At 43.4% G+C, this 71,763-nt stretch overlaps 3 protein-coding genes across 5 annotated transcripts; all 3 read left to right on the top strand.

Moving 5' to 3' along the window:
- Positions 1–11,247: 11,247 nt before the first annotated feature.
- Positions 11,248–25,924, top strand: lpar4 (lysophosphatidic acid receptor 4). 3 transcript variants are annotated; one of them, XM_015943914.3, is made up of 3 exons: positions 11,248–11,529; positions 22,423–23,176; positions 24,925–25,924. In XM_015943914.3, exons 2-3 carry the CDS (start codon positions 22,601–22,603, stop codon positions 25,414–25,416), a joined length of 1,068 nt encoding a protein of 355 aa, XP_015799400.1. In that variant the 5' UTR covers positions 11,248–11,529; positions 22,423–22,600; the 3' UTR covers positions 25,417–25,924. The 3 variants fall into 3 exon arrangements, with proteins under 3 accessions (XP_015799400.1, XP_070405214.1, XP_054594266.1); XM_070549113.1 differs by lacking the exon at positions 11,248–11,529 and adding an exon at positions 11,556–13,105; XM_054738291.2 differs by lacking the exon at positions 11,248–11,529 and adding an exon at positions 13,128–13,883.
- Positions 25,925–32,493: 6,569 nt separating this feature from the next.
- On the top strand, positions 32,494–47,568 carry p2ry10 (P2Y receptor family member 10). The gene is made up of 4 exons (XM_070549050.1): positions 32,494–35,187; positions 41,907–42,129; positions 42,205–42,385; positions 42,478–47,568. Exons 2-4 carry the CDS (start codon positions 41,981–41,983, stop codon positions 43,390–43,392), a joined length of 1,245 nt encoding a protein of 414 aa, XP_070405151.1. The 5' UTR covers positions 32,494–35,187; positions 41,907–41,980; the 3' UTR covers positions 43,393–47,568.
- Positions 47,569–47,949: 381 nt separating this feature from the next.
- Positions 47,950–60,439, top strand: gpr174 (G protein-coupled receptor 174). The gene is made up of 3 exons (XM_015943806.3): positions 47,950–48,273; positions 57,231–57,617; positions 59,463–60,439. The coding sequence occupies exons 2-3, from the start codon at positions 57,423–57,425 to the stop codon at positions 60,258–60,260; spliced, it is 993 nt and encodes a 330-aa protein (XP_015799292.1). The 5' UTR covers positions 47,950–48,273; positions 57,231–57,422; the 3' UTR covers positions 60,261–60,439.
- Positions 60,440–71,763: the final 11,324 nt, after the last annotated feature.

Here is a 71,763-nt window from a genome sequence, read left to right as displayed (position 1 = left end):
ACTCAGTACTCTGAGCTTTTACCTGTACACCTGCACCTTGGATCCATCACACACAAAGGGAACCACTTCTGCCAGTGCTGCAGAGAATCATGCTGGCAGAAGTAGACGAATCATTATGTGACATCAGACTGAAACATGACTGTGCTTTATCATCTTCCCTTTCTTCTCTATTCTCCTGTTGCTGAGGCTGAATGATAGGACCTTCTAACTTTTTGGGTGAATTTAGAAAACAGTTTCAAAAGAACATCCTGCTTTTCTTCTCTTCATTTGGTTTGTTTAACTGTTGGTCCTTCATAGAGAGTGACACTTACCTTAAACAATGTTACACAAAGTGGACTTTGGAAAACAATGACCAATTGACATAACTGTTATAATTTTAGGAGAAATTGGCCTGCAAACATTTTTCCTTGTGAGCCAAAGGGGATCGGATTATCTCAAACGTAAAGATTGGATCAGAATGGAGTTCCTCTCTGGCTTTTTGATGTTAAAAAAAACAACTCTAAATAAAATCAAGTGAATCTAGCTAATGAAGCTTTGATGACTTGTGCAAAACAACAGATGAATGTGGAAAGTTATGGATTTAATGGTGATGAAACCAGCCATGTGAGTTCTGGAGCCAGAGGTTTAAGTTGTGAACATTGCATCACCGTACACAGTCTTCAGTTTTAATGCTTCATGACCATAAAATTACAGTGCTTTATTATTCTCACAATCAATTATACTCTTAGCTGACTTGAAGCTGTCTGAAATCATCTTTAATCTTCATAAAAAAATACCTAAAAGGGAAACATGATGCAAATCTGACCTTTTGCACCCTTTAATGCGACAATGTGGGTCTCTATTGCCTCTATAAAAACTCCAAACAAGGAGAATACAAAATGTGTGTGATTTTTTTTCTGGAATTAGCAGCCTATAATGAGCCATTTCAAAATGACATCATTTGTGATGTCACAGTAGGGGAAATTTGCACACAACCCCCATTGCCTGTCAAATTCCCACCCACCAAAAATGTTGAGGATCCATCATTTTCATTTACCTGGACACTGAACGAGGACACAATGGAGGGACTGTGTTTCTTGGCTGGCCTGGGAATGCCTTACAGGATTCCCTTCAGAGCTAGTTGGCCGGGAAGAGGGAAGTTTGAGTTTCTATGCTGCTGCCCCTGATTAACAGGCAGATAAATTACAATCCAACTTGGACCGGACCAGACTGGTGCTCCCAGCAACTAGTCTGGATCAGGAGTAGTTTATCCTGTAGCCAGTGTGGTGCAGAGACGTTTGTGCTTTTAAATTAAATTAGTGTGTGTGCATATAGGACACAACCAAAGTGAATTTTGGATTTAAATCATTTGGCTTTCACACAGAGCTTTAACTACAACACTTTTAGTAGAGAAAGCAGTTAGGTGAACGGTAATTTCCTATTTTTACTGTGACAACACCCAGCCAATCGGGGGATGGGTGGGCGTGGCCAGCTACAGCTGGTCTCCCTTAAAGTGACAGAGCCCTGAAACGGCTCATTCTGGAAGGTACTGAAACTGTCCAGAATATAGCTGGTGAAATAACTTTATGTGAAAGGGATTTTATAAAACAAGCATCATGAACATGGTTTGTAACATTAAAGAAAATTCATAACATTACTTTAAAAATAGACAATTTCATCTTCCACTGAACCGTACAGTAAAACAGAGGCCCAACTGTCCATCTGGGAGGACTAAGGAACTGTTTTCACACTTTCTTTTCCCCATTTCTGCTACGCTGAGGCGTCTGCAGGAGGAAAGATGTTATTGATATCCGGCAGGACATGTTTCACATCCAGGATTGTTTCATCAGCTGGTCTGATGGTCTTTTGGACCAGTTGTCTCATTAAAAAAAGCTAATCTGAAGACCAACGTTCCTGGCTTTCAGTTCATTACACAAGCCAGAACCACACCGACTCTCCATAATGAGACACACTTGGACTGTAGAGCAGACTAAACAAAGAGACGAATGCCTCACTGGCCCCAAACACGAGTCTTCCTAACAACGATATCATGAAGAAGTTATTCAGGTGGATGCATGATGGTGTACTACTACTGCATACATACTCAGGTTTTATTAATGGTTATGTTTAAAAGGGGACGAACATGAGAGAGATTAATAAATAAATTCCTTCAGTTTAACCGTATTAAGGAAATATATAACGACTGGGTGGAAGGACTCATAGCTTGGCCTATTCTTTTACTTCATATGTATGTCTCTTATGTGGAGTTGAGGCTCAACTGAAGTAGACTTTATTGAATTTTAGCACAGCTTTGATTACATGGCTATGGCGGAGTGGAGACGCCAGCCATGCAAAGTAAAATCAGAGCTTCATCACTCTATAACAAAATAACTCTATTGTTCTAATAACGACTTTCACATGTGTACATTATATGAGCTTGTTCCCACTATTTAAATGTTATTTTTAAAGAATGTGAGAGTTAAGATGTTTAAACAATAACATTTTTCACATGTGTACATTACACTATCGTGTTTACACAAAATAATGTTTTAAGTATTGTGACAGTAATTTATATTAACATGAAAAGTATATTATTAGCACAATAAATATATTACATTGTAATGTGATCAAGGACAAAATTTAATTTTGTGTGGCTGGCAGCTCTACTCTTCCATGTTTGTATGAGACCTAACAAAACAAATAATATAATATAATATATTATAATATAAAGTTTAAAAAGTTTAAGTTAAAGTCCCGTTAGTTGTCTCACACACTGATGTGTGTGCAAAATTTGTTCTCCGCATTTGACCCATCCCCTGGGGGAGCGGTGAGCTGCAGACACTGACAGCTCGGGAACCATTTGGTGGTTTAACCCCCCAATCCAACCCTTAATGCTGAGTGTCAAGCAGGGAGGCACTGGGTCCCATTTTTTCAAAGTCTTTGGTATGACCCGACCAGGAATCGAACCCTGATCTCCCAGTCTCAGGGCGGACACTCTACCACTAGGCCACTATAATATAATATAACACAATATTATTAAATATAATGTAATTTCATGTAATGTAATGTAATTTCATGTAATGTAATGTAATTTCATGTAATGTAATGTGATGTAATGTAATGTAATATATTTTAAAAGGTTCAAAACTTCATAGAAAAAAACTGAAAGGAATTTAAAAATCTACCATTCTTACATAAATAGATTAGGTTGTTCTGACCTAGATCTGGACAATATAAAAAATAATGCTTAAAAAATCATATTGATCAATATCAATAATTATTGAAAACTATATAAACTATATAAAAATGTAGGAAATATAGTTAAAGTGCAACCCTGGCCATTTTATGATCCAACAAGCTGGTTGCATTACCAGACTTTTTATCAATGCTCTGCAAATTTTGCAAACCCCTACTGTTTGTTTTAGTCAGACTTGTAAGAATTAAATATTGCCACACTGGTGAACTACTGTGACCTTTTTCTGGACAGCTTCTTCTACCTTTTCTTGCTGCAACATCTTGTTTAATCACAGTGCTTTCTGTTTAGGTTTGAGAGGGGAGTGCTTGGGTCTGTGTTTTTGATTGGTTGGGTGTAAGTAATGACTGGTACAAAGCCACCGGACAGGCTATATTTAAACATTTAAACGTTTTATTGATCCAATTTTTTTTCCTGTTGCAGCACATGTTTATTGATTAATATACACTGTTACTGAATTATTGTCCAGCCCTGAGGTGGCTCAGGCATCTGGTCAGGATGACTCCTGGACGCCTCCCTGGTGAGGTTTTCCGGGCACGTCCAACCGGGAGGAGACCTAAAGGAAGACCCAGGACACGGTGGAGGGACTATGTCTCTCAGCTGGCCAGGGAACACCTTGGGATTTCCCTGGAGGAGCTGGCACAAGTGGCTGGGGAGAGGGAAGTCTGGGCCTCTCGCCTTAGGCTGCTGCCCCCACTACCCGACTCCGGATAAGCAGATGAAAATGGATGGATGGATGGATGGATGGATGGATGGATGGATGGATGGATGGATGTCCAGCCCTAGTCTGACCTCAAGCTATTTACTTAAGTGAACAGTTTGGTCAACCTGAAACGTTTTTGTGCTAAAGTGATGAATAGCTTCTATTACTCACGGTAAGCAGCTTAAAGATTGGCCTCAGCTCAGAGAAATAGCATCCACATTGCATTGACTAACAGCTTGTCTGAGTCCAGCCTGGACCTATTTATATTGCTACCATTTAAAAACGACTCTATTTGACTTCGTGTTCAAGGAATTTGTAAAAATGTGAATTGCTCTCACTTCTGCATTACTCACCCAGGATGCCTCTGGATGCACCTGAGGGCCTACGGTTTGCTGGTTGTTTAAACACCTTTAAAGTTCCATGTGGACAACTGTGTGATGTTAAATAGATGCCAATGGGAAAGTTTAGAAAGTAAGGCAGGAACTGCTGTGAAAACAATAGGACTGGAGGCAGCAGTACACTTTGCTAGAGGGTGTGCTTTGCCTAGCTGTTAGCTCATTGATCCTTTTGGTCATAAACACTATTTCTTCAAACAAAATCTGCTCAACCCCTTTCTAAGGCAGTTATTATTCATAACTTTTACACAGAACTATTCCAGCATTCTGAAATATTTATAACAGTGAAGTCATTTAACTTCTCTGTTAAGCAGACTGGATGCAGGCAGAAACAAAACGAAAATCAAGTAGGAAAAGGCTTTATAACACCTGGAATTGTCCCAGTAGATATTTCTAGAATTGCAAGAACTGTTCAAGCTAAAAGTAGCTCAATAAAAACACAGATTACAGGAACCGTGTTACGAAACATCATTAAGGAAATAAGGTTTCATCGCAGTGTGTGACTCATGTGTCTATAAACACGTGTTCTTCAACACCAACAGTTAAGAGGGTTAAAGACATCTGCTGTGTGTGTGTGTGTGTGCGTGCGTGCGTGCGTGCGTGTGTGTGTGTGTGTGTGTGTGTGTGTGTGTGTGTGTGTGTGTGTGTGTGTGTGTGTGTGTGAGAGAGAGAGACCAGCAGAAAGCAGGATGTCCTGTCCTCCCTGCTGCTATTGTGGAGTGGTCAGCCTGCCAGACGCTGGCCTTAAAGACCACTTCCCCTCTGTCAAGAGCCTCACCCCACACACACACACACACACACACACACACACGAGTCCTTGTCCAATGCCATCCTGAACACAATGGGAACCTGTCCAGCTCCACCCTGCCACCTGGTTAAAAATACCCGTTTAACAGCCTGAGACATGATGGCTGAGTGGTAACAATGGAGCTGCAGCACTTTGATCAACCAGAATGGAGTCATGTTGTTATTCTGAGATGTCACACACACCTCAGGTAATAGTTTATTTTGCCCGTGTGCAGCACTGGAGGGCACTCTGATTATGTGACTATTTTAAGCCTTTCTGATTGTGCTTTACTGGCTCTGGGAGACCTCATAACGCTACACGAGCCCTTCGTGTCTCTTAAAATAAACAAAAGCTCACTCAGTTTATACGGCTAATTACTTTCCATTACAGGGGTTTTCAACAAACACTGTAAAATGTCTCATTGGAGAAAAATCCCAGCAGATTTAGAAATGATACTGAAATATTTTTATTAGCCCGACTGACTTCTATGTTACAGTAGCTGTTGCATGATCGGAGTCAGGGCTGCGCCGTGTAAACAAATGTAGTTAATCTGACAAGAATGGTGCTTTAGTTATGACATTACAGTAATGGATTTCTCTCAAACACATTAATAAGTGCGTAGTTCTCTATGTTGAGATCAACTGAACCAAAGTGTGTCACCACAAATGGCCTCAGTGCAAAAAACTGGAAACGGGATCACTCTAAGAGCTGGATGATGTCACTGAAACGGAAAACCTAAACTCAGCAGAGTGATTTAACCAGTGATTTGGTTCAGGTCGTAGTTTTGCCTATGTCATGTTTGTCTCTACGTAGCTTCCTGACTCTGTTTGGTTAAATAGATCCAGCAGGACTGATAAGCTAACTGCTAGTCTGTCCCAAAGAGGGCTTACCTGCATCTCTGCAGGCATTTATAGAACATTACCCCAGTGCTGGATGATCTGCACTGGCTCCCGGTAAAATATCGAGCTCAGTTTAAAATCTTAACTCTCGTTTATAAGGCCCTCCAGGGCAGTGCCCCCTCGTATATTATTGCGCTTTTGAACAGGTATGCTCCATCTCGGGCTCTTCGCTCAGCCGAGCAGGAACTTCTGGTGGTCCCCCGGTCGAAGTTTCGATCGAGGGGTAGTCGTGCTTTTTCTATTTTGGCTCCAACTCTGTGGAACGAATTGCCACTGAGCATTAGACAGGCTCCATCCCTTCAAGTTTTTAAGTCTCGTTTAAAGACTCATTTTTATCTGATTGCGTTTCAGCGCTAGGGTCACTTGAATTGCCCTAACATTATGGTTTTAACTATTCTTCTTTTTATACCGGATGCTTGATTTTATTTTGTCTGACATTTGTTTTTTTTAATCGATTGGTCTTATTCCAATATCTCTTACCTGTAATGCTGTTTGCTTGCTATTTTATGATTTTATGTTTTTATCGTGCTTTTATGCCCATGTATTGAGAATGTTTTTCTTTTAATGATGTTGTTCAGCACCTTGGGCTTCGGATAATGTTGTAGAAGGTGCTATACAAATAAAATTTGATTGATTGATTGATTGAACATTTAAAGGGAAAGCACAAGGGTACAAATATATGCATGCTGGTTGTCTTATAAACCTTCAATATGAAAGAATAAGTCGGTTGGATTAACACAATTAAATCAAGTACATCGATTGCATGAAATTAGATTATGTTTTGGTTTTATAACTTCAATATTTAATGTCATCATGATAAATACATGTTGTTAGAACAAGAAATGATCATGTTTTACTAACATGTATTTAACACATAATTCACAAAAACATTGATATCATTTTCATAACTTCACCAAAGGCCCTTTTTAGTGTGTCTGTACCAGAGCGTTGCTTTCCGATGCTAAATTGAAGATTTCACCGAATTGTGACCTTTACCCTCTTGCTGTTTAACCTTCCCCTCACCCTCATCCTAACCTTAACCCACTCGCACATGCAAAACTTTGATTCTAGTTGTATCGTTCCTCTCAAACACGGTTAGCGGGAAATTTGAAAGGAGAAATTGGTTAAGGTTAGGATGGGGATGAGGGGATGGTTAAATTGCTAGAGGCTACAGGTAAAATGTCGGTGAAATATCCGTTTTACCGCGAGTGCCGGAAAGAAACACTTGGTCACCCTTCGTCAGTTTTAGCCGCTTCGGGTGTGAGAATGTGTTGCTGATACGGGCTGTTAGGTCCTGGTATGACCGGTGTCAGCGCTTGGTCTGCAGTGCCGGCCAGGGTTGTGCCTGAATGCGTTCATTGAACGATCGTTTGTGAATTTCTTCATTTTTTTCGTGAACGTGAACTGAACTCGTTCTTATTTTGCCTGACGAACGTAAAAGTGTGGTGTGCGTGGTATGAATGAGTTCTTTCACCGCTCTAGTTCCAGATCTCCACAGAGCTTTTCCAGAGCTATAGCCTAGCTAAAACGTCCTGTGCCCAAACATAGGCAGTAGCGGTTGTTGCGGCGTCTACCCTTCTATGTCTACGCTGTGTGCAGGAGTCAAAGTTCATTCAGAAAAATTGAAACGGGACTTAACTGAAAGATTATACTTTTTTTATGTTTTGCACTTTTAAAATTGTATTTTGAGTTTGCCTCAGCCTGCCTCCTAAGATTGTTGAATAATTTCCCATAAAAATAATGTTTTCCTCATGTTTTTGAGAATATACTGTAGGGTAAAAACTGCAGCTGGGCATGAGTGTGGCTTAAACGGGTGCCAACTGTTGGAAAATTATTTCATAAGTTATATATATATATATATATATATATATATATATATATATACATATGTGAGAAAAAAGAACTATTAACTAGTTCGTTTTTGGAATGTGATTTCAGTTCCAAATTTTTTTAATTATGAACTAAGAAACAAACTAGTTCGTTTTAAAATGTATGAACTGAACTTTGAACTTGTTTGTTTTTTTAAACAAACTTTGATAAATGATAAATGACCCGCACTTGTATAGCGCCTCTCAGAGTAAGGACTCCAAAGCGCTTTACACTACAGTGTATCATTCATCCATTCACACACACATTCACACACTGGTGGGGATGAGCTACGATGTAGCCACAGCTGCCCTGGGGCGCACTGACAGAGGGGAGGCTGCCGAGCAGAGGCGCCACCGGTCCCTCCGACCACCACCAGCAGGCAAGGTGGGTTAAGTGTCTTGCCCAAGGACACAACAGCAGAATTCTCTGTCCGGAGCCGGGATCGAACCTGCAACCTTCTGATTACTGGACAACCCGCTCAACCTGTTGAGCTGCTGCTGCCCCAACTTTCCCAACACTGTTGCCGGCAGTAAGTCGGGCTCGATCCCAGTGAGAGATGGACTCCACCAAGGCTGCCCTTTGTCACGATTCTGTTCAAAACTTTTATTAACAGGATTTTTAGGGTCAGCCAAGGTGTTGAGGAGAGCCGTATTTGGTGGCCAAAGGATCAGGTATCTGCTTTTTGCAGATGATGTGGTCCTGTTGGCTTCATCAGACTGGATCTAGGGCTCTCACTGGAGCGGTTCGCAGGCGAGTGTGAAGCAGCTGGGATGAGAATCAGCTCCTCTAAATCCAAGACCATGGTCTTGAGTCGGAAAAGGGTAGAATGCCTTCTCAGCGGTAAGATATGAGGTCCTGCCTCAAGTGGAGGAATTTAAGAATCCTGGGGTCTTGTTCATGACTGTTAGCCTGGCCACGCTCCATTGACGGCTCTCGGTTGTGGGGCGGGTTCTACCGTTGTCTTTCAAATAATCTCCGCATTCCACTGGACAATGAATGTGACATACTCTTGTTTCACTCTGTTGCATCATCCCACCCACCAGGCGTATAGAGTGCCCTGATTGGCCCACAAAGCAGATAAAGCTCTGTGATTTGTTCACTAAGCAGATAGAGCACTATGATTGGCCCACCATTATGGACCAATCACAGCTCTTTATGTGTTTGAAACCCCTCTAGAGAGCTGTGATTGGCCAGCCAGAGTCCTGGTAGGAGCTGCGGAGGTTCCAATGGAGCATGCCTAGACCAAACTTTGCAAAGCAAGAATTTGGTCTAGTTCACTAGGCTACATGAGTGAGGGAAAAAATAGAGCGTGAGACTGATAGGCGGATTGGTGCTGCATCCGCAGTGATGCGGGCTTTGTACCAGTCAACCTACGTTCCTACCCTCACCTATGGAGACAGAATGAGATCACGGACACAAGCAGCCGAAATGAGTTTTCTCTGCAGGGTGAATTGGACTCTCCCAGAGATAGGGAGAGAGGCTTGGTCATTCAGGAGGGGCTCGGAGTAGACCCGCTGCTCCTCCTCATCGAGACGAGACAGTTGAGGCGGCTCGAGCATCTAGTCAGGATGCCTCCTGGACGCCTCCCTGGTGAGGTTTTCCGGACACATCCAGCTGGGAGGAGACCCAAGGGAAGACCCAGGACACGCTGGAGGTATGTCTCTTGGCATGCCAGGGAATGCCTTAGGGTTCCCCAGGAGGAGCTGGTCCAAGTGGCTGGGGAGAGGGAAGTCTGGGCCTCTCGGCTTAGACTGCTGCCCTCGTGGGCCGACTCTGGATAAGCGGTTGAAAATGGATGGATGTGGAATTTTTCATATTAGAGCTTTTTTAACAAGCCAGCTATACAGCTGTATTATTATTATTATTATCATTGCTATTATTATTATTATTATTATTGCTATTATTGTTATTATTATATATTTTTTGTATATTTGTATGCTTTCACTGAAGTGCCAGAATCAATCCATGCTTCTAAGGCAGTTTCAGGGTTAGTTTATGGAAAGCGTCCTTCTGATGATGTGGGCACTTCCGAGAAGAACAATCTTCTGGATTTCTTGGACTGCTGGGTTTCCAGGAATCTGTTTTGTTCTCTTTTCCAGTCCCTTCTTGATGAGGCCAAGTGCGCCCACTACGACGGGTATTGTTGTTGTCTTCATCCCCCACAGTCTTGTGACTTTGATTTCCAGATCCTTGTACTTTGATAGCTTTTCAAGCTCCTTGGTGGTGAAATTTTTTTCAGATGGGATGGTCATATCAATCATGAGGCAGGTCTTCTCTTCTTTGTTTTTGATGGTTATGTCTGGTCTGTTGGCCATGATTTCTCTGTCTGTGTTGATTGGCATGTCCCACAACACTGTGATGTTGTTGTTTTCAGTCACTGTTGGTGGTTGGTGTTCATACCACTTATCTGCAGCTGGTAGATGGAAATGTTTGCACATCTTCCAGTGGATATAGCTTGCTGCCCTGTCGTGTCTGTGGATGTACTCAGTTCTGGCTAGAGTGGGGCAGCCTGAGAGAATGTGGTCAATGGTTTCTTCATATTGGCTGCACATTCTACACATGGGGTCTGTTCCGTCTTTAATGATCTTGTGGTGATATGATCTCGTTGACAGGCTCTGGTCTTGTGCTGCTATCAACAATCCTTCACTTTCTGCCTTCAGTCCTGCACTGCGAAGCCACTGATGAGTATGATCTTGTTCTACATCTGCTTTTTTTACTCTCAAGGGGTATTGTCCATGCATTGGTTTTTCCTCCCATGTTTCTCTCATCCTTTTTTGTGCCCATTTCTTTGCCTCCCTTCTGGTCCTCTTGGCAAAGCTTGTCACTGTTTCTTTCTCTATTCTTGCCACCTCTGGGATGTTTAGCTCCTGTGCATATCTTGTAGCTTCGTTTGTAACAGAGTACAGCTTCTTTCGAGCTTCATGTTGACAAACGAGGATCAGTGGGGCATCGCCTGTTGTTTCAAGGTAGGTTTTCAATGCCATTGTTGTTGTTTTGTAAGCCATCTCAACAACATTATTATTATTATTATTATTATTATTATTATTATTAAGTAAGCTCTTTACAACTTTTACACAGAAACACCTCGGACAGTCAGAAAAATTAATATCTGTGGTGAAGATGACTCGATATCATCATCTGTGAATATGTTAGGTTTTCAAATATGGGAACATTTCAAATGTTATTACCTTTCCTCAGTTTGTCTTAATTTGTCTTAAACCTGTAACAGGATAAATAAATAGCAATCAGCTAAACTCTTTTGAATTTAATAACAAACAAACTGCTAGGTGTCACCCCCTCCCCTCCCCCGCCTCCCCCCCTCCCCCCCCTCCCCCCTCCTCTCCATCCATTGTCTCGTTTCCTGTGAGCGCGCACGCGCCGCTCGGTGGGCTGCTCGGCCGGTCCGTTCCGGACGGATTCCATTAATGATCCAAACGGAGGAACTCGCAGCCGCTCCAGGCTTTTACGCGGTTCCGCCTCTGACTCGGCAGCAGAAACAAACAACAGCAGCAACAATCCTGGAGTTGTTCTGATGTCAGCTGGACCGCTACCGGGCTGGAAAGCCCTCCGGTGACCGGGAGGAGAGCTGTCACCGTCCGGTCAGCTGCTCTGAGAGCTCCGCTTTGTCTTCAGACCACAACACGGTCAGTTTACGTTTGCAATGACCTGATCGAGCGCATTTGGTTGGACTTTTATTTATTTTTTTACTCTTGTAATGAAATTAAACTATTATGTTGCATTAAAATAACTTCAAATTTTCTCTAACTTTAAATAATGCCAGTTACTTCCTAATGACTCCGATTTAAATGAATCAGAAAAGTTTGTTTTTATAACAATTTCTAAGCTAAATGTATTTGTATTATTGTTTACCAACAATGAGCTGATAGGTATAAATTATGTTTATTACATCACAAACAGTGCATGGCCTTCTTGTTTTTAATGAGTGGTCTCCGTCCCCATTCTTCAAGCGCGAGAAAAACCTTTAAAAATGCTCTTATTTTGTCAAATTTAAACCAATTAGCATGCTCTGATTGTGCAACTGCTAAAAAAATCATAATGTTTATCAAGTTCAACATGGAAATAAGTAACGTGAATGATTTGATCTTGAAATGGCTTCACTATCGGCTCTTTTTAAATACTGAAAGAGGCTCTATGGAATTTTGAATGCCTTTTAAACATTTTTCTATGTAACGGTGAGAGAATAATAGTCAGAGAAAACACGTCCTTTACAAAAAAGAGTCAGAATAGCACTTTTGAATTTATTTTTCCCAATACAAATTATTTGTATGGTATGATGTAGACACCTGCAGGAGTAACAGGTGATGACTCATTTAAAGCACAACGATTTTTAACAAATGTTTTCTGATCATGTAATCTAATCTGAGGAGATTAAAATCAACCCTCTGGTGTAAAAGATGTGCTGTTTTATGGTGATTGGGAAGACAAAAACTACTTAGATCTTAATAAAACCAGTATAAAGTATCATAAAAATATAGGCCTATATAGAATAAGATATATATCAAGTAAATGTATGTTTAATGGAATACCTAGCAGCTTTTCATATTTTTAGATCATTTTTTGAACCAGTGTGTGCTAAAAAGACCCTTTAAAGGGTTAAAGAAAGGCAACCCAGCCCTTATCGCCCCTGTGGCCATAATATACTGCTCGCAGCTTTAGCCTGGCAGTTGGGACTCGGTTGGGACTGAGATGACATACATGGCGCTGCAGTCTGGTTTCAGCATGTTTTAGATCATAAACACAATTGATTTGTTTAATTTAGAGGTGAATCTCTCCTGTAGACACTAGTCTGTTAACGCACAGCAAGGAGATAGGTTTTGCTTTCGGTTCTACAAACGGACACTAGAGGGTGCTAAAAGCAACCAAAACTGCCTAGTTTCCATTTAATGTTTGTATGTTAGGTTTAACTCATTAACTGGCCAATGAAGTTGTCATTTGCATTTTGTTTACTGTGTCGGCGTCGGAACGAGTCCCCGCACCGTGAGAACAAACATCCCAGCTCTAAAGCCGATCTTTATGCGAGTACGTCACACGTCACGTGATCAGGAAGCAGAAAATCCATGTGTTAGGAGATCGTTTTGGGACGCTGCTGTAAATAAATTTAGGTACGAACCGGAAAAGCTTCTGCCGATCACAATTCAACAACGGATTATGAAAGAACGGATAATGCTCGAAACTCACAGATTCTTCCTGATGTAAGAGGTGAGTCTCCTCTTTGTTTTGTTAGTTTTGTCGTTGACGTCATCCTACCACGCAACGTTCTGTGACTCTTAAAAAAACAGTTAAAACGCTGAAAAATGCTGGCAGTGAAGGGTTTTCTGATCAGGAAACGGCTGGCAGTGAATGAGTTAAGTGCATTTAGACAGAAACTAATTAAATAAAATAATTTATTAGGTCAAAGAAAAGATGGGTTGTTAGGCTGCTATAAAAGCAGAGAAAAGCTGCTATGGGAGCCTAGATGTCAATGTGTTTTCTCAGGAATGTTGAAGCTTGAATGCTCTAACCACTTGAGAAAAATACTGCTGGGTGTGTCACGATCTGCCCCTGCCCGCCTGACTGTGTTCCTCTCCTGCCATGATTACCCTTATTGTTCTCACCTGTCCCTCGTTTACCTGTCCATGTTTCCCTAATTAGCCCTCTGTATTTAAACCACCTGTTTTGCCCCTGTCCTTTGTCAGTTCATTGTTGTTGTTTGTCGGTGTCCTGTTCATCCCATCCTGCCATTAAACCATTTTTACTTTTACTGAAGCCTGCATTTTTACCTCCTGCTCAGCTCATCCACACATGGTCCATCATCTCCACCTCCTACACCGTGACAGGGTGTCACAGCGGAGCAGGGTCATTCGTCCATTTTCACTTGTGGTAAAACCCAGCGTAACATTCGAAACGAGTGGACGTGTGCATCATTCAGAAAGCACGTCTAAATTGTTGCTGGCTTGGAAAGAAGAATGGGCGAAAATAGTGACAACAATTGTTCTTTGTGAGTACAGCTCTATTTGACAGGACTGATAGGCTCACGGCTAGTCTGAATGCATCCAAGTTCCATGTGTTTTGCTCATCATGTTTTGTATACAAGCAGAGTGAAGGTTTATGAAGTATAATTGATGTGAACTGCTGTGGGGAATTGGAGCTCATTAATCCTATAGGATGTGTAGAATGTAAAAGCTGTTTCTCCAAACAGAGGCTGTTCAGGAAGCCGTCTCCAACAGGTATCATACTGGTTAGTTTTAACTGTTTCTCTGAAACACACTTTACCATTCGTGTGTGTATGGTGTTAGTAGAGAGCGATGTAAGATGTGTTTACCACAACGTCCTGAGCCTGCCCACCCCCCACACCCTCCCTGTCGTCTTGCTCCTAGCATGTGAGTAAAAGGAACAGCTGGATGTGAGCTGAGTCTGAACTCGATCCGCTCGTATCAGCGGGTCCCAGAGGCCTCTCTCTGTCACCGCTGTGTCCGGCTGTGGGGGTAAACCCTTTTAACGGTGCAGCTGTCCACAACCTGCACACAAACCCAGCCAGGGCTGAAGTCCTCAGGAAGAGCTCTTACCGATCCGCACGGCGCTCTGCTCAGATCCACAAGCGCTTACTTCTAAACAAACTAGAGGAGAAACACTCCGACAGACACCGTCAGCAGAATATGAAGCTAGTTCTGTCCGGCGGGGGTGGACTTGAGCCTGGTCTGCTTGAGTGTTGACATGTGGAGACCTGTGCATATGTAAATGTGTGTTTGGTGCAGATGGGTACAGTGAAGCCTTTCAGAGGGGCTTTGTTTGGAGGCGTGTGAAAATGTTGTAAAGATGTCATTCTGCAGCTGGGACAGAACTGGGCTGATGGACTTCTGACCCACGCCCACTGCAATGCCTTGTGTGTGTGTGTGTGTGTGTGTGTGTGTGTGTGTGTGTGTGTGTGTGTGTGTGTGTGTGTGTGTGTGTGTGTGCACGCTGACTAGAGGAGGTGAATCTAATCCAGACACAGGCTGGATTTTTACAGGCTTTGCAGCAAAAGCAGACCACCTGGGTGCTGGCTGAGATCTGTTTATTACCTCAAAGATAACAACTGGGGACGTTTGTATTACCTCTGCATTTTTAAACTAGAACATTTGAGATTAAAACAAGATTAAAGAAGAGTAACAGAGTCTGAATGACACATGAGGCCCCATGCTGGAACCTGTAGTTGCACAGGATGTTGAGAATACAGTAAAGGAGGTATTTGCTTTTATTTGGAATCCTTTTTCCCTTTAAAATCGTGTCCTAAACTCTATCAGTGTTTCCACCATCACTGTGACTAACAAAAGCAACCTGAAGGCAGAGAAACACCTTAAGGAATTTACCTCCTGATGTTTGCATTCGTTGTTTGTAAGTGATAAAATATTACTGGTTTTTAAAACTCAGATTGCTGCAGCAATTGGGGATTTCACATCTGAACAAAGTAGATTTTAGCTTACACGACAATGTTTATTTTGTTCCTTTGAAGGTGGGTTTTAATTATGAGCGATGATGGTAGAACAAGAGCAAAACACAGAGGCAGAGTATGTTATCACTTCAGTAATTTCAGCTTTGACTTAGAGCTGCTCACTTAATCGAATTTTACTCCCAATTACGATCTGAGTTTTGAACAATTATAAAAACAAAATAAGCCGATTGTTTGCTCCTCCCTCTTGCGCTGCCCGAGTTGCAAATCAAGCGCTCCTCCCACAGCGTTGCCAACTTAGCAACTTTGTCGCTATTTCCAACAGCTTTTCAAACCTCCTTCTTGACTTTTTAAATCTTAAAAGTACCAGGCGAACACCCAAGGAACATTCCTGGTAACTAGGGCTGCAACTAACGACTATTGTAATAGACGACTAGTCACCGACTATTGAAACGATTAGTCGATTAATCAGATAATTATTAAATGTTTCTTGAATTTAGCGCGAGATTGCTTTCATTTTGTGAAAAATGTTAATAAACACAAGAAAGATGGGTACTTCAATGGAAATGCATATTTTATTGAACTTTGCTGCTGATAGGCCGATTCATACTAACAGTTGTCATGGTCTGTGTCTGCATCTCCCTCATGTGTCTCCTTGTGTGCTCCATTCTCCCCTAAGAATCCCCCTTATGTGTCTCTTTGTGTCCCTCATGTGTCCCCTGGTCTTCAGCCCTCCAGAGATATCTCTCCCAGGTCCTGTGTTCCTTTAGTCTTCCCCAGTCACCCCTCTGCAGTTTTTATAGTCGCCTTCACCGTATCCAGTTCTAGCGGTGGTCCCGGAGGTCGCACCTTATCCATTTCCAACAGTGGTCCTGGAGGTCGCACCGTATCCAGTTCCAGCGGTGGTCCCGGAGGTCGCACCATATCCAGTTCCAGCGGTGGTCCTGGAGGTCGCACTGTGTCCAGTTCCAGCGGTGGTCCCGGAGGTTGCACCGTGTCCAGTTCCAGGGGTGGTCCAGCCCGTTTACGAGGTCCAGCCATTCCAAGAGGCTCCGGTCCAGCCCGTCCAAGAGGCTCTGCCCAGTCCGGTGCCTCCAGTCCAGAAGTCGATACCCCCAGTCCAAGGGTTGATGCCCCCCAGTCCAAGGGTTGATGCCCCCCAGTCCAAGGGTTGATGCCCCCAGTCCAAGGTTTGATGCCCCCAGTCCAAGGGTCGACGCCCCCAGTCCAAGGGTCGACGCCCCCAGTCCAAGGGTCGACGCCTCCAGTCCAAGGGTCGATGCCTCCAGTCCAAGGGTCGACGCCTCCTGTCTCGAAGTCGACACCTCCTGTCTCGCAGTCAATGCCTCCTGTCTCGAAGTCGACACCTCCTGTCTCGAAGTCAACGCCTCCTGTCTCGAAGTCGATGCCTCCCCCTCCAGCTCTGAAGTCGACGCCTCCCCCTCCAGCTCTGAAGTCGACGTCTTCCCCTCCAGCTCTGAGGTCGACTTCTCCCCCTCCAGCTCTGAGGTCAACTTCTCCCCGTCCAGCTCTGAAGTCGACGTCTCCCCCTCCAACTCTGAAGTCGACGTCTACTCTCCAGCTCTGAAGTCGACGTGTCCTGAGCCGCCACTGGCAGAGTCTACTTCCCCACAAGAGTCTACGCCCCAGTCTCCAGAGTTCCTATCTCCAGAGTCTATGTCCCCACAAGAGTCTACATTCCTGTCTCCAGAGTTCCTGTCTCCAGTGTCCCAGTCCCCAGAGTCCCATGTGTCCCGGTCCCTAGAGTCCCATGTGTCCCGGTCCCCAGAGTCCCATGTGTCCCGGTCCCCAGAGTCCCATGTGTCCCGGTCCCCAGAGTCCCATGTGTCCCAGTCCCCAGGGTCCCATGTGTCCCAGTCCCCAGGGTCCCATGTGCCCCAGTCCCCAGGGTCCCATGTGCCCCAGTCTCCAGGGTCCCATGTGTCCCCGTTACCTGAGTCCTTTCCTCGTCCTCTTCCTCCGAAGTCTCGTCCTCTTAAGTCTCGTCTTCTGAAGTCCCTTCCTCGTCTTCTGAAGTCCCATCCTCTGAAGTCCCTTCCTCGTCCTCCTCCTCCAAAGCCCCCGATCCCTGGATTTCCCAGCTCCCGGCTCCTGGTTCCCCGTTGCCGGCCCCCCCAGAGCCTCCTGCTTCCGTCTCCTGGTTCCCCGTCACCGGCCCCCCAGAGTCTCCTGCTCCCGGCTCCTAGTTCCCCGTCGCCGGCCCCCAGAGTCTCCTGCTCCCGGCTCCTGGTCCCCCGTTGCCAGCCTCCCAGAGTCTCCTGTTCCCTGGTCCCCCGTCGCCGGCCTCCCAGAGTCCCCTGGTCCTTGGTCCCTCCTCGCCCGCCCTTGTGGGTTGTTTTTTGTTTTTGGTCCCTCCTCTCCCGCCCTGTGGTTTCTCGTGTCCTGTTTTGTCTTGTCTTTTGCTTGTTGTTTGTCTGTCTTGTGGGCGTCTGGTACCCGCTCCTTGGGGGGGGGGGGTACTGTAATGGTCTGTGTCTGCGTCTCCCTCATGTGTCTCCTTGTGTGCTCCTTTCCCCCCTAAGAATCCCCCTTATGTGTCTCTTTGTGTTCCTCATGTGTCCCCTGGTCTTCAGCCCTCCAGAGATATCTCTCCCAGGTCCTGTGTTCCTTTAGTCACCCCTCTGCAGAACTCTGCAATTCCTTTAGTCACCCCTCTGCAGTTTTTATAGTTTCTGCTTTTCATTTTATTAGTCTCTTTAGTATGTTTTTCCCACCGGTCTTTGTAGTTTTCCTTCCTTTTAGAATATTAGTTATGTGGTTATGTCGTTCTCCTGGTACTCAGGACTTTGGTTTTTTGCCTCCTGCCCCTTTTGGATTTTTGGTTTGTCATCCTAATAAAAGGATTTTACTTTTAAACCGCTCCTGCCTCGTGTCATCTGGTGTTGTCTGCATCTTGGGTCCTAACCTCCTCTTAACCTGCAACGTGACAACAGTAAATAAAAATGCCCCGTCTTACACCTATTTGGCACAGTGCCCAGTCAGTATAGACATAAATGCATAAATAAAATTAAAATACTTTTGTCAGGCACAGTGGGGCATAACATTAAATCTCTCTTTTTGAAAAGTGAAAATAAGTTTAAAACAATGTACAACGTACATCCGAAACAAAACATATTGGCTTTTGTGTTATTTAAATCTTACCGAGGTGATCAGACTAGGGCTGCAACAAACGATTATTTGGATAATCGATTAATCGGATGGGGTCTCGACACGATTAATCGATTAATCGGATTACATGGGGACATTTTTAAAAACTGCTAGGGAAACGTTATTTCTCTCCTTCCTTCACTTTATTTAACACAACATTATTAGAAAACAGTTCAATAGCAGAAAAACAACATGCCATCACCTAAATTGTCTTATATGGTGTATAGACAGAGACCCTAAGCTACATCTATCTGTGACCTAAAATGCTTGGTCCAATTAAGCAGCTTAAGTGCAATTCTCATCTGTTTTGTTTGATCTCATCTGTAGACATTTATTATAACTGGGGATGTCAAACAACTAATTTTTAAATGTAATTAAACATAGGCTGTGAATTAATCAAAATTGATCACTATTTCCAAAAATGACTGAAAAAATAAGTTGTCACACACTCCATGGAAACTTTCAGAGAATCCACAAATAGTGGCTTTCAAATGGTTTTGTTACTTTCTGCAAGTTTAGAAAAGCAGCAGATGAGACAGCATGTCTGATAATTTAGTTTTTCATCTGATAATATTAGAACATGTCAGTAATGCCTGAGGGGCTTTTATAAACACCGTATAACTAACACTACTGGAGAGGGTATGAATTACACAGAGGCTTCTGGGGAGCCCAGTAATGGGGGGGGGGGGGGGGGGGGGGGGCATTTTGCCTTGGCCCCCAAAATGTCTTGAAACAGCCCTGGGTGTGTGACTGAGTGTTGAAGGTGACCTGAATAGTATCAAATTTATAAATATTACATGTGTGTAACTTATTGTTTTATAGGTAAAAACGTGTAGTGGAGATAAATCTACGTACATTTTACTTTTCAACACTTTGTTTTGTTTTGTTGTTTTTATTGAACTATTTTCCTGTCCTGTCTGTCTCTCATCTCCCTGCATCTCCTCTTAATTCTCCAGAAAAACTGCTGCCTGGATTCTTACTTTTTCACCTCATCAGTTACTTCTGAGCAGATCAAAGGGATATCCTGACCGCAAAGCGGAGAGCGCGTTTTCGATGCTGCGTGAGGTGAAATCACCGCAGCACAGGTGATGAGCTCCGCAGTAGCGCGCTTCAGGCACAAATAAGACAGAAAATAGAGAACATGTGCAGACATGAACGATCGTGTGCTAATTATAGTTTTTTGGTTGCGCCACTTTGAGAATGGACCGTGCGCTGGAAGCAGCAGCCTGGATCGTTGCGCAACAACGCGCTGTGCCGCTCTCTGCTCAAAAGAGTCCAAAAATGATATAATATAGAAAACTTTTTTCCGGTTCCCCTGGATGTGTAGGATATACAGCTCCCCCATAATTCGATCCCTACTCCTGGATGAAAAGCCGGACATTTTCATCAATACAAGAACCCGCAGTCCGGACGCGCCGGACAGAGAGTGAAAAGTGGACACGTCCGGGGAAAACGGAACGTACGGTCGCCATAGTCCTCATAAAGCGGGAAATTATAGATACAGTATTTTGCTCGTGCCCTGGGCCCTTTAGAGTTCGTGGGCCCTGGGCAATTGCCCAGTTAATCCGGCCTTGGGCGGAACCGGTTCGCAGCAGCGCGAGTCCCCCCCGCTCATCTAATAAGCGTCGCGCTCACGACTTTAGACTCTTTTTTTACGAGCTCAGGGCATGTCTAGCCGGTGTAATAATCCGGGACTTGGATGAATCACTTTTGAAAAGTTTTTAATTTACCCGGACACAGAGTTCTCTCCTTCCTCGCTGATGATCCCGACATGCTTGCGTTTAAGACGCTGCATCATCCCGTGCCATGCTAAGTCTGACCTAAACGTTGCAGGTAACGCATGTCTTCGCCTGATTTAACTGAAAATGCTCCCAAACTTAAAAAAGCTTTTACTTTTTTGACTTTCGCTGCTTCTGCCATGTTCCTCTTCCAAACAACTGCCGGCTCTCCCTCGCGCTGATCTGTCTGCGCGCAACGGCGGGCGGGAAGGGGGGGGCGCTTTTGGAAGAGTTGTGCGACACAACGAATCGATGACGCAATTTGTTGCCAACGCTTGTAGTAATCGATTTTCATCGAATTTATCGATTAGTTGTTGCAGCCCTAGATCAGACTGTTTCATTCAACTGTCCGACGTGCTTTCTCTTTAAGTGTTCATGCATCAGCGACGTGCTGGCGTGATACGCGAGGACTGCTTTGCAAATAATACAGGTCATCTTTTTATTCGCCGAATCCGGGCTAGATTGCCTGCGGTTGTTTTCCGCTTGGTCCTAGAGCTCAACCAGTGTCAATTTAATACAGCGTAACATTGTTTTCGGATGGTAAAAAGTGCAGGGGTCAAACCTTGACTTTGGAAAAAGGGGTGGTTGGGTGGGTGGGGGGTGTCCACCCCCCAAAATCACGTCCATGCTCCCAGAGATGTTTTTTACCCTAATGGCCGTCCTTTGGTAGGGTCTTACTTGAACACAAAAATAATGCTGGTGGGCAGTCTTAAGGCACACCTGTACATTATTCATGCTGTCTAATCAGCCACACCTGTGAGGTGGGATGGATTATCTTGGTAAAGGAAAAGTGCTCACTAACACACATGTAGACAGATTTCAGAACAATATTTGAGAGTCATGGCTGTTTTGTGCATGTAGACAAAGTTTCAGATGGTTGGGTTCAGCTCCTGAAAAATGGGAGCAAAAACAAAAGTGCTGCGTTTATACTTTTGTTCAGTGTGTGTATATACATAGCTAGAACTCCGCTCCTCAGCAGCAATACTTCCTCTCTGTTTACTTGACTGGCCTAACCGCAGGGACACTTTCAACATTGTGGAGGGTTATTTTCACATGAGTGGCTTCCCACCTTTGCAACTTCAGATTTGATCCAACTGCACTTTTGAGAAATTAGGTTGCATCATGTGTGAGCCAATTAGTCACACCCTACTGCTGATCAACCCCCCCCACCCAACACACACAAACACACACACACACACACACACACACACACACACACGCACACACACATAATACATGAACACTGTGAGAAATGAACTCATAGCTAATCTCATGTCTTACTGTAAATGCTAATTACTATTCTCTGCCAGTAAATATGGGACATGCTATTGTGTTAATTGAATAGGTTTGGTGGCCTGGAATGTTTTCACACTAATTTGAAACCAGTTGCTGCTGGTGGTATTCATGCTAACAAACACAGTTTTCTATGTAATACCCAATGAATGTAATGCAAATTTGATGGCATTGTAAAGGTTTATCTAACCTGACAGTTGTGAACTCTGTTTCCTCAAATCGAGGCCTACATCCAGTGAGTAAGATATTAAATATGTAAATGTTGAACCTAAAACAGTTTGCCTTTAGTGTAGGGCTGGGCGATATGGCCTAAAATCAATATCACGATATATTGAGCATTTCATCTCGATAAGATAAATGGACGATAACTACAGGTATGTGCAGAAACAAAAGTCGTCCACTAGATGGGGCTGTCGCATGTACTCAAGGTGGTACCGCTTCTTAAAGGGACATGAACGTTGCCAACCTACACACATCTTTTCATTTTTTATTATCAAATTTATTGACATGGGAAAAATTTACACGATAAGAGTCAGAAATTCCGTTAAGGATAGATTTTCGATTTATTGCCCAGCCCTACTTTAGTGTATGAAGGAGTGTTTGATGTTGAAAACAGTATGAGGGTCTGGAGGTAAACAGGGATACCTGAACAGATAGTTACTCTTGTACCTGTGACAATACCCAGTAAAGCCATTTTATTCAGTAGCAGCTGTTATGTGTTTGTGTCTTTTCTGATTGGTTGAACAAATTTTTAGCTTTACACGTGTGTGCTCAGTGAAGTGATCTCCTGACTGAAATCTTTTGTTCCCTGACTGATAACATTTATAGCAAAGAAGAGATGGAGTGAAGTTTTTGTTTTCTCTCCATAGGACGGACCAGCTGAGCAGCACCCTGACCCGGTCCGAGTGTCTGAGGACTGGCGATGACTTGGAGGGGGCTTGGCTGGGTCCCCTGCTGACAACTCAGACCCCCAGGTTTCCAGTAATTTCCTGACAATCTTTCTGTACCATTTCTGTGTGAGGATCCATCTCTGTACGGTCTGCCACCATGGCCAGTCTGGTGATTAACGAAACTGGAATGGAGGATTGTGGGATTGATGACTCCTTCAAGTACAACCTGTACTCTTCAGTTTACAGCGTGGTCTTCATCTTGGGGCTGATTACCAACTGTGCTGCCCTCTTTGTGTTCTGCTTTCGAATGAAGATGCGTAACGAGACAACGATGTTCATGACCAACTTAGCGTTGTCTGATTTAGTTTTTGTTTTCACGTTGCCATTCAAGGTCTTCTACAACGTCAACCGCAACTGGCCTTTTGGCGATGGATTATGTAAAGTTTCAGGAACGGCCTTCATCACCAACATCTATGGCAGCATGCTGTTCCTCACCTGCATCAACGTAGACCGATTCCTGGCGATTGTGTATCCGTTCCGTTCTCGCACTATTCGCACACGTAGGAATGCGGCGTTGGTGTGTGCTGCAGTGTGGCTGACCATCGTAGGCGGAGGGATCTCTGTGACCTTCTTTTCCACCATCAACAGCAAACACAGAGCCACCACCTGCTTTGAAGGATTCTCCAAAAAAACATGGAAGACCTACCTGTCTAAAATCACCATCTTCATTGAGGTAAAGTGGCTCCAACATGCGAGACTTCATATTTTTTACATTTTCCATCAAATCTTTAAGGATATGGTCAACCACCTGGTATAGCAAATCTTAGTCCTGTCTGACAACATGATGCAAGCTCTCAACCCATTGGGGGGGCAGGACTCTAGAAGGTGCTATATCAAAAATAGGCCATAAAAAGTCCACAACTAAATAACCCAGTAAACACTTTAGTCCTCACTGGGTTATGGTAAAGGTCAGAGGTCATGATTCAGCAGTAGGAAAGGGAAGGGGTGAAAGTGTAGTGTTAAAATATCGTTTATTGGATTTTTCCAAGGTGATAGACCTTTGCTCACTCAAGAAACCACAAAGACTCTTTTTTACATTTGGGGGAAAAAAAGACTCCAAGACTTCAGGGAAAATATTCTGAGGAGAGAGAAAGGCAAAAGCAGCACTTCCTGGAAAGGGTTCGTCCCATTCCATCTGAAGTAAAACCAAGTTCCGGTTACCACAGAAAGATATTTCTGTTGATTTTTGACCCAATTCTTCTCTTCCAGCAAATTCAAGATTGTGCGTGGTTACTTTAATAGGTCTGAAGATAATCTCATCAGCTCTTTCTGCCGTGTGTGGTGTGTCAAGAGCGCTCTAGTCTGATTGGAAGGATGTTGGGACTGCTATGATCGCAAATAGGAAATATTTGAAATCTTGGTCCGATTTCAGTGACAAATAAGCGAGCTGTCTGCTGAACGAGGTGCAGCCAGTCAGATAGCAAGGCATCGGAAGAATGCTGCACTGTCCTCCTCCATCATGTTCGTTATCTCCAAAGTTACACAATGATCTCGAGAAATTTAGCAATTTTGGGGTCTCTGGTGTTTTGAAAACCGTCTAGCAATTTAAAAATCCAGCCATGTGAACTAGGCCTATTTGTAAAATGACATCATATGGTGGCAGAGGAGTTAAGTGCCTGTCCCGTAACCAGAGGGTTTCAAGTTCCATCCCCGCCCCTTACCTGCTGCTGATGGTCGGATGGACCGGTGGCGCCAGTGCTTGGCAGCCTTGCTTCTGTCAGTGGCTACATTTACATCACCGGCATGTAAATGTGTGTGTGCGTGCGTGCGTGTGTGTGTGTGTGCATGTGTGAATGACAGTTCTAAAGTGCCTTGGGTGGTTGTAGAGTCCTAGAAGGTGCTCTATCAGAGGCCATTTACGCTACAGTCAGACATGGCGGTGGTCACGTGATGGTATGGGGTTGTTTTGCTGCTTCACAACCAGTTTCTGTAATCAACAGAAACATACATTTTGCTCTGTAGCAGAAAATACTGTAGGAGACAATTCAAAAGACTCAAAAATTTCTGACATTTGTGTGACCTTTGACCTCAAGCAGGAAACTCATGCTGGAAAACCCTCAGATATGGCTGAAATTTAACTGTTCTGTAAGTATGAGTAAAACAACCTCATAAGAGATGCATTACTAGTTATCACAAGTGTTTGACGGGTGGGATTGCCACAAACAATCACAAACTGTCATTAGTTTTGGGGGTAATCTTTTTTTTGTGTGTGCATAGAATCAGTTTAGAAAACTTTGATCTTTTGATGAATGAAATGATCATTTAAAGACAGACATTTGAATTTAAAGACAGTACTCTTTGATGTAGAAGTTTTTTGCCGATCTGAAACATCTAAATGTAACAAAAGAGCAAAAGCAGAAGAATTCTGTAAGGGGGCAAATACTTCTACACTTTCATGTCATATTTTTATTCTTTTTCCAGATTGTGGGTTTCCTCTTTCCCCTCTTGGCCAACTTAGTCTGTTCTTCACTGGTTCTACGGACATTGCGCCGCCCAGTGACAGTCGGTCATGGATGTGACAGCAAGAAGCGAGTCCTGCGGATGATTGTGGTCCATCTAAGCATCTTCATCATCTGCTTTGTCCCTTATAACCTCCTGCTCTTCCTGTATGCCCTCGTCCGAACCCAGGCACTGGCTAACTGCACTGTGGAGCGCTTTGCTCGAACTCTTTACCCCATCACCCTGTGTCTGGCCAGTCTCAACTGCTGCCTGGATCCCGTGGTGTACTACTTCACTTCAGAGAGCTTCCAGAAGAGCCTAACCATCGGAAGTAAAGGGGGGTCCACCTCACGTCCTGACAGTATCCCCCGTAGTGACACAGAGACCAAGGACACGGCACAAACTCACCTGCAAGACACACACACCGTGGCCAGCAACGGGAAAGAGGTAACGGTATCTGACAGTCAGTTATGACTCCCCGTGACCTGAACTGGAACAATGAAGTAACGATTGTGGATGTGGCAAACAAAGCGCTGAGAAGATTAGCTAAGTCCTGAGGTAAATCTGGAGGCATGGCCTGGGATTTAAGGACTAATCCACCACTGGAGAACAGAGGAATGAATCTGTTTTTGTTAGGGGTGAACTCTGTGGGGACCTCATTAACACTGGGACCACTGTGATGGTCCAGAGCCTCAGGAGGAGACTCTGGCTCTCCGTCACTCAGGCTTAACCCACGAAAGCACAAAGAATCGTTCATAAAATACAGGTTTATGCACAAATGTTGAGACATGTCCAGTATTTTTATAACACTAAAATCTTTAATTCATAATATTAGAAAGTTGAGGCAATCAAAAAGTGTAATATTTTATTAGACATTAATGTCAGATTTGTTACTACTGTAAGAAGTTATTTTCTATTGATCTGCTGAGTTAAATATGTCTAATGTTAATGCTTTAAGACACTAAACGTCCTTTTGAATGTATTCTGTGGTTGTGTTCATTATTTTTAGTCCCAGGTCTTGTTCCTATGGTCTCCTCTCGTTTCAAGGCTGTAAAGGTTTAGCTTGAGAGAAAAAGCTTCTCTGCTCTTGCTGTGATTTTTCCTCTAGTGCCTACAGTGAGCGATCCCTAACGAATTCAGGCCAAATGCTCATTATGACTCCAGCAATGGTCCATTGTTTGCCTCTGAATAAGGTCCCTCTGCCTTAATCTGGCATTAGACTGCAGATCTGCTCAAAGTCTCAAACGCGCTGCAAGCATGCTCGCATTCCTCCACTGTTTATCCAAAAAGCATCAACTTACACAACGCCAAGCAGTCACCACTCAGCAGATGGGGGTGGAATTGCTGAATTTGCATGGATGAATTAGCCCAGATTTATCTACGTCTAACACCTTTTTATGTGACACTCCCATGAGGAATGCAAGACCTGGGTTAGGGTTTACTTTGCAGGCTGAAATGAAGCTGTGGCTTGTTGACTAAATATGAATTCAAAGTACAAACTTTCAGAGAAAGTTCTGGTGATCTTTACTTTATTTTAAAGCCATTGAATGGGCGGGTAAACAGAGCTTTTTGTTTAGCTTCCATGTCAGCAGTCACTTAAAATGAACAACAATACCTTATCTTAGCTGGAAGGTCCACATAAGTGATGTAGAAACCATCACCCATTCATAAACGTGGCCATAATAGCCATGTTTCTGCTTTATTTGATTAGCTTTGGCAGCCATCTTGAAATCGATTGACCCAAAATGAGTTGTTTTAGATGTTTAAAAATGTATGAATGTTTCATTAATAACCATTAAGTGTTTCAAGAGATGCTTTTCATAAAAGAGCAGATGGGAAAACACCCGATCTGCCTTGCATTGATGCTAAAATGTGCTAAAAAAACTAGAAACACATGTCGCCAGCACACAGATTTGAGGTTTTGGGGGTCAAGAGTCGCTGTGGGGAGGATGACAGGACTGGATGTCGGGACAGGGAATAAGAGGAGTGTGAGAGCTGAAGTATGTAGGAATCACATGAACAGAAAACTGCAGCTGAAGGAGAGTCTGAGTGATGCTGTGAGTCGGGCTCTCTTCTGACATCTAGTGGCCGTGAAGTAAAGTACATGATTTCGAGGTTTTCTGTCTGCTATGTACATGCTGCAGGTGCATTTCAACAAAAATATATTGTCAAAAAGCTCAATATTTTTTGTTGCTATTTTCAAAAAATAAAACAAATTTATTACATAAATTATTTACACAACGGCGGCCTGGCCAAGAGGCAGCAGCAACAGACACGTGCAGTAGTTACCTTTACACCGAATAACAACAGATACGTAGATAAGATCCAAACAAACAGGACAAAACTTATATAAGAACAGACTGTTGTACAATATATACAAGCAATCAAAACAGACTTAAAATAACCTTTAAGTACTCAGAAGCACACTGATCAGAAACTTGATTGCAACAAATTATTGAAGGTAGATAATGGAATGTAGGTAGGGAGCTTCAGTTAGATCTGGACAAGTGGGGGAGTAGAGGGAGGTGGAGTGTACAGTCGGTAAAGACGGCTCTCCCTTGCCCTGCCTCCAACATGCCTCCATCTAAAAGTCCAGAGTTATCTCTGTAGTTATGCTGCTATAGGCTTAGACTGCTGGAGGACACACTGACCACTTTTCACACTCTACTACTTTCTTCTACAATCTGCTCTTTAACTGTATTATTTCCTGCTATTTCAGCTGTTAACTTTATTTTCTCTCCAAGTGTTTTTCTCCCCAGAAGAAGCTACAATGATGTTCTGCTGAGCTGTGGTGGCCTCATGGAGGGGGCCATCAACTAGCACACTGCTGCTAACCACTTAAACATTCTCCTGCTCCTGATAATAACTTTTTGCTTTCCTTGACGTTGGATGTGCTACTACTAGTTTACCCGTTTAATTATAGATCCACTAGGATAAATACAATAAAGTTTATCTTTCACCAAATAGAATATTTACTAAGAAATCACAATACAACTATAGACACATTACTTGTCTGTGTGTGTGTGTGTGTGTGTGTGTGTGTGTGTGTGTGCGTGCGTGCGTGCGTGTGTGTGTGTGTGTGTGTGTGCGTGTGTGTGTGTGCTCTGTCTTCTCGATCCCCAGTGAGTCGTGGAGGATGGCTGCTTATACTGAGCCAGGATTCTCTGGAGGTTTCTTCCTGTTAAAAGTTTTTCTCTCCACTGTCGCTGCATGCTTGCTTAGTATGAGGATTGCTGTATAGTCACTGACACTAGTCAGTGACTTGATGCAATTTGCTGGGTACCGAAACATTATTTCTGATTGGCTTAATGAACTGTGAATTGGAATGTTTATTATGTGAAGTGCCTTGAGACGACTCTTGTCGTGATTTGGCGCTATATAAATAAAATTTAATTTAATTGAAAAAATTGAAAGTTATTCCAGTCGTTGGAAGCAGCAAACTGGAAGGAGGTGCGAGCTTTGGGAATAACCATAGAAATCAAGTTACTGGAACATAAATTTTGCTGGTTGTTGGAAGTCATGAGTAATGAGGGGTATGACGGGTTATGACTAGTGTCGGTTCCTACCCACAACCAGTCTCATATTTTAGATTTAGTGATGTTTTATGGGATAAATGTTAATAATTTGTCTGTTGACGAAACTGTCATTTCTGATCATTTTCCAGTTTTGTTTGATTTTGATTGTCCGGTGAGCTTAGGTAAAAGGTCTGTGGTGCTGCGCCAGACACGGGTTATTACCCCGGCTACAGCTGATAGATTTTGTGCTTCTTTCACTGAACTGCCGGCCTCCACTCTATTTTACACGAATCCAGATGATGCTTTGCGTGTTTTTCACTCAGCCTGTCTCATGGTGATGGATACCATTGCTCCTTTAAAGGTTAGACGCCCTAAACCAAAATTTGACCCTTGGTTAAACTCTCACACACATGAACTCAGACGATTATGCAGAAGGTGTGAACGCAAATGGTAGAAGGATAAACTATCCATTTCCCATGAACTTTTTAGAAATGCACTGGATGAATATCAGAAAGCAGTCAGGAATTCTAGAAATAAATACTTTACCAGCATTATTTCTACCCATTCTGGGAACCAGAGGGCTTTATATAAAACCCTAAATGCAGTTTTGTCGAGTGATTACTCTCCTACGGTTGCAATCACAGATGATCTCTGCTCCCAATTTTTAAGTTTTTTCCTTGATAAAGTCTCCAATATTAGGAGTCTAATCATTTCCCCTGGAGAGGTTCTGCTACCTGCATCTGTTTGTACCGGACGCTTTGACCATTTTGAGCCGATCACACTGCCTGCCTTGGAGAGATTAATATCTTCCATGAAGCCATCAGGCTGTCCTGATGACATTGTACCAGCCAGACTCTTCCAGGAGGTTCTTCCAGTGGTAGCCCCTCATGTGCTCAACATTATTAACTCCAGCCTTGTTTCGGGAATTATACCCTCTGTTTTTAAACATGCCATGCTTCAACCACTACTGAAAAAATCAGGCCTAGACCCAACTGACCTCGGGAACTTTCGCCCCATTTCAAAGCTCCCCTTCTTGTCAAAAGTGATGGAAAAGGTGGTTTATAATCAAATTATGCCACATCTGAACAATTTTGGGGTCTTGGATAAATTCCAGTCTGGTTTTAGACAATATCACAGCACAGAATCCGCTCACATCAGGGTTTTTAATGACATTATTTTAGCCACTGATTCCGGTTCCCATGTTGCCCTGGTAATGTTGGACCTCTCAGCTGCATTTGACACAGTTGACCATGACATTTTATTGTCCCGCCTTGAGAATTTGGTCGGTATTAAGGGATCCGCGCTTGACTGGTTCTGCTCCTACTTTGATAACAGGTCTATTAGAGTTAGAATGGACGACTGTTCATCTCCCTCTGCTGCTCTTCCTTGGGGCGTTCCACAGGGGTCTATCCTCGGCCCCCTTTTATTTAGCATTTATATTATTCCACTGGGACTAATCTTCAGGAAGTTTAACATTAACTTTCATCTTTATGCGGACGACTGCCAGATTTATGTTCCATTGAAGGCTTTTACCTCCATCCAGCCGCTCCTTGACTGCCTGAGTGAGGTTAAGGACTGGCTGTCAGCAAATTTTCTGCTCCTGAATGATTTTAAGACCGAGTTTATTGTTTTTACTCCTAATGGCTTGTCTTCCTCCGCTCCTGATTTTTCTGCTCTTCCTTTTAAAATTAGTCAAACAATTGTTAATCTTGGAATTAAAATGGATGTGGCTCTAAAAATGGACCCTCACGTTAATCAAATGGTTAAATCATGTTTTTATCAGCTGAGACGTCTTTCCAAACTAAAACCCATTCTGAATCGGCGCCACCTCGAGACAACCATTCACGCTTTCATCACCTCAAGGTTGGACTACTCCAATGCAATTCTGTTTGGCATTTCAAAAGCCGCATTATCTCGCCTTCAGCTGATACAAAATGCGACAGCAAGATTTCTGACCAATACTGGCCGTCGGCAGCACATCACTCCAATTTTAGCAAGACTTCACTGGCTTCCTGTGCACTACCGTATACGTTTTAAAATTTTATTGTTTGTTTTTAAGGCACTGAATGGCTTAGCACCACCCTACATATCCGAGTTACTCACTCCTTATGTGCCAGGCAGGACTCTCCGTTCAGGTGACCTACACCTATTAAAGATTCCCCGTCAACGCTGCAAAACCCGTGGTGAACGAGCTTTTTCTGTCTGCGCTCCAAAACTCTGGAATGATCTCCCGCTGCATATCAGACTCTCCTCCTCCATTGGGGTTTTTAAGTCTCACTTAAAGACTTACTTTTATTCTCTTGCTTTTACTACCTAGCTATTTTATCGATGGTTTATTTACACTGTTCTTTTACTGATTTTATTGACTTCTCATTGTTGGTTCTTTGTGTTTTGCTCTAGTTGTTTTATTCTTTTATATTATTCTTTTAACCTTATATGTTTTTACCCCTGTACAGCACTTTGGTCAGCTCACATGCTGTTTTTAAATGTGCTTTATCAAATAAATGGAATGGAATGGAATGGACTATACTCCCAATTGGTAAAATCATTAGACAGCATGGGATAAACTTCCACTGTTATGCTGACGATACTCAGCTATATTTATCCATTAACCCTGATGAACCTAATCGGTTGGGTAGATTACAGGCTTGTCTTGAGGACATAAAAAATTGGACGACTCTAAACTTCTTGCTTTTAAATCAAGACAAGACGGAAGTTCTCATCTTTGGACCAGAAATCCAGAAAAGGAAATTGCTTAGTCAATCACCTGACCTGAATGGCATTACATTAATCTCCGAGAACAAAGTAAGGAACCTTGGTGTTATCTTTGACCAGGACATGTCATTCAAATCCCAGGTTTCACAAGTTTGTCGGATTTCCTTTTTCCACCTTCGGAATATTGTTAAGATTAGAAGCATCCTTTCCAGGAGTGATGCTGAAAAACGAGTTCATGCATTTATTACATCAAGACTGGATTACTGTAATTCATTACTCTCAGGAAGTCCACAGAATGTAGTTAAAAGTCTTCAGCTTGTCCAAAATGCTGCAGCTAGAGTTCTGATGAGAATTAAAAAGAGAGATCATATCTCTCCTGTCTTAGCTTCCCTACATTGGCGACCTGTTAAATTCAGAATAGATTTTAAGATCCTTCTTCTCACATATAAAGCTCTTAATAATGAAGGTCCATCATACATCAGTAATCTGATTGTTCCATATGTTCCTAACCGAGCACTTCGCTCTCAGACTGCAGGTCTACTGGTGGTTCCAAGAATATCTAAACTTAGGATGGGAGGCAGATCTTTTAGTTATCAGGCTCCTCTCCTGTGGAACCAGCTCCCAGCTTCAGTCCGTGAGGCAGACACTTTGTCTACTTTTAAGAATAGGCTTAAAACATTTTTATTTGATAGGGCCTATGGTTAAAATCTGATGTTAGCCTAGATCTGGACCTGTGGGGGAGTACAGGGAGGTGGAGTGTACAGTCGGTAAAGACGGCTCTCCCTTGCCCTGCCTCCAACATGCCTCCATCTAAATAGGATAGATTATCCAGAGTTATCTCTGTAGTTACGCTGCTATAGGCTTAGACTGCTGGAGGATACACTGACCACTTTTTACACTCTACTGCTTTCTTCTACAATCTGCTCTTTAACTGTATTATTTTGTGCAATTTCAGCTTTTAACTTTATTTTCTCTCTAAGTGTTTTTCTCCCCAGAAGAAGCTACAACGATGTTCTGCTGAGCTGTGGTGGCCTCATGGAGGGGGCCATCGACTAGCACACTGCTGCTAACCACTAATACATTCTCTCTCTCCTGATAATAACTTTTTGTTTTCATTGACTTTTGATGTGCTAATACTAGTTTATCCGTTTAATTATAGATCCACTAGGATAAATACAATAAAGTTTATCTTTCACCAAATGCAATATTTACTTAGACATCGCGGTGTAACTATAGACACATTACTTGTCTGTGTTTGTGTGTGTGTGTGTGTGTGTGTGTGTGTGTGTGTGTGTGTGTGTGTGTGTGTGTGTGTGTGTGTGTGTGTGTGTGAGTGTGTGAGTCGTGGAGGATGGCTGCTTATACTGAGCCAGGATTCTCTGGAGGTTTCTTCCTGTTAAAAGGGAGTTTTCCTCTCCACTGTCGCTGCATGCTTGCTTAGTATGAGGATTGATGTATAGTCACTAACACTAGTCAGTGACTTGATGCAATTTGCTGGGTTCCTTATATAGGAAACATTATTTCTGATTGGCTTAATGAACTGTGAATTGGAATGTTTATTATGTGAAGTGCCTTGAGACGACTCTTGTCGTGATTTGGCGCTTTATAAACTTGAATTGAATTGAATTGAATTGAATTGAATTGAATTCTACCGATGATTGTTTTCTATATGAACTGATACCAATGTAACAACCTGCGGGAATGGAGTGATGGCCAGTTAGCAAGTGAGCACAGATCACAATGATGAGTAGTGAAAGGGGCACCAGTGAAGAAACGGATTGCTGAGTGATAAATGACATCGAGTTTAAGAAGAAGTTTATTGGAAGCACTTCTATAAATGATGTCACCGTAATCTACGATGGGAAGGATTGCCATTTTGACCAAGGTTTGCTTTTCAAAACGAGAAAACAAAGACCTGTTGCGGTATAGGGAGCCTAAGTCACTTCGCATCAGAACGAAAAAATGAATGCAAGTCAACGGGGCTGAAAACTTTATTTTCTAATCCCCTTTGCCTTACGCCGTGGATCGCGCATATGTTGTACTGCAGTTTAATGAAAAGTAATGATGGGTGTTTCGACCACTTTGAGATTTATTAGCTTGTAAAAGTTCGTAATTAGCATGACTACAAACTAGAAATCAGCACGTTGCATATGTGACGTCACCACTTAATCTCCTCTCCCCTAGCGTAGCTGCTACTTACCACATGACTGGATTTATGGCGATTCTTTCCTCCTGTGAGAAGTTTGCTGAACTTACAGCCCTTTTCCCTCAGTTTTCTCCGTGTCTGGTTCGATGGCATTACTTTCGTGAAGCGCATTTGTAGTCCTGGACTTATTTTTGCACGAAACCTAAAATATTGTGTGTGCCGCCCCCCCCCCGTTCGAAAATAAGCTCATTCTTGGTATCAAAATGTGTTTAAAATTCACGGACATCATACGTGAAATCCATGGCACAAAACAAGCGGGATTAGAAAATAGCATTTTTAGCCCCGTTGACTTGCGTTCATTTTTTTTCGTTCTTCCGGGGACCCGTGGTCTGGAAGTAGATTGGCGTGACTTAAGCTCCCCGTAGAAACCCAAATCTGAGCTTCACTATGATTTGTAACAAATTTATGTGGAGGCCAAATGAAAGTGTGATGTCAAGCCAGATACCCAAATACCTCTCAGAACCAACATGTTCAATCCTACTTTCGCTTCAGTTTAGTTATAAAGCTCCAACGAGAGTCGTCTGAAGGCATGAAGAAAACAGTCCAACTGGACCTACTTAGTGCACTGAGTTCAGTTCGTTATTGCTTCAGTTAAATGTTTCCTACTTTTTTATCTTTATTTTCTTTTATTTCTTTTTTATTTTTTCCCTTTTTTTCTTGTCTTTTTTTTCTTTAAACGTTTCTTACCTAAGAAAGCACAGATTGCATCAAGTCTGACATCACAGCAATGAGCGGTGCAGCAACGATGGCGACTAGCTACATTCTTCCTGACAGCAGGAAGCCAGTCTTGAGGTAACAAATGCATGGACTGGTTTTCAGCATCTCTCCTAGACAGGATATTTATAACCTTAGAAATATTCCAGCTACCCAAAATGAAAACCCTAAACTCAGTGGCCCAGTCAGAACATGATAATATTGTGAAATGTTAGAAACTGATGGTGCCACACCCTGATCAGCGTATTAACTCTAAACACATGTAAAGACAGAAAGGCTTCAAATGTTTGTCATTTTTTATTTTCTCCATGTGAAATTATTAAATCTATGACCTTCATTTAATGAAATGTGTGAGAAAACATGTCGTTTCAGGTGTACAATGTTGCAGCCTAACTCTGAAGTTTGTTTACTGCAAAGGTTTGTAAAGAAGTCTTAAAGGTCTCCGCAGCTTTCAGAGCAACCTTCAGTTTGTCAGACTTTGCAGAGATCTAAAACCTAAACTTAAAATATGAATCTACTTTTTTTGCTATGCAGTAAAAAGAGGAAGTGGAGCTTTCTGCAGAGGAAGAAAATGTTGGTGCATTTATTATTTGTTTCTGGTTTTGCATCAGAGTGCTGCAGCTGTTCACAAAAGGTGGGGATCCCTTGTTGTCACATATATGAAGATCATCAGAAGGTAAGAAAGACTGTTGTTTTGGTTCAGGCTGTCGAACACTAGCTGTTCCTAACCACTCCTCTGGTTAGGTGTCAGTATTTGGTTCATCACTCAGTCGGTAAGGACTCCGTGACGCATGAGGCGGTAGAAACAGAGAGGTAAGAACTTCCCCTTCCCCAAATGGCCAAGCTTTTATAACCAACAGCCAGTCAAGTCGGAGCTCAACCCACTTTCGTCCCGTGCAGCCACAAACCACACCAGGGCGGATAACGCCGACTTCTCATGCTCACATTTTCTCGTGCACGTTTGCAGGAGGGACAGGAAGGAGTGATGCTGACTGCTACTGTGCAGCTCAGCAAGGAGGGTGCCACTGAAGTTTCTTGGAGCATGTGTTTGCTGGTGACCATGTTGTGGACTTAAGGAGGAAACAGCAGCACAAGGTAACGACACATGTTCCCGTTATAGATGTCTGAGAGGTCTGCTGTTGTCTGAAGTTTACCTTCGGTTTCATGTTTGCTGCTGATGATGTTTGTTCAGTTAAAGTCTTTGCTTGATACATATTTATGTTTAAAGATACTTAAGTTCTGTTTGCATGCAGAAATGTCACCGATTTCCTCTTGAGAAGAGTTTTCTCGTGTGATTTAATGCAAATAATAGTCTGCAGGTTATTTCTGCACCATTTTCTGTCATATTGAATCTTGTGGCTTCTCAGATCACAAGAAACTTAAAGAAAAGTGACGTTAGGTATGAAAACAAACACACAAGGAGAAACCCCAACTGTCAGTGTTCCTGTCTTCCTCTTGTGGAAGCAGCGAGGGGAGGGTGTGGACCTGTCTTGGGAGAAGGAAGGGTTATGCTGCTCTGATATGCAGAAGAAACACTTTCCTTTCTGCCGTTGAGCTTCCTGTGGCAGCCTTTATCAACATCTGATCTTATGAGCCCGTCTAATAGAGTTTTACACAATGTAACACACACACACACACACACAAGCTGGGTCAGACTTACATTTTACCAAACACCAACAAAAAGAGGAGCTCACAGGACGATCTGGAGGTGGTCTGACCTTTTCCCTCCACGTTTTTAAAACCTGGATTCTGCTTGTTGAGCTATGCTGATAACATATTCACGCTTAAAGCGGTTTCATTAAATGACAATAGGCTAATTAAGCTGGCGACGCGCTCACTTTTGGAGACTGAGATGAGATGCTGAGGTTGGAGCTGAGAGGAGGACCAAACAGGAGATTTGTGATTGCGGTGAAAGAGGACATGAAGTCAGTCGGCGTGAGGGAAGAGGATGCAGAAGATAGCACTAAATGGAGACGGCTGATTGGCTAAGCAGACCCCTGATATAAGTGTTTCAATAACTCTGGCCTTTAGAACCAGGTAGCTACAGCTGCAGCTCTTTACTGAAATCCTAAACTACAGATGTAACCGCGTTTGGTGTTTATTTCCCGATGTGGTTTCTGTGTCAGTGGAAAACCACCTGCCAACCACGAGAGTGAAACACCCCATGTGAAATGTGCTTCAGCTCCACGGTTCAATGGCTTACACTAAGCTTTCAGTTTCAAGTTTTAAACAGGCAAACCTAATATTGTGTCATTTTCTGAGAACGTGTCTAATCTGAACCTTCAGGGAACAGTTTGTGATGTGAAGGACTCAAAACTGCAGGCAGTAGAAACGGAACACTTTTACAAAAACAAAACGCGAAAACGAGGGCAGTCTTCATGGAGCTGAAACAAAACACAACAGGTCAGCACTAGCTAGTGAAATGTTGTCTAAATGAACTAGATCTAGTCCTGACTCGCACAGAGGAGCAATTAAACTCAGCAGCTCCAGAGCGATGCTCGTTCTTTCATGGTTTCTTGATGCAATAAGATACAAAGACTCTAGGCTATAAAAGCAGAGGCCAGGGGTCTCATTTATAAAACATTGCGTAGAATCCAAACTAAAACTGCACTGAAGCTCAGCAAAAAAAATCCATCCATCCTTTTTCTGAACCCACTTGTCCATGTAGGGTCGCGGGGGGGTTGGTGCCTATCTCCAGAGGTCAATGGGCAACAAGGCGGGGTACACCCTGGAGAGAGAGCCAGTCCATCGCAGGGCCACACAGAGACTCACAGTACAAACAATCATGCACACACACACACTCACACACACTCACACTCACACCTAAGGGCAACGTAGACAGACCAGTCAACCTAACAGTCATGTTTTTGGACTGTGGGAGGAAGCCGGAGAACCCGGAGAGAACCCACGCATGCACAGGGAGAACATGCAAACTCCATGCAGAAAGATCCCAGGCCGGGAAGCGAACCCAAGACCTTCTTGCTGCAAGGCAACAGCTCTAACCACTGTGCCACTGTGCAGCCCTGCAAAATAAATAAATAAATAAATCATATTTACCTACGCCAAGCAGGTGTGTGATCTATCAAACATGGAGGACGCACAGCTGCACACAATCTCCGCTTCATAAATCAGAGACTAACGAGAATGTTTCTCAGCTGCTTTTTAGTCACATCCCGCCCTCACCACGCCCACTTACTGCCATAAATGGTCAATGCAAAGCGCCTTGTGGATCTCATGCATATAAATAAGCCGGCTCGTGGCAGCATTTCAATCGCGACCGCAGATCAAGGAAGCGCTATTTCACACAAGCAGAAGTTGAGGTACCTGTGGGTGAGGTGGAGAAATGAAAGGAAGTGCTTTTGCAAAACAAATAAGAGAAAATCCACGGAGTGGCACGGCGTTGCTGAAGCCGTCAATGTTGTGAATTCTTCAGAGAGATCTGTGGCGGATATAAAAGAAATTGTCCGATCGGGATTAAATCCCCAGCCTCTCGGGTGAAAGTCACGCGAGCTAACCAGTCACCCAAACAGAGATCTCCCCTGTACAAGTAGCCAGGGTGCATGATCAATCGGGTCACAGATACACGAAGCGGTACAAGTGATAATGCTGCAGGATTTCATAATCGTATCTTCTCAGCAGCAGCGCTGCAGGTGCTCTCCATGTTCAACATGTGTGTAAGCCAGGTCCTTAGTCAGCTTAAAGTTGCGCACATTTTTCCGCCAAGTTTTCTTTCATAAATCCCAAAATTTGCGTGGAAAGTTGCTTACGCAGTTTTCCGACCCCGTTTTGTGCGTAAGCAAGCTTTATAAATGAGCCCCCTGGGCTGTAATCCTAACAGTTTGTGAATGACGGGGCTAAAATGATGAATGAAAGAACTCTAATAAATGAGTCAGAAAGTATAAATAAATATTTTTTGTATGTTTATGTAAAGCCATATTTGTAAAGAAATTTTTGGCTGGCTCAGCCATATTGTAAGGAGAAACTGTCTTTACTCAGTTATATTGTTAAGAAGACTCAAAGGTTGTTTTCATCGATAAACTGACGATAATATCTGTGTGTCTGTGTTTCAGTTCAATGAGGAAACCAGTTTGACAATTAAAAGTTTTAATTCTTCAAATTAATCTAATGATTTTGAAATTGACAAACAGGAAATAACAATCAACATTGGCAACTTGTGGGACAATCTTTAACAGTTGATATGCTGCTCTTGCTCAAATAGACCTTCTGTCGGTGAATGAAGATTGAGAGTGATATGATGTGGTTATGGATGCGTGTGTGTGCAAAGTGTTGTGAGAATTGAACATGAGGTGAGATGAATGCGTGTGTGCATCTGATTTTGCTTCAGGAAGAAACAGGTGTCTGAGTGAAGTGATGGTTTGCATAAACTTAGGTCTTATCAGAGAACCGCATCAAACGCTAAACACCGTGTTCTGTCTCACCGAACTCTTGTGGACCCTCTTTCGGATCCGGGCCGTGGAGGATGTTGTGGTTCATCCGGATGACACCAGCGGCTGACAGGGGAGACGTAGGTGTCGAACGGAACCGGTCCAGAGTTGCCCTCGGTACACGTTGATGGTAGAGCGTTTTGTCGATGCGCTTTCTTAAGTTAATTCACTCAGAAATCAAAAGACTCGGTAATGAGTCTGCGTTAGAAGTCGCGATTCAGCTATTCTGTCTGGCTTGGCAGAAACAGCGTGAAAGGGGGGAAGAACGAGCCAACCGGCTCTGCCCCCCCTTTGGTTTTCAGGTCCTCTCTCTTTCGTTGTCCAACACAAACTGAAATCATAAGACTGAAACTTACCAAAAACCTTTCTCTTCTCAAAGCAAAACGTGTGCGTCAGCAAATGTGTTTTGGAGTTTACTGTGAGCAGATGTGTGTGGGTGTGTGTGAATGTTTGTGTGCTTGAGTGTGTGTGAAGGTCAGTAACAAACATTCTCAACATTATTTAAGAATGGATTCATTAAATCTCTTATAATTACCCAAAAGCATAATAGTCATTCATTTGATTAAAACACATTTATAATGAGCAAATTGATGATTAAACTTTTAACATTCAAAACAAGAAAAGGAAGTTTAAACTTTATGTTTTGACTTGTTATGACTACTTGTCCATGAGAACTCCTTCTTCTGGTACTGCAGATGGCAGATGTCATGGTTTCCTCCCAGACTCGCTGGCGTTCAGGTCTTAATCTGTGGGTGAAAGTTCTCAATGACCCAGCTTTGACCCAGCTGAGTCCAACACCACCTTTGTGACAGAAAACCCATATTTCCTCACGTTACATTTAAAATGAATTTAAAGATGAAATCTGGATTTTTGTTTATCTGACAGCAGCATCATCTAGTGGCTGACAAATGTATTGCACTAAGCAGTGGTTTCCACTTCTGTATTTACAGCCTAAAGCAACGCCTCTCGTTCATGAACGTGCACTTCTAGCCGACTAACAGCGAAAACTCGTTTTATAATTGTTATGCACGTTATGTTGTGCAATCCTATATTTATATTTTGAAGAGACAATGTGTAGTTTTTACCATTAACCTCTGGAAATACCCTTTGAAATGTTGTTGAAAATTAATTAAATGATACCCAGTTGCTGAAAAATATTAGCGGCTTTGTAACAAATAACCAGAAAAATTGGGTCTAGAATACATGGGGGCGGGTCTAAGGCCCAGTCCCAATACTCGCCCTGCCATCTTCAGCAAAGTGCGGTTGGACAAAGTGCGCAGTAAGGTTTTGAGTGTGTGGTACACAAGTGTGAAAGTAATTGGCGAAATGGGACATCGACCGCACCCAATCGCAACGCATGCCGGCACGCTGGTCACTGTGATACTTTTTATAAAACATTTTTCTTACCAACTTTCAACAATTATTTGAAATAATTATAGATTCGTTGCTGCTTTGTCTAAAAATTTTAGAGCACCAACTAATTGTCGTAAAATAACTACTTTCATCAGAAAATACATATGTTCTCCTGCAGCAATGGATTGTGGGTAATACACTTCACCCCGATTGTTTTTTCTCTTCAGACATACCTCACAAAGATGAAAAAAAAACTAACAACAACTAAAAGGTAAATGAAACAATGTTGACAAATTTCCTAAAATTATTAACTAAAATTTTGAAATTTAAAAAGTGTGTCTCTAAACCAGGGATTCCCTAAGTGTGGTGCGCGCACCCCCGGGGGTGCGCGAGCTGCCGCTAGGGGATGCACGAGGTGAAAAGTGTAATGGCTGCGGAGCTCAGAGAAGTCTGTCATGTGTCACCATTAGCGTAGAAACTCATTTGTGGGTGGGCCAAAGAAAACGTAAGTGGGCACAATAAATGTAATTGAAAACAAGTATATGTGTCCTCCGCATGTGCCCTAGCTTCATAATAACAATGCGCCGAGCTTCAGCACTCTGGCCTGCGCACGCCGATATGTTCCGTATTTGATCATTTTTAACGGTGTTGGAGGAATCTGAAGGTGGTGAGTCACTCTGGCAGATTGTAATGAACACCTGTCTCATGCAGGTGTTCTGACATTGTAAACCTCACACACAGAACATTGTGGATGTAACTAAATAACAAGAAATGATTCCCATTCAGGCTATTAACAGCGCGTTGAAGATCTGAAGTTCAGAGTGCGTCTGTCAGAGGTCAGACGCGTTCCGGCTGAACCACGGCTCACGGCTGCACAAGTGAGCACATCTGGGCTGGGCAGAAGGAATTTTACAACATTGGTTTAAATAGCGCCAATAACGAGACGCGGTGACTGGAGCGGCTCATGGAGCTGTGCCGCGCGCGCGCACGCACACACACACACACACACACACACACACACACACAGATTCAATAAGCGTGCACGCTGCTTTAACTCCGGCGCGCCGTCAGACTGAAGACAGAAATGAGCGCTGCCTCCTCCGTGATAAAAACTTTTAAGAGGTTTTATAACATTTTTCATTCCAGGTCATATTAAGATATTAGCTTCTATTTTGGGATGACGTCTTAAAGTCGGGTCCGCTCCAGCCAGTGACTCCGAACCTGACCACAACTCATGTTACTGCAGCATTTGTTATTCCAGTCCGCGTGGCAGCGGATCGCAGATTCAGCCACACCATAAAACAGCAATAAGTCGGTCTGAGGTAAAAGTGAACCTCATGGATAGCTTTCCATCTTGTCCCCTATAGACATTTGATTACGCACAAGTAGGTGATCAGCTCAGGTTTACGCAGAGCAGAAGGAAGGAGAGCGCTCTGGCCGCACAGGTTAAACGTTCCTACTTTAAGAAAACCGTTAAATTGCATTGTTTATGTGCTACCTGGGCACTCTAAATATTTATTTAAAATGAAATCAAAGGAAATTGTAATGGTATCGAATGCTTTTTAATTACTATTTTTCTAAATTGAAAGTGATGGGGAAAAAGGTCGATCATATTTTTTTAACCCTGTCTGTTTAGCTTGACGTCTGATTATATATACATATATATATATATATATATATATATATATATATATATATATATATATATATATATATATATATATATATATATATGTATATATAGCCATGCCCTGATGTGGGGGCTGGGGGGTGCGTCGACATGGTCGGGACATAGAAGGGGGTGCGCGGCTAAATAAGTTGGGGAACCACTGATCTAAACCATAAAACAGGTCTAAGTAAAATAAATTCAATTTGATTTTGCACAAAGCCAATGTCCTCTTTTACGGTGTTTTTCCAGGACAAGCTTAGAGGCCGCGGAGGGACTCAGCAGGTCAAAGCCTGATGAAGCCAATCCGAGGCGTACTATTTTTACCATCTTTACTCTTCCTGATTTAGGTCTGAAACCAACCACAGCCCAGCATTACCAACTGAGCAAGGGAAGTGCCAAAAGGGCCTATAGGAAAACAAAAATGAATCCAAACACAACCTCGTGCAGCTACAATTTAGAGAGCTTTGATGAAACCTTGGAGAAGCTCTACACGTACTTCTACCTGCTGCTCTTCATCCCCGGGCTGCTGCTCAACACCATCGCTCTCTGGGTTCTCTGCAGACACATCAGGTACCCAACCAGACCATTAAAGCCATGCGGTGTTGGTGTCAGCAGTGGCTAACGTTTCCAGGTCTTTCTCCACAGGAAGAAGACCAAAGCTGTGATTTTCATGATCAACCTGGCTCTGGCAGACCTTCTCCACATCCTCTCCCTGCCCCTCAGGATCTATTATTACTTCACACACACGTGGCCTTTTGGGAAAGCCATCTGCCTGCTCTGCTTCTACCTGAAATTCTTCAACATGTACACTGCAATATTTTTCCTGGTAAGATTTTTCCAGTGAAATACGAAATGTACGTAGCAGGAAGTCTTCTGTTTATTTTTCCACCTGTAAAAAGAACGCTTTGACTTTTTTAGATGTGTATCAGCGTGCAGAGGTACGTCTTCCTGCTCAGCCCATTTACTGCCCGTCGCTGGAGACGCCGCTATGACATGATGATCAGCATGGCCGTGTGGGTTGTGGTCGGCATGGCCTGCTCTGTGTTTATTCTGATGCGGAGCAGCAGCAGCAGTGCACCAAATGTCACGGACTCTACTCAGATCGCCCCCACCCACCTAACCTCGGACACCGCTAAGATTTCTGTGCATCTGCTGGGTGCTAACACCAGCTCGCTCAGCTCCCCCGCCAGTAAAGGGAGCTGCTTCAAAGACCTGCCCATCCGAAAAGTGTCGCTCCACCTGGTGGTCATAATGGTGACTTTCAACGAGCTGTTTGGCTTCTTCATTCCTCTCATGTGTATTGGTTACTGCTCCATACGCGTCGCCTGGTCCCTCACCCATAAACCGGAGCAGAAGTCCGCCTCGCTCGGCGTCACGACACGCAGTCGACTCCAGTCGATCCTTTCCAGCGGTCAAACAAATAAATCTCCTGAAAAGCCCATGGACGGAGAGAAGAGGCGAGCTCTGCGGATGGTGCTGAGCTGCGCCACTCTATTTTTGGTCTGCTTCGCCCCGTACCACATCAACTTCCTGCTCTACGCGTTGGAGTCTCAGAGCCTGGTGAGCCACTGCCCCACCAGGCTGGCTGTGAAGCAGTTCCACCCGGTATCTCTGTGCTTGGCCAGCCTGAGCTCCTGCCTGAATCCTCTTCTGTATTACTTTGTCAATGTTGAATTTAGAATGCACCTGATCCGCACCTCCTCCTTCACCTCCTCGGTCTTCTCCTCCCCGCTGGGGTCTCCGACAGAGTGTCCGACACAAACAAGACTGCTGAGGTTAGAGAGCAGCTGCTCAGAAAGGAAGATGGCTGACTCTTTCTCAGGCGTTGACTGAGATAAACGAGACAAATGCTGTGGATGGCAAACGTTCTGAATGTGTGCTCGTGTCCAAAAGACTCAACCTGACATGAACCCTGGTGGAAGTTGTGATCATAGCAGCAACTATTCTGCTAAACACAAACCCCACAAACGTGGAAAAAAGTCCACTTCAGCTCCGTCAGTATCATTCAGCATCAACTCACAGGATGCAAAAGCCAAATGCATGATGGTTTTGTAAAAAAGGCACGTGTTCTTTAACGTTGCATGTGCAGATGTCCCAGTATTATTTTGACCTACGTAGGCTGGGTGGGTTTCCCGGTCAGATAAATACTAATTATTACCACAAATGCTTGAAAACGTTGCAAGGCCATGCAGGTGGCAGCCCTGCTGACTTGTCCTAACCCCGGGTTTCCACGGGAGCCGTCAGCAGCACGTTACTGCAGCAGCACGTCTTGCTCGCGTAAGCTGCTGCTTGGCCCTTCCCACGAGACGCGAAGCAGCAGGGGAGCAGCTGTCACCGACCGAGCACGAAGTCACACGAGTGACTTCGTCAGTAAACACAACAACAAGCAGGAGAAAACTACAACATGGTTTGTGTTTTATGTTCTGTCCGTTTTATAATCGCCAATACGGACCTGAAAAACAAAGGAGACCGCTAGCTAGGTGATAACTTCTCACGGGGACGCACAGTTAGTAACATTTTTTTAAGTAAAGCGACCGGAAGGCAGGACGTTCTTTATTCTGAAAATATCGGGAGCTTCTCTCCATTTCCGCGTCCGATTTCCTGTCTTTCCTTCCCCAAAAATGTCGAACCTGACCCGTTTCAGAGGCGTCGCGCGTAGGAAATAGAACCGGCGCGTAAAGGCCGCGACATGCTGCTCCTGAGACGCGGCCGACTCGCGCCGCTGACGGCTCCAGTGGAAAAGGTTCTGTTGACCACAGCGGTTCCTATCAGCAGCCATGACGTGCTGCTGCAGTAACGTGCTGCTGACGGCTGCTGTGGAAAGCCGGGGTTAGAAGGCTGCAGGTTTGAATCCCAGAAGTGGTCGATCTGCGTAGAGTTGCACATTTACTGTTCATCTTTACATAAATAATCATAAAACACATTTTTTATGAGTTCTGCTGAAAAGGAACAGCCATCTTGCAACTATACAAGTTCTCTTTGTAAAATGTACTTCTAATATCGTCTGGTAGTACAATAGTTCATTGTCACAGAAAAACACCATTTACTGTGAAAAACAATGGTCGTGCGTCATCGGGAGACACATCTGCATAACTGTGAAATTTTACTCTGTGTCACCCGATGACACCACCAAGTGGAAGCATATACAGATTAAAAAGCACTGAGCCTAAAATCGAACCCTGGGGCACACCACATGTAATCTCACGGGTCTTAGAACAGAAGGTATCTAGATTTACCATAAAGTCCTGTCTGTGAGATGCAAAGTAAACCGTTTAGTTCTTTTTTACAGTACTACTCATAGCCGACGCCTCATCACAGCGCTGCCTGTCTTCAGGCATTCTGGGACTTGTTGTTTTTGAGCGGTTTGTATAGCAGACCAGCAGGCTGGTCATAACACATATTATATAATCATATAGGCCAGAGTTTGGCATATGTGACCAAAACTAGGGATGCACCGATCAGGTTTTTTGCTGCCGATCACCGATATCGATATCAAAGAATGCTGATCACCGATACCGATCACCGATACCGATCACGTTCATTGGCCAGAAATTTTCTACAACATTATAATGAGTGCTACAAACTACATAATCTGGGAATAAAGGAAATGTAACCTAATCTAAAATGGTCTGTATGACCCCCAAATCCCACTACCTCCGCTCCGCTCCGGTCCGCCCCCGCCTTCCGCAGCCACTTGCTTCCGAACTCAATTTTTACTGGTACCCGCTCTACAACGGCTCCGCTCCGGTGCGGAGACCTGAGGGGGGCAAACAAGCATGCGCGGGATTTTCGAGATCTTGCGATACAGTCCGAGCAGTAAACGCGGAAGTTAGATCCAAACACCCGTTGTGTGGGAGAAACATCGGCATGAGCTGTTTAATCTGCCCATCACTTGTGTTGAGAGATCAGCAGTGTTTGGATCAACAAAGTGTGACTACTTTGATAGTAGAAACTGTATTTATGGCTTACTTTTGTGCATTTAAAGTTCAGCCGCCATTGATAGTTGTTAAAAGTTGTTAAACCTGTGCATATGAAACAAAAAACGCCTTTTGTTTATCGATTTATTGTGAAAAACGGAAGTTGTGCTCGCTCCTTTTCCTGTTGGGCGGTTGTGATTTCTGTCCATTTACTGCGGAGGTGCTCCGGCGTCCGGCGAAAATAGGATCGATTCTATTTTTGCCGGACGCCGGAACAGAGGGCGGCACACGGCGCCGCACTGCCGGAGCACGGCCGCAGTAGTGGAATTGCTCTGATTGACTACAACGGGACCGATTTTTCTCCGGCGTTCGTGTCGGAGCGGAGCGGAGGTAGTGGAATTTGGGGATTAGGGTTGTCACGGTGTGAAAATTTAACCTCACGGTTATTGTGACCAAAATTACCACGGTTTTCGGTATTATCGCGGTATTTTTTTTAAACATGCTACATTTTCACACAATTAAATAAACCCTGTATGTCAGGAAATATTGTCCTCAGTTTGTGTCTAAATTTTGCCTAAAATGTGTTATTTTGTAATTAAGTTGTTTATTTGTTTACATTTTCCCCTTCAGTCTTTAAAATACCAATATTTGCCCATAACTTCTTATTTTATGTCTGTTTGATGTCATCATTTTAAAAATATTAGATCAGATGATACTCAGTACTCAAGTAGCCTTCTAATCAGATACTTTTTTACCCTTACTTGAGTAATAAACCCTATATCAGGAAAATATTTTACTCGGTTTGTGTCCTTCCAGTGAGCTTTGCAGATGTGGGAAAATGTCATCAGGCAGTAATCATTGTTAAATTCATAATTATTCTCGGAGAGAGACCAACTCTTATCTGCCCCTGGGAGCCCCGTAATGCATAGCGTCATTTCAACATGGGGGTGTCCGTGACACGGTTTATATGCAGGTAGCGGCGCTGCGGCTGCTTTATATAGCGACTTGTTGCGTTCTCCCTCAACCCAAATCCTCGGATCACGCATTTAAGCTAAAACGCTAACGTTAGCTTGCCTTGCGTTGACTGTAGAGTTGTGGGTGATGGTCACGCAGATGTGTCATGAGATTTGAAGCGTTGCTGCCTTTCACAGACACTTTTTCTGCTCGTGCTGCAAACAGGATAGCCGTCCGTCTTCCATAAACTCCCTCGGCATTCTTCAAATATCTAAAAGATGCCCGTACTTCCGACTTTGTCTTCTTTGAGGGATAATAAATGTCCTCCTGAGCTCTGCCGTCTCCTCCTTTGACCATTATTTCAGCTTTAGCTTCAAGAAAGTTTTGTTGTAAACAAAGCGTGCATGTGCCGCCGGCAACTTCAGCAGATGATACGGTGGCTGGTAAGGGTCACCGCGCCTACACCGCAGCCACGGTAATCCACCGAGATAATATAGTTTTTTTAAAAACAAGACGGTTATTATTGTCAACTTTTTTTCTTTTCTTTTTTTTTACCGGGGTTTAGCGCTACACTGGTTACCGTGACAACCCTACCTGATCGGTTTGCTCTGATCTATTTTGAAAATTCCGATCAAAACCGATAGGGGCGCTATCGGCCGATTACGATCAAATGCCGATCCATCGGTGCATCCCTAACCAAAACGTACCGTCTTTAAATCATTTTAGCATGTCTAAGGTGGAGGCATTTTTACAATTGTATTTGTTTTTTACAGATAAGCGGCTGATTTGGATGTATTTGTTTTATATTTATTTTTAAAACATAAGTCTACAGAAATGTAAACCGATACCGATGGTATGAGATGTATGACATCACTGCAACGTGATTGGATAGTTGCTGTCTTGGTTCTGGGTTAGAGAAAATGGTTCGACTCTGAAGCAGATTTTAAACGAGGCCTGGCCTTTCTGTTCAACAGGAAGTCATGTGAGTAAAAATGATGTTTCCTCATGACGACTAATGTGTGGAAACGTTTCTCTAAGTCTGCGTGTCTCGTGCACGACTTTAAATAAGCTAACTCACTTAAGCTGTGTGTCAGTTCCTCGTTCTTCACTGTAAATAAAATTCATGTTTTCTGCCTCATCTTCTCATTTGGTTATCACAGATGTGTGCTTGAGGTCAGTGTTTTGTTGCGTTTTCCTACTGAACTTCCTCTCGCGCTGCCAACAGATCGATGCTCTAACAGCGATAACTGCCACCCACCTGCCTTTTCTCAGACACCCAAGCAGGGAAACGAGCTCAGCCCACAAAATCTACCGTATAACCCTCCCTCTTGACTCTCTTTTACAGTACTTTTATTCATGTCGTCACCTAAGATAAGAACTGTTCATGTATTTAGAAAAATGTTGAGATATTATTGTCTATTCTTGGTGAAAAATAAACTACAGAAAGTGTAAAAGCAACATTATTGGTGTTAAAAAAATGCAAACCACACCTACTGTACTCACAGGAAGCTCAGTGTGTGTGTGTGTGTGTGTGTGTGTGTGTGTGTGTGTGTGTGTGTGTGTGTGTGTGTGTGTGTGTGTGTGAACTGAAACCACCATTTCAGCTCAGAGCCTCTCAGGGAGAGACATCAGCAACAAGTGAATGACACTAAATTGAGAGATGAACAGAACAGGAAGGAAGATTGGGGATTTTCGTGAGAATTGAGTGAGAGAAAGCAGCTCAACAAAGAGAAGCGGTGGATGAAAAGTTGAAGAAGGGCAAGATGAGGATGGCGTGTGTTGGTTGAAGCTTTTTCTGTTGCTGCTTTAGGATGCTACGACGCCGAGAAGGTTCCATACAGAGGTGAGAATAATCTAACCCTATTCTAAATGTTTCAGGACAACTTTGAGTGAAAGTCTGAAGAGCTGGATGCTTCAAGTGTGGAGTCATTCCTCATGGGGGGACCTCGTTTGTTGCTCCAGTGTGACGAGTGTGTGTGTGTGTGTGTGTCCGGATATTTCTTCATGTGTGTGTGAAGAGGGCTTTTGGGTGGCACGTTTTGCTTGCTGGAACGACAACACACACGTGGAGGGAGCTGGGTGATCTCCACCGGCTTCCTGGGTGCCATTAGACCAGATAGAAAATGGAAAAGGTGCTACACCCCAGCATCCCACAGAGAGGTGACTCATGGCAGACTGAATCATGCTTCCGCTGGAGAAGATCATCCTAAAACCCTCTTGAAACAAAAGTAAAAAACTCTCCTCTGACATTTACATAAATACAACTCAGCTCATCATTCCAGCCTCAGGTCTTCACTTCTTCTCGTATTTGTCAAAAGATCAAGCTACAAGTTTCACTTTTGCGCTGATAACGTCCGTTTGTCAGAGAAATACTCGCTCTGACGGGCTGCATGCAAATCCACAGTCAGCACGGAGGAAATGAAAGCGGACTGGTAATGGGCAGCCTGTAACGGGGGCAGATGGTGTGTGTAAAAGGGAGAGTAACACAGAGGTCAGAGGAATGAAACCAGTTCTCAGGCCTGGGAGTCTACTGGGAGAACTTGCTGACCTCTGCAGTGTTTAAAACCTGTCAGAGAGATGGAAGACAGTTCATACTCAGCCAATTCCCATTAGTTATCTTTCTTTTGCATCCTGTTCCCCCAACATGCGTATTGATAGGCGAGAGGCTTGCTTGTGAGACGTTTTTAATGACGTCTGTAAAAACATTTTAGGATTAATCGAACTAAAACAATCAGCTATACCTTAGAGGTATATCTGTTAGCGTTAGCTAAAGGAAAAGCTTGTTGTTCCCCACTGAGCTCCCCTCCTATCATCTCTAACCTCCAACTACCTCCTATAAAAGGAGTGAAACTCGTGTGGCCTTGCTGCTTACGTTCTTGTTCCCTCCAGTTAATCATTTCACCCCCTTTGAGTCCTGGGTTGGAACACTTTGGAGGTGGCTAGCCTGAAATACAGAGTTTGAATCTTTTAAAATGAGTCTCTCTTACAGTTTTTTTCTCAATAGCTCAAGTAAAATTATAAAATTACAATTGAATAAAGACCTGTCTCTTAACTAAAGTCATAGCATGTCTCCTTTAAAGATCACATGCATGTGCTGTGTTCTCTAGTATGAATGAAAGAGTTGTTTTCTGTGAAGAAAAAGCTCTGGCGCTCCTGTTTCAGGGGGTAGAAGGTAGTCCAGGGAGTGGGGAGCAGAAAACGGCAGCATAAAGAGTCTTGCTCATTAATATTCATATTAAAGAAATGCATCGCTTCTGATTGGCTAACAGCAACATCACTCTTCTGCTGCCTTCATTCCCTCTTCGTTCTTGGGTAAAAAAAAATGCTAAATTGTTTTATCCCCATGAAAAACACGAGCCTGAAGAAGTTCCGCCATGGTGTGGGATTGTTGATGCTAACAGTTAGCTTCAAGGTGAGACATGCTGCGGTTTCTCCCGGCTGCAAGTCAACGCAGCCTTCTTTGGTTGCAGTCCAAGATGGACCACAAAGATGAGACGGCTTTTACTGACTCGATCATTTTATCGTGTTGTTGCTTCGACAGCTTATGCTGCTGATGAGGATTGAAGAGTATTTTCACATTCAGCATGCGTGTGAACTGCGTGAAGTGACCGATCATACAGCGAGGAACATAAGTGTTTGAACACCCTGCCTTTTTGCATGTTTTCCCATGGAGGGGTCTGACATTTACATTGTAGGTGCATTCCTACTGAGTTTTAGCTTCTTCCAAATATTCTTTATTGGATTTAAGTCTGGAGACTGCCTAGGTCACTCTTGAAACTTGAAATGCCTCTTACGCCGGGGACACACCGGCCGCGGAAGCGCCGAGAAACGAATCGCTCACGAAATTCGGCCGCTGCTCAGTTCAGATCAGACGCGCCCCAGTCGAGGCGCGCCTCGGCTCAGCTGTAGTTTTTCTTTTAAACACTTGGTGTACTCCATTTCCTCTCTGCCTTTTCTCAGCTCTTTTCCTCTACGTTTGAGTGTTTGTACGTGTGTGTGTGTGCGTGTGTGTGTGTGTGTGTGTGTGAACCTATGGTATGAGTTGTTTCTGCCAATTGAATCTCTTGGAACCCGCTCCAATTCTGCAGCTGTATCCTAGCAGTCATCCATCTTAGCTGCTTGCCTCAGACTTTCTGCTTCTCTGTCCTGTTTGCTCCGGTGAAAAGACACCCAAAACCACACCCCCTTCACGTGGTCACACACGCACACAAGTTCGATGTGTGTGTATGTGTGTGCGTGTTCGTGTGGTTTTTCTGCAGTGTCTGTTTACGAACACATTTGACTATTGCGGAATTTTATTTTGAAATGCTTTATTTTGTTAACTCTGCCTCTTACAGTATGTCTAGGTTTGACTTCCTGCCAGAATTGACGCGATTCACCCACGGCTCGTGAAAAAAATAGAGCCGACGCCGAAATGATCGCTGCACGGAGCGGGCTGGAGCGCCGGCGCGAGGCGATTCGCGGCGCTTCGGCGGCCCATGTGGTCTATAGAATAGCTTAACAAGGGCGCCGAATGAAGGCGGTCCCATTTTCGCGGCGCTTCCACGGCTGGTGTGTCCCCGGCGTTACAAAGCCACTCTGGTTATCCTAGCTGTGCGCTTCGGGTCATTGTCATGTTGGAAGACCCAGCCATGACCCATCTTAAATGCTCCCTTCAGGAGCTTGTTGCTCATGGCCCCATTCATGCTCTCCTTAATACCGTGCAGCCATCTTGTCCCTTTGGCAGTAAAGCACCCCAAATCATGATGTTTCCACCTCCATGCTTCACAGTAGAGATGGTGTTCTTGGCATGCAACTCCTCCATCTTCTTCCTCCAAACATGGCGAGTGAAGTTTAGACCAAAAAGTTTTATTTTGGTCTCATCTGACAACAAGACTTTCTCCCATGCCTCCTCTGGATCATCCAGATGGTGATTGGCAAACTTCCAACAGGCCTGGTCAGGTGATGACTTCAGTGGACAAACCTCCGTGCAGTTCATGTATTTTAAACTGTGATGGCGTAGCATCAAAAACAGGTGGAAATGAGCGTGTCAGTGGGGTTTGCATAAAGTCTTTTAAATATATGTTCCAGATGCTCTTCGGGTTCTGATACATTATGGGATGTGGACGGGGAAGAAAAATAGGTTCTTGTTTTATTAAATCACAATGTTGATAAATTTGGCAAATCACAATTTGACGTGTTTGAGGGTTTTATCAAAATATTTCTCAGAAGCTAATTCTCAAATTGCTTGTTATTTCAACAAATGGTGGGCAATCAGGCGGGGTGCAGTCTGGACAGAGAGCTAGTCCATCGCAGGGCAACACACACACACACACACACACACACACACACACACACACACACACACCTAAGGACAATTTAGACAGACCAATCAACCTAACAGTCATGTTTTTTGGACTGTGGGAGGAAGCCGGAGAACCCGGAGAGAACCCACGCATGCACCGGGAGAACATGCAAACTCCATGCAGAAAGATCCCAGGCCGGGAAGTGAACCCAGGACCTTCTTGCTGCAAGGCAACGGCTCTAACCACTGCGCCACTACACAGCTTCCTTTCTTTTGGCTCATTTTAAATATATTTTTAATCGTTTTCTAAATAATTTTTAATATTTGACATTTTTTGTTTGTGTGAAGCGACTCGTGATTTTTATCTTGACAGGCGCTATAGAAACAATCTTTTCTTCTACTTTTGGAGGGATATTCTCCCATGCTCTGTTTGTTGCTGACGTCACTGACGCTACCGCTTCGAGAGTCCGAAGGATTCGGGTCATCGCTGGTATCAGCGCCACCTCCGGCGGTGGGGCTGATCCCCAAAACTCTGAAGAAGGCTACAGTGATAGTCAAACATCAGCAAAAACAAGGTAGAAATAACACTTTTTCTGTGTTAAAAACAGGGCCTTAAATTCACAGCGGGATTATGGGTATTGCACATTATATAAACGATTCTCCCAAATTTGGTCTTTATAATGCGGGAAATTCCTGCATACAGCGAAAATGAGTGTAGGTGTAAAAAACCCCACTTCTGCTATGCCCTTCATGCGCTGCACTCTTCTTCTCCTCTCACATTAAAAGACGAGCTTCCTCTCTTGCTAGCAAACCAGTGGTTGTCATTAACGCCCGGAGCCAAGCTGGTTCAAACGCAAGGCTGACATTATATTACTGGAGGAGAACCTGCTCCCAAAATAATATCGCACGAAAGCCTCTGACAAGACATGTCAGTGCCGTGGAGAAGCCATAATACAGTTGGATGAAACACACAAAATGAATGTACAAAAGGTGATATCAGCCACAACACAGAAATTGTCTGGCATGTCCCAGAAGTGGCTCGCCGGGCCGCTAAAGTCAGGATGAGGTTCTATTTGTTCCCGAGCCACTTCAGGGACAGGTCAATTTCTAGAGTTAGCATAGACAGGAAATCACACACAGTTTCAGTGTAAAACCTCCTGTTTTTTTTCTAAATGAAAGACTATTACTACAATGCGATTTCATATCTTTGTAGATTATGTCAAACATGTGACCTTAAGGCTTATATACTCGTCGGAGAAGCCCCTCCGTGGCTGAGATTCTCCTGATGTGTACTAGGGGTTGCATGAACTAGTCGACTTGTCGACTTCACGGCTCTGTAGTGACTTTTTATGCCTGTCATCGACTAGTCGCTGTCACGTGATAATGACTGACAAGATGCAGTCCTCCAGCAGGTGATGAGCCCCTGCGTCGGGAGGCGGAGGCGACGCGCTGTGCCAGAGCGTCGGTACTGACACCGGCGGTAAAACGGACATTTAACCAAACTGTGACCTCTTCCCTCTTGCAATGTTACCTTCCCCTCACCCCCATCCTAATCTTAACCAGTTTGCACATGCAAAGCTCTGATCGTTGACGCGCTCCATCTGCGTCCTGAGCACCGCCAAATCAGGTGTCACCACCTCAAAAACAAATTAAACACGCGATCGTTCATGTCGGCTCATTTCCTTTCATGTTTTCTGTCTGTTATTTGTGCCTGATGCGTTTCGCTGCTGCGGAGCGAGGCGCATCACCTGTTTTGTCCTCCGGTGACGCACCCCCAAGATTCCACTATCTCCGCTCCGCTCCGGCACGAACTCCGCAGCAAAAACAGCCCCGTTGTAGTCGTCCGGCGAGCAGCGGCACTCCGCTGTTTTTGCGGTCGGTAGATCTTTTAGAACTGCAGTTCAAAGGTAACTCATGAGGTGAATATATATGAACCCAGGTAGCAGTTTCTCTTTAGGACTGAGAGGAGATGCAGGAAGATAATAAACAGACAGGACAGAAAAATAGTCAAATAAAAACAAGTTAGTTTTTGTACCTGCTGGTTGCAACAAACAGACACCATTGAAGGTAATCAGAAGTGAGGAATAGAAAATGAAATAATTATTTTAATGTTTAGAGCAGCAGGAACTCCGAGAGGCTGCAGGCGCATCAGTTTGCGGCCGCTGCGCAGGGGGAGGGGGGAGAGGGCTGAAGTAGGATGCAGAAACTACCGTTGTTAAAAGAGATGTGTTAACTTAGAAAATATGGGCACAATTTTAATTGTCAAGAACTCCAGCGAACCTACCAACCCCCCCCCCCCCCCCCCCCCCCCCCCCGCCGCCGCTTCAGGTGTATGACGTCATCAACGACTAGTCGAAGTCGACTCGACTTTCATTACTTGACTGTCGACTTAAAAAAAAATAAAGTCATGTAAAATATTCCGCGACGCCAGGGCCGTGCAGAGACATTTCAAGGGGTGGGCGATCAAAGTTAAAAAAGGGGCACAGAGCAAAACTTTTAAACAGATTCAACAGAAAGCCAGAAAAGCTTGAACCAAAACCAGTGATAACCCTCCAGTCAATGACTTGCTTGACCATTTGGACGGTAAAATCTGAAGGAAGACTGGAAAAAGCCCCCCGCATGTGCCTGCATGCCGCTGATGCTTCCAGTGTGAAGTAGGAGTAACAGAGGTTGGCAATCATGTTCAGCCAGAAAACCATGATTAAGCCACTCTGCTACCCTCTGCCTTCTAGGCTGTAACAGGCCGTCCCCGGAGCAAGCTGGAGCCATCTCCCTAGAGCAAGCTTTGACACCTCATCTGTTACCTGTCCATCTAAAAGACACACCCGTAACAATCAATAATCAAAATTTAATTGCATTGAAATGGATGAGTTACAAAAACAATTCATGATTATCATGATTATGATGTTAAACTTGACAAATTAAACCTAAATTGTTTTTTGTACCATGATGTAAACTTGTGTATTTTTGCTGTGAAGTGGGCATTTTTATTGGGAACTTGTTCCTTTCTGGAGATCGTCACCGTCGCCGTCTTCCTCTGCTTATCCGGGTCCGGGTCACGGGGGCAGCATCCCAACTAGGGAGCTCCAGACCGTCCTCTCCCCGGCCACCTCCACCAGCTCCTCCGGCAGGACCCCAAGGCGTTCCCGGACCAGATTGGAGATGTAACCTCTCCAACGTGTCCTGGGTCGACCCGGGGGCCTCCTGCCGGCAGGACATGCCCGAAACACCTCCCCAGGGAGGCGTCCAGGAGGCATCCTGACCAGACGTCCAAACCACCTCAACTGGCTCCTTTTGATCCGGAGGAGCAGCGGTTCTACTCCGAGTCCCTCCCGAATGTCCGAGCTCCTCACCCTCTCTCTAAGGCTGAGCCCGGCCACCCTACGGAGGAAACTCATTTCGGCCGCTTGTATCCGAGATCTCGTTCTCCCTCCTACCCTCACTCGTGAACAAGACCCTGAGATATTTAAACTCCTGTACTTTCTGGAGATAAGAGAGGAATTGCGATTTTAGTCAGTTACCTGTTTGTTTATTTATTTATTTATTTATATGGGGCTGCGCAGTGGTTAGAGCTGTTGTCTTGCAGTAAGAAGGTCCTCCTGGGTTCACTTCCCAGCCTGGGATCTTTCTGCATGGAGTTAGCATGTTCTCCCTGTGCATGCGTGGGTTCTCTCCGGGCTCTCCGGCTTCCTCCCACAGTCCAAAATCATGACTGTTGGGTTGATTGGTCTGTCTAAATTGTCCTTAGGTGTGTGTGTGTGTGTGTGTGTGTGTGTGTGTGTGTGTGTGTGTGTGTGTGTGTGTGTGTGTGTGTGTGTGTGTGTGTGTGTGATTGTTTGTCCTGTGTGTGTCTGTGTTGCCCTGCGATGGACTGGCTCTCTGTCCAGGGTGTACCCCGCCTGATTGCCCGTTGACGGATGGAGATAGGCACCAGCCCCCCGCGACCCCATGTGGAGAAAGCGGGTTCAAACAATGGATGGATATTTATTTATTTCACGTTTGGAGATTGAATTTGACCCTTGGCAACTATGTAAGATAATAATTTTTTAGAGATTGGACATTTCTCTATTTATAATCCTTGTTTCATTGATTTCATGTACTAATCTCATTTACTGAGATTCTAAAAGTGGGATTATCATAGGCTGTAATCTGTGTTAGCATTAGCCAGAGCATAATGGTATAAATAGCGTGATGCTCTGCCGTGTCAGTGTCACTTTATTAAACTATAAACAAGATGAAATTAGTTAAATGAAGGTTACAAAGTCACTGAAAAGGAACCTAGCTGGAGTGTTTTGCATAGCGCTGACTGATTGGTTGATTCTGTTCCCCGCCCTCCCCCCTCCTCCCCCCGCTCCACTCTCGTGGTTCAGCTGGGTTTTGTTACAAACAACCTGCAAAACAGTTTAAAACGCACCCGTGTGGACTGTACACCTGTAAGAGAGGAGTTGAGCCTGCGTAGGAACAGATCTGTAGACTTGTGTTCACAAACATGTAGCTGAAAATGTTATACGCAACTTTTTTTGTTTCATGCATGTGAGTTTTTCTACACATTTACCTTTATAAGTTTGCACGTGTCAGCTTCTTACCTTCTACTACACACACACACACACACACACACACACACACACACACACACACACACACACACACACACACACACACACACACACACACACACACAATTTTCAAGCTCAAATCATGTTGTGCAAACACAAAAGCAGATCTATAAGTTTGTGAACTTTGAAACCGATTAGCATTCATATAAATGTCTCATTTTACTTTTGCTTTCTGTTGCTTGGTGTTGCTGTTGAAGGAGGCATTTTGCAGCATGAAGGTGTTAAAACACAAAGGTAAAGGCGGATGTTCTTTATAACTAGAGACACTTTCTGATCACGGATCTGTTTGAACTGTTAACTGCCCCCTCGACACTTGGTAGGCTAACCACGCTAGATTCACGAACGCTGATGCAAAGCTGTGGGCTGGTGTGCAGGTGCTTTGCAGTCAACACTGTGAAGCAGCACACTTCTGGGAAAAGGCAGGGTAGGGGTCCAGCGGGGGGTGTGGGGGCCTGTGAACACAGATAATGCATCAATCGTTAGGATTCAAGAAATGTAGAAAATGTGTGTGTGTGTGTGTGTGTGTGTAGACTTGGGTTTGCATGATAGATAATGAGGGAGTGGATCATTGAAAGGTTCTTTATTTGCAGCCTGACAGCTTCCTGGATTACATGCAAAATATGCTCTCAAACATTACTAATACACACACACACACACACACACACTTACACACACACACACACATTTTACGTTTCCTCCTTTGTTCTGAGGAAGGGACGGTCTGCCAGAGTCACAAAAACAGAATTTTGGTGCCAGGAGTTACTTCCCTTCATTCCAATTGTTACCTGTTAGAATGGCACAGGAAACAGCTGAGGTGAAACATTTAGCTTCAGCCAACTTTTTCTGACAAACTTTGCTGTTTTTGTCTTTAAATTCTCACTTTCCTATGTTTTCCACCAGAGCTGACCATGTTCTCACCTGAAGATCTGACAGCCAGGATACCCGCGTGAGGCACTCCTCCACATCTGTGATGCTGCAGCACAAACGTCTTCTCTCCATGATGGAGGCTCAAACAGCAAACTACAAGCAGCTTTCCTGATAGAAACCCCTGCAGCAGACCTGTGGGGCGGCGAGCTACCTCTCAGCTTTAGGATGAACAATTCCAGCTGTCATGATGCTAGCCTGAAGAGTTACCAGCACCACGTCTACGCGGTGGTGTACAGCGTGATTTTAGCACCAGGCCTGCTCGGAAACGTCTTAGCGCTCTGGGTGTTCAGAATCTATGTCAGAGAAACCAAGAAGGCTGTGGTGTTCATGATGAATCTTGCTGTGGCTGACCTGCTGCAGGTAAAAAAATAATCTGCTTTTGCATCACAGAAAATGTTTTAAAGGGTTTAAGCGGCAACGCTTGACTTCAGAGTGTTCACAGCCAGGGCTTCACCAGAGCGTGGAACTGGTATAAACAACATAACGTGGTTGAATTTTTAACCTCAAGAGATGATGTCACTTGCTCAGGGGAAATACAGGATAGAGAGGTGTGAGTGAAGCAAATCTAACTTCAATAAGAACACTAAGTATTCATTAAGTGTGACGGTAATAATGTTAGCTGCTTAGTTGCAATTTATCTAAAATTATTTGACTTATTTGGGGAATGACCCCAGGGAAATACCAGATGTCACAGACAGGCATATAAATCGATTAAAAAGCAAAAATAATCATAGCTAACATTTAAAATCTTGTTTTAACTTTAATTTGTTTGGTAATCAAAAATCCCACTTTCTTATTTAGTTAACCACCATATTAGCAATTCTTATATGTTATATTTTAAAACAAGTTATAACAGGTTTATGTGATTTCTGCGGTTTTATTCTAGACAACTTCCATACCTTCCAGAACTAACCCTTTCAGTGCTCTTATCCCTTCAATGCAAATAAGTGATTGCTGGCCACGCCCACCCACCCTCTGATTGGCTGCGATGGGTTCAGGAGCTCTGGTATCGAGAGGGGCTCAGAGTAGAGTTGCTGCTCCACATTACTGGCATAAGCCTCCCTAAGGGGGCAAAAGATGGGAGTGGGAGGTGAGATTATGCTAATTGTGTTTACTGTGACATCACAATAGGGGACACTCTCAAATGGCTCATAAAAGCAAATGAAAATCTGACTAAAAAGCGGATGGATGGCTTTTATTTACATTTGGAGTGTTTACAGTAGCAGAAGACTCACACATGGTTGCACAAATATATGCAAACAGTGAGATTTGCATTTGTTCCGTGGAGTTGGTCCAAATATTTGCAATCAGGTGAGTAACAAACTATATTACTATGCTGCTTGGATTTTTATTTACCATGTCTGGAATGTTTATATTTTTGAAGAAACTAAATAGTGCTGATGTACCTAAATACAGCTGACAGGTCAAAGTAAGGACTCACTCAGAACCTCACCCGTAGAAGAGGATGGAGATTTATTTACTCAGCACTTTTAATAGATAAAAGTAATAATGTGTTTCATAAAAACAATAACAACACATTCCAACCGCAGATGGAAGAAACCATTAGGACCCAGTCAACTAATGGCACTTACACACCAGCACCAGCTCGGATGGAATACAAGCCTGGACCGGGTTGGGGGTGTTTAGGTTTAGGTAGCCTTGGACTTGGACAGCAAAGCAGGATGCAAAATCAGAGTCTCCAAAGCAAGACTGCTCAGGCCGCGTTCGTTTAAAAATGGAGACACCACCGATGTCTCCACGCTCTTTTTCCTCACCCACATGCTCGGAGATGTGCTCATGACGTGTGCTCTCTCTTCACCACGACAGACCGGTGCAGCGCCCGCACCGCTGCAGACGCAGCACCAATCCACCTGTCAATCTCACGCTCCATCTTTCCGTCACTCGTGAACAAGATGATGCTTAAACTCCTCCACCTGGGCAGGACCTCATCCCTGACCTGGAGAAGAAGGCATTCTACCCTTTCTAAATGATGATTAACAATAAACCATCCATCGTCTGAACCCGCTTGTCCACATAGGGTGGCGGGGGGTGGGGTTGCCTATCTCCAGCGGGCAATGGGCAATCAGACGGGGTACACCCTGGACAGAGAGCCAGTCCATCACAGTAACAATAAACTAATTTAGAAAAATTGTGGATGTTTATTGTTCTCCTGCAGTCTTTCTGACTTGCTCTCTCTCTCCTCAGGTGTTGTCTCTTCCTCTGCGGATCTACTATTACCTGAATGGCACCTGGCCCTTCAGTCACCTCCTCTGCCTGATTTGCTTCTACCTGAAATTTGTAAACATGTATGCATCCATCTACTTCCTGGGATGGATCAGTGTGCGCCGCTGCCAGCTCATCATGCGCCCTCTGAGATACAACTCCTCAAAGCAAAAAGGAGACATTTTCATATGTGTGACGGGCTGGTTTCTGGTCTGTTTGGGCTGCCTGATTTTTCCTCTGATGAGGAACCTCAGTTCAGACAGCAATTCAAATGATTCCCAATACTGTTTTGCAGAGTTGCCTTTGAGGACCATCAGTCCTTCAGCCGTCTGGGTCCTTTTGATAATAGCAGAGCTGGTAGGCTTCATCCTGCCCCTCGTGGTGGTGGTGGTCTGTGCTTGTCTGACTGCTGGGAGTCTCCGAGAGAAGACGGAGGGGGTTGTTCCAGACAGGGGGGAGAAGCGGAGGGCATTAAGGATGGTGCTAAGCTGTGCTGTGGTCTTTTTGTTATGTTTTGCACCTTACCACATCACCATGCCCATGGACTTTCTAGCCAAAGCCAACACCCTGAGCGACTGCTCCCTCCGAGATCTGGTTCTGCGATGCCACACCGTCACGCTCTCCCTGGCCAGCCTGAACTGTGGCCTCGACCCGCTCATGTACTACTTCACAAGTGATGAATTCTGGAGGCAACTGGGTAAACCAGAAATATCAGAGAGTATGATTCTGAGTAGGCGCCTGTCTTGTATAACCGGAGGGGAGGACGTAGACGATGACTAGTTTATGTTTCGATGTTACTGAGGAGTTATTCACAACCACCAATCCCGGTGCGTTCCCAGAGTGAAGGATATTCATGCATAAGTGTGTGAAAAAGACTTGAAAGTGTCATTTTTATTGTTCGTCATTGAAGCCTGTAGTTTTTTTTACTCATTTTCGAGTGTGACGTTTACGCTCACACATGGACGTAATTTTTTTTTTTGGGGGGGGGGGGGGGGGGGGGGGGGGGGGACATGTCCCCCCCACTTTTTCCAAAGTCAAGTTTTGACCCCTGCACTTTTTACCATCCAAAAACAATATTACGCTATATTAAATTGACACTGGTTGAGCTCTAGGACGAAGTGGAAAACAACCGTTTGTGTTGAAGCCTGTTTCGCATTAGAGCATACTGTAAAGATACCCCCCCCCCTCCATGTCCCCCCCCACTTCTAAAGTGAAAATTACGTCCATGCGCTCACATTTAATAAACTTTGTTTATTTGAAGAGATCCTTCCCAAAAAACCATTTTTCACTCATTATTTTTTAAAATGACTGGTCACTCTGAGTTTTTCATGCAGGCTGAACATGAAAATGGTCTCCTCCACCTCTCTCCTGCATTGGCTTCTGATAGATGAAGATGAAACTAGGATTTAAAAATCCTCACAGATCTAAGTCACACTGTCACATTCATGGATTCACCAATGGACTTGTGATGGGGAGGTCTGTTGTTGGTTTAGCATCCAGGAAACGCACATTAGCATTAGCATCTCCACCACACAGCAGAACTCCTCCAGGCTCGTGTTATTTGTGGAGATAAAACATCACATAGCAGAGGAAATGGAGTCAGTGGTAGAGTCACATTGCTGTTAGCCAATCCGAGGAAACATCTCCAAATATCAGGAAACAAGACTCCAAATCCTGTCGGCTGAAACAGACGCACCGGGGCTTTTTTTCCCCATGGTACAACTTACAATGTATTTATTCCTACTAAAGACCACTGCAAATTTATTAACTCATTCCCTGCCATTGACAACTAAAGTCGTCAACAGCGTTTTTATACGGGGCGGGCATAGGAAACGAGCTCCCGCACCTTGAAAGTACCTTGTAAACCATAACGGCTCTAAAGCTGATCTCCACCCGTGTGTGCCATGATGCAGACAATCCATGAATTAAGAGATCATTTTGGGAGGTCACTGTGCTCAAAGCCAGGAGCTAACCGAAAAAGCTTCTGCAGCTCACACTTCGACGACGGATTGTTAAAGAACAGAAAAAGCTAGAAAGGAGCTGTTTTTCCTGCTATAAGAAGTGAGTCTACTTTTTCTTTTGGTAGTTTCCACATGCGTTTACATGATCATAGAACACAATATTCTGTGGGTGTGTCCGAATCCACAGGAAGGATGCTTATGAGTACGGGTCCTCGCCGGTCTAGCAAGGCCGGGTCCTTGAAGACCGCTAAGACCGGAAGTCAGCGGCTCTGAATTCGGACAGTCTAGCCTTCACCTCTACGGTGACCCGTAGGTCTCCTCACGGCCGTGGCGGCAGCTACACGCAAAAGAAAAATGCTAAAGCTAGCGAAAATGGAGCAGGAATATTAAGGAGCTGCAGCAGCTTCACGTCCATCAGCAGCGTTTGTTCACAACCGTTTTCAGGTAAAGTAACTTTGTTTATTCTAGAAGCTTTCAGGACTTACATGTTAACTTTAGATGGTTTCATGTTTGTTTTAAGCTACAGAATGAACTTGTTAAACGTACACAACACATTACTACAGAGTATTATCATGTAGGTAATTATTATAAACCAAATGCATTATAAATGTTGAATGCAGTCGGATGTTTTCTAATGTAAATTGGACCTTAGAACTTATTTTGCATCAAATGAGGGTAAAATGCTTTAAAAAACAGGCTTTTTAATAAAATAGCATTGAACTGTTTTCAGTGTGCATTTGTTTATTCAACTTAAGCCTAATAATGATTAGATCTGTCTTAAAAATGTAAATTCTCTGTAGTTTTCCCTGCTGCTTTTCTTTAAACTGAACAGAACCAGTGTACTGCAGGTTAAAGGTTTTGTTTTACATTTTTCTATAAAAAAACACTTTTTAATCTATTACAGGTCAGCATGCACTGTGCTGCACATCTGCATCGGTGCTGGTGAAGTTGTGGGTCTGGAGGATGAGCGTGAGGAAGATGTGTGTGGAGGAGGTCAGTGGTGCTTTGTCCTGCAGGAGGTACCAGCAGACCACCACTGCTGTTAACAGGCAAGTCATTCACAGAGATGTAACAGCCGTCGTCTGAGCCAGCCCAGCAGGCCCTGTAGATGGACGATGGAGTGGACAGTGAGAGGAAGCGTCCCAAAGCTCTCTCTGCAGACCGTCCTGTATGATGTTCCTCTGACCAGAAACGTCCAGCCACGGGTCTGCTCCAGCCCTCCATCCACGTCTGGATCCTCCTGCAGCAGATCCAGCTGCACTGTTAAAGACTTCCTGCTCACTCCATTTAAATAAATGATCCAGGAAGAGTCACTCAGGTTAATCCTGCTTTAACCGTACAAAACTGGTCCATACTGGTTTTGATCTGTAAATAAGTGTAACCTATTATAAATAATCTTGTCTCCTTACCATCTTTTCATTTTCTGTTCATGTAACATGTTCAAAAACATCTGTAATAATAAAACTGGTGATGAAATCAATGACCAGAAAGAGTTATCAGTTAGTATTTGTTTTAATAAACATGTTCAAATATCAAACAGCTAAATAACATCAACATGATGACAGTAGAAGGCCTCTCTCCCAGGATGACCACCAGGTAAAGCCTCTCCTGACCCTGGACACCTGCAGTCCTACAGAGAAAATCAGACCACAGGTGACAAAAGGGCAATAAACACATTTTTACATTTTTCTACATGGGAAGATAAAACTTTTATTCTTCACACAAACTTTTTACTTCATTAAAACGTGTCAGCTGTGTAAATCCCTGAATGTAAAACTACTTTTCACAGAAGAACTACTGTGGTTGTGTGTAAACAGCTTCACTCTTCACCCCTAAGCTTAATAAAAACGCTTCTTTGCTCCGTTGTCCTTAAAACAAATGACAAGTTTAATTCGCTACACACACACACACACACACACACACACACACACACACGGGAATAACTGGGACCTGCGATACAAACTCGTTCTGGCTGATTTCTGCCTAAAATGTAATAAAAAAAAAACAAATATACAAATGAAAAATGTCTATAAACTGAACCGCTTTAAGCTTTTTAGGTTTCTACGGCTAGTTTTTAACAAACTTACGTTTAAAACTTTGTAGCTCTCCCCATTTTCTCTTCCTGTTGAAAATCCACAGCCGGCGTGCAAAGCATGCTGGGATAGCCTTGTTCTGTGAGGAGACAACAGACCCATCCTCGAAATGTGGGCGGAGCGAGGACGAGTTTGAGTATTCTTGGAATTCAAACAGTACTCGTCGCTGCGCTGTGACGTCATCGACCTCAAAGTGCGCTCTTACAAGAATCCTTCCAGTGGATTCGGACACAACCTGTGACTCTTCAAAAAAAAACAGTAAAAATGCTCTAAAATGCTGGCAGTCGAGCTTTCTGTTCAGATAACGGCTACAGTGAATGGGTTAAACATATGAGAGAAGGACCTCTTGAAAAGGCACCAATTCACAACAAAGTCATCTCCAAGTTCTTTTCATGAAGCTACAAGTCCATTTTTTCTCAGTTTCAATTGTCATGTCACATTTAATGCAACTATTGCATTCAGGACACAAATGTGTGGCGAAGGAGGTGCGAAGTGACAAGATCACATGTAAATGATGTTGATGACAGATGTTTCCCTTCATCACTTTGTCACAAGTTTGTCAGTTCTGATTAAACAACTTTAGAATCTGCATGCACATGCTAACGTGTAGCATTCATGTTACCCGTGTGCTACTTTACACCTGTTTCTGGTCATGCATTCTGGTATATTATTCACATTTGAGTCTGGTGGTAGTCCATTTTAAACGATACTGTGAGCAACTAAGTCAAATAATAGATTCCCAGCAAAAAACAAACCAACAAACAAAAAATAAACTGGGCTTGGGTTGTAATTGAAAACTTGAGATGCTATAGTATAAGGAGATATCTGAAGATCTGGGTCTTCAAGAGTTTCTTAGAGACACAGCATGGTTGCCTGTGATCTGGTAGCACTCAATAGGTCATTGCACCATCATAGAGAAATGCTGGAAAAGAGTATGAATTGCATGGTGTCGGTACTGCCAGCCGACAATCCTGTGATGATCGGAGTGACCGTGTCACGATTTGAGGATGGTTAGGACCCAAAATGCAGATTACCCCAGAAGACAATAGGCAGGAGCGTTTTAAAAATAAATCCTTTATTTAGGATGATGAACTAAAAATCCAAAGGGGCAGGAAGCCAAAAACAAAAATCCTGAATCAGGAGAACAAAAGCGCACTTAGAGCACAAACCTGGGGAGGAGACACAAAGCTCACACAGAGCACCAAAACAATGCTGACAACAACAATGGACCAACAAGACACTGAGACAAGACAGGGTTGTATACACTGGGCATGATGGGAGGCAGATGGGCTGCAGGTGTGTGGAGAGAGAACCAGGTGAAAGCAATTAACTAATCAGGAAGGAAACTAACATGACCTAAGAGTAGAGTAAAAAACCTAAAGACGAGATGAGTAGCAAAATAACTAATATTCTAAGGGGAAGGGAAACTACAAAAACCTGTGGAAAAAACACACTAAAGAGACTAATACAATGAGAAGCTGAACCTATAAAAAACTGTAGAGGGGTGACTGGGGGGAGATTGAAGGTACACAGGACCTGGGAGGGAATATCTGGAGAGCTGAAGACCAGGGGACACATGAGGAACACAAAGAGACACATTAGGGGGATTCTTAGGGGGGAATGGAGCACACAAGGAGACACACGAGGGAGATGCAGACACAGACCATGACAGATCGGGATTTTTGTTTAAGCCTTTACAATGAGGTGAGGGTGGATGTGTGCTCTTTTAGGGTGATTGAGATGTGACACACTATTCTGGATCGTTTGTAGAAATTTCACTGATGAAACAAAATAAACAGCAAGTGTCTAGATTAAAGATAATAAGGCAAGAAAGAGAACTGAAATGTTAATTTGTTTGGATACGTATGTCCAAATCTGAGGTCCAGGTTCTCAGTATGAAATGTATAGATCCTCCAGCATGGGGGTGAGGTCTTGCCTCACATGGAGGAGATTAAAGTAGCAATATGTGAGAATTTTACAATGAATGATCACAAAACAGTCTACTGTCTCAATCATCTGCAGGTGGGTGGTCACCACCAGGTTTTCTCCTTTTAAAATGGTCTGACAGACGTAGACACTGTTTAAAATCTGTGTGGCCATCTGACACTAGTAGGCTAAAAGCTCCATAATTAAAAAGAACTGAAGCCAGTAACAGGAATGACCCAGAAGTTGTTTCTTGTACCACCTAAGAAGGGTAAAGCAGGCTAGAAGCTAACGTTGAGCTAACAATGCTAATGGTGGATTTGACTCGAACATTGACTGAAAATATCTTAAGCAGTGGCACCCCCATGGGGTGGCCATTTCAAAAAATATATGTTTCTGCTGCTCACCAAAAAATTAAAAAATAAAGTTTATATCGCCATTGTTCTTTGTGAAGACAGCAATAGATGAATTTAACACAAAAAAAAAAGTCTAAAAAGAAAAACATTTTAAATACCTGAAGAAGTTTTCTGAAATGTTTGTGTTTCTGAAGTGTTTTGGACACATATTGTTTTTTAATAAAAAAGAATAGAGGAGCAATGTGATGCATCGCTACAGGCTAAACTCTCCCAGAGTTACCACAAGGACCAATTTGGTTTGCCACCCCAAAATGTTCTTTGGCCCCGTCTAGCCACATTTATAAACATTTTCTGGGGGCGCCTCTGATCTTAGGCTACTTTTTCAATTACCAACAACTAAATATTACAGTGAAATGTATGTGTGAAGTGAATAAAGAATCAGCCGTGGCGTTTTACCCCCTTTAATAAGCCGTTCAGAACTATAACAGCAAGACGGCAAACAACTACACTTCCTCTTAATGCAGGAGGCTTACTACCATAATAAGTGTAGTAGGTGCTCCACAGTAAAACACCCAAGAGTGCAAACACCAGATAACGCTTTTATAAACAAATAAACTCACTGTTTATAACTTGTCTTTGCTCATCATCAAGAATCTACTGGCGCTGATCCGTAACTGGCAACAGTTAAGAAACTCACGAAAAAGGAGTGAGAAACTGACTTTTTGTTTAGAAAAATGGACTGCAGTACCCACATTTGACTACAAGATGTCAATCCTTCTTATTGCACTTTTAAGTATCACAGAGGTCAGCACTGACAGAGGGAGCAGGCGAATGGGTGGATTGGGGCAGTGTCTTCAGTGATGTGGATGCTGAACTGGTCTATTCTGGTGCAGATGGAGCTAACCCAAAATATAAAGCTCAACAGGGTGGAAAGGCTCAGCCTTATAGGGTGCACCCTAGACATTTTAAGGCCCCTCCTGCAAACAAGGCGATCTTTATGAGCTTTACATCTTTTGAGACACTTTTGTATGTTTCAAACATTTATTGTGAAGGACTGACTTTTGTTATTTTTGTCTATTGTGAATGGTGCTGTAGATGTAGCCCAAGGACTTCTCGTATTCAATAAAATGCCTAATTACATTGTAAAGAAACTGTGATGGTCAAAAAAGATGGTTAAGACTATAACACCTTCTATTTCTGTGCACATCTGCAGATTCTGCAGTCCTCTGATGGTAATGTAACTTTGTTACGTGATGTATTAGTATCTGTCTGTTGGATCTTCAGTGTTAAATAATAAGGTTAAAATAAATCAAACACTTAAAATGCACTGCCCAGCCAAAAACAAGTGGCCACCTGGATTTAACTAAGCATAAAGGTACGAGCCTCATTTTGGATAATTACTGCATGGGTGATTATCTTTCAGCTGCAACAAGTGATCTAACCCCAACTGGTGCAATGAGTTGCTTCTCATTTCTTAAACAACCATGTGGAAAGACACGTCTGGTGGTCGTGGAAAAGATGTTAATCAGTGTGAGAAGTGTCAGATCATTAGCATGCATCAAGCAGAGAAAACGTCTAAGGAGATGCAGAAATGACTAAAATTGGGTTAAGAACTATCCAACGCATTATTAAAAACTGGTCTGATGAGTCCAGATGGACCTGTTCCAGAGTGATGGTGCATCAGGGTAAGAAGAGAGGCCGATGAAGTGATGCGCCCATCCTGCCGAGTGCCTACTCTACAAGCAGGTGGGGGCAGTGCTATGATTTGGGCTTGCTGCAGTTGGTCAGGTCTAAGATCAGCAACAGAATGTGCTCCAAGAATGAGGTCAGCTGACTACCTGACTATACTGAATGACCAGGTTACTCCATCTTCCCTGATTCAATTCAATTCAACTGAAGTTTATTTATTAAGCGCCAAATCACGACAAGAGTCGTCTCAAGGCACTTCACTTGTTAAACATTCCAGTACAGGTCAGTTCATTAAGCCAATCAGTAAAAAGTTTCCTATATAAGGAACCCAGCAAATTGCATCGAGTCACTGACTAGTGTCAGTGACTTTACAGCAATCCTCATACTAAGCAAGCATTTAGCGACTGTGGAGAGGAAAACTCCCTTTTAACAGGAAGAAACCTCCAGAGAATCCTTGCTCAGTATAAGCAGCCATCCTCCACGACTCACTGGGGATCGAGAAGACAGAGCAGACACACACACACACACACACACACACACACACACACACACACACACACACACACACACACACACGCACGCACGCACGCACGCACGCACGCACGCACACACACACACACACACACACACACACACACACATACACCAAGTAATGTGTCTATGGTTATATTGTGATTTCTTAGTAAATATTCTATTTGGTGAGGGATAAACTTTATTGTATTTATCCTAGTGAATCTATAATTAAACTGGAAAACTAGTATTAGCACATCCAACGCCAAAGAAAGTAAAATGTCATTATCAGGAGAGGGGAGAATGTTTAAGTGGTTAGCAGCAGTGTACTAGTTCATGGCCCCCTCCATGAGGCCACCACAGCTCAGCAGAACATCATTGTATTTCCTTCTGGGCAGAAAAACACTTAAAGAAATAAAATTAACAGCTGAAATAGCAGGAAATAATACAGATAAAGAGCAGATTGTAGAAGAAAGTTAAAAATATCTATACAGAACCAACGCTTATGTATCGTCAGCATATACTGTCCAAATATTGATGACCCTCCATTCTTTCATAATTTTTTCTCTGTACTCTCCGAACACTTGGACTGTCCACTTATACTTGGAGGTGATTTTAATTTTTGGATGAATTCCTTAACAGACTGGCTCAGCACAGCTGGGACTCAGCGCAATTGGCAATCCACTAACATAGTTAAACAGTACATGAGTGATTATGGGCTTTGTGATGCATGGCGATCTCTTCATCCTAACCGTAGAGAGTATACTTTTTTTTCACAAGCCTATCACTCTCATTCACGTTTGGATTATTTTCTAGTCAGCAGCTCATTGTTGGCTGACATTTCAGACACTGAGATACACCCCATAGTTGTCAGCGACCATGCTCCGGTTTCTTTAACTCTGGTAAATAAAAAGACAATCCCACCAAGCAAAAACTGGAGGTTTAATACATCACTGCTTAAAGACGAAGGTTTTATAGAATTTTTTAAAAAGGAGTGGGCTTTATATTTAGAACATAATGACCTGCCTGGAACATCAGCATCTGTTCTTTGGGAGGCAGGAAAGGCAGTGATAAGAGGTAAAATAATCTCTTTCTCATCACATAAGAAAAAAACGGAAAACAAACATATTCAGGAGTTAGAGGAAATCATCAAGTCTTTGGAGGCATCCACAGAAGAAGAGTTACTGAGCAAATTACGTAAAGCTAAATTAGAACTTCATGGAATTATTGACAAAAAGACACAATTTTTAGCACAAAGACTATGAATAGAAAACTTTGAACATAGTAATAAATCAGGTAAATTCTTAGCTAGCCAATTATAAATAAATAAAGAGAAAACTACCATATCTGCTGTTAAAGACTCAACCAGGAATATAGAATATGATCCTGAAAGAATAAACAACACTTTCAGAGACTTTTACCAAACTTTGTACTCACCACAGATAAACCCATCAGATAACGAGATCAATGAGTTCCTTGATAGGATAACACTTCCTAAATTATCAGACAGCCAAGTTACAGTCCTGGACTCGCCACTAACATCAGCGGAGCTCCAGGAAGCCCTTAAATCCATGACTAATAGGAAAGCTCCAGGTCCAGACGGGTTCCCAGAAGAATTCTACAAAGAATTCTGGATCATTCTGGCTCCAACATTTTTCAGAATGGTGAGGGAAATCGAAGAGAGCGGCAGATTACAACCAAACATGAATTCAGCCAATATTAGTCTCTTGTTAAAACCAGGCAAAGACCCTGCATTTCCTACCAGCTATCGCCCAATTTCCCTTATTAATGTTGATCTCAAAATAATTTGTAAAGCCCTGGCCAAAAGATTAGAGAAGGTAACCCCCTTCATAATACACCCTGACCAAACTGGTTTCATTAAGGGTAGACAATCACTCACAAATTCACGCAGATTACTTAATTTGACAGATTTCTCTTACAGTAGAAACATAGAAACTAGTATATTATCTCTAGATGCAGAAAAAGCTTTTGATAGAGTTAACTGGAAGTTCTTATTTGCAACTTTACATAAATTTGGTTGTGGGAACTTCTTCATAAACTGGCTACAAACATTATACAGTTCACCAACAGCACGTGTCAGGACGAACGACCAAATATCAGCTAGCTTCTGTCTTCAGAGGGGGACCAGGCAGGGATGCCCACTCTCCCCCTCACTATTTGCTATCTTTATTGAACCACTAGCAGTAGCAATTAGGCAAACAACAGATATTAAAGGGATAAAGTGTAAGAAAATAGAACATAAGATCAGTCTTTATGCAGATGATGTTTTACTCTTTCTCCAGAATTCTCAATCCTCTCTCTCCCAAGCAATAGCACTGATAAACTCTTTTTTAAGTGTTTCAGATTACTCTATAAACTGGTTAAAATCCACAGTTCTACCAATTAATTTCTCATTTGTCAATTTGCTTAATACACAATTGGAGTCAGGGAATATCACATACCTGGGAATTAATATCTCTCCCAAGTTAGCAGATCTAACCAAACTAAATTGCATCCCACTTTTAAAGAAAGTGGAAGATGATCTTGCAAGATGGAAATCCTTACCAATATCACTCATGGGGAGAGTGGCTACAATTAAAATGATGGTCTTACCCAGAATAAATTACTTATTCTCGATGATCCCAAACAAACCTCCAGCTGACTGGTTTAAACCTCTGGACTCCTCAATTACTAAATTCCTTTGGCAGGATAAACCTCCACGAATTAGCTTAAAAACGCTTCAGAAGACCAAAGACAGAGGAGGACTGGATTTACCCAACTTTTATTATTATTTCTTAGCCAACAGGCTGCAATATATACCAAGATGGTTGCAAGATAACCCATTAGACGAGTCCTGGTTAGATATAGAACAGACACTTTGCAATACGATAGAGCTTTCAGACTTACCATTTATTAGCTCAAGCATAAGAAAACATGAAAGCTTCAAAAATATTAGTATCAGCACTTCTCTGACAGCATGGTGGGAGTATCTTAAAATGACAGAGTCTTCACTAGTACCATGCAGACGCACACCTATCTGGAACAATCCTGACATTTTGCAAAACAACAAAATGATGAACCTTCCAGACTGGAAAAATAAAGGAATCCTATACCTGGAACACATATATGAAGGATTGGACTTCATTCCATTTAATAGAATAGTCTCCCAATTTGGAATGGATAAGAATAGCTTTTTAGAATATCACCAAATTAAATCTGAAGTCAAACAAAAATTTAAGCTCAATAAAATAGAATTACAAACACCACCAAGAGTATTAGACTTTTATAATCTCAAACCCCCCAAACTACTGTCTAAAGTATATAAGACACTGTCCAAAATAGACGATAAAATTGCAATCCCTATTGAAAAATGGGAGGTGGATCTATCAGTCAGCTTTGACCAGGACTTCTGGTCCCAAACTTGTTTAAAAACTTTTAAAATGATCAGACACCCCAATTTACAATTAATTCAGTACAAAATTCTACACAGAGTACACTATACAGGTCATCGGATGTTCAGGATGGGGTTTGTGTTGTCTGACACCTGTACACACTGCACAAACAACATTCCTGACAATTACATTCATGCACTGTGGTCCTGCCCACCTGTCCAGGAATTTTGGGGTAGAGTATGTGAGGATCTGTCAAAGTCTCTGAAATGTCATATCCCAACCACCCCCTCTCTTTGTTTACTGGGAAACCTGGACGATGTCCCGATTGCAACATCTTTGGTTCACGTGGTTCTGACTGC

The sequence above is a fragment of the Nothobranchius furzeri genome, chromosome 1 (assembly GCF_043380555.1).
Source record: "Nothobranchius furzeri strain GRZ-AD chromosome 1, NfurGRZ-RIMD1, whole genome shotgun sequence".
In the NCBI taxonomy this organism is placed as follows: Eukaryota; Metazoa; Chordata; class Actinopteri; order Cyprinodontiformes; family Nothobranchiidae; genus Nothobranchius; species Nothobranchius furzeri.
Note: the sequence above shows the minus strand (reverse complement) of the source record. Positions and strands in the feature narration are given on the sequence as shown.

What these genes read in the sequence shown, in the direction of transcription:
- p2ry10 (XM_070549050.1), top strand. Translation starts at nt 41,981, where the DNA reads ATGAATCCAAACACAACCTCGTGCAGCTACAATTTAGAGAGCTTTGAT. An exon ending in GTTCTCTGCAGACACATCAG is followed by an intron (nt 42,130 to 42,204) that starts GTACCCAACCAG and finishes CTTTCTCCACAG; the next exon opens with GAAGAAGACCAAAGCTGTGA. An exon ending in ACACTGCAATATTTTTCCTG is followed by an intron (nt 42,386 to 42,477) that starts GTAAGATTTTTC and finishes TGACTTTTTTAG; the next exon opens with ATGTGTATCAGCGTGCAGAG.
- lpar4 (XM_015943914.3), top strand. Translation starts at nt 22,601, where the DNA reads ATGGCCAGTCTGGTGATTAACGAAACTGGAATGGAGGATTGTGGGATT. An exon ending in AAATCACCATCTTCATTGAG is followed by an intron (nt 23,177 to 24,924) that starts GTAAAGTGGCTC and finishes TTCTTTTTCCAG; the next exon opens with ATTGTGGGTTTCCTCTTTCC.
- gpr174 (XM_015943806.3), top strand. Translation starts at nt 57,423, where the DNA reads ATGAACAATTCCAGCTGTCATGATGCTAGCCTGAAGAGTTACCAGCAC. An exon ending in CTGTGGCTGACCTGCTGCAG is followed by an intron (nt 57,618 to 59,462) that starts GTAAAAAAATAA and finishes CTCTCTCCTCAG; the next exon opens with GTGTTGTCTCTTCCTCTGCG.